Source organism: Orcinus orca, chromosome 2 (assembly GCF_937001465.1).
Source record: "Orcinus orca chromosome 2, mOrcOrc1.1, whole genome shotgun sequence".
Classification (NCBI taxonomy): Eukaryota; Metazoa; Chordata; class Mammalia; order Artiodactyla; family Delphinidae; genus Orcinus; species Orcinus orca.
In genome coordinates, this window is record NC_064560.1 from 23,424,603 (window position 1) to 23,496,691 (window position 72,089).

Genomic DNA, 72,089 nt, shown 5'->3' on the forward strand with positions numbered 1-72,089 from the left:
CTAATGTATGACGCCCTTCACTGCAGAAAGCCCACCAGGGAAAATAAATATATGTATTCATTGTAACTTTTAGACATACAGAGAGGAGTTCAATAAATGGATTTAAGATTTACTTACTCAAAATTTCAGAATCCATTAGGAAGTTCAGTTTTACTATGTCAGTGCGATACATTTCAGACCGTAATCATACCCTTTCCAAATCCCATTTAAAGTAAACCATTTATTTTTTCTACTTTTCCCACAAGTGCCTTAATGTAGAATTTGGATACCTTTCAGAAGAGACCTGTGAGGTAATGCATTTGAGAGACATAACAATATTTATAAAGTTTGGAAAATCTTTTGCTCAAATGAATAGGGGAAATAATCTTCAGCTTTGGCAGAATGGATAATAATATTGATACTGAATTTCGTTGTTTCCTATGACTTTAATAACACGTGGGGAGTGAGTTCTCTTTATTATTATTCTTCAGTGGTTTATAAGGCAAGACTGGAATTTTAAGTGTTCAGGGCATTTTATTATAGTGCTAAAAAAACTCATACTGTTCTCATTTTTCCCCTTTGCATTTTTCCTTTGGTACTATAGCATCCATTTTAATTAAATAGACAAATGGGAAATGCCTAACGTTTGTCCTTGTTTTACAAATAACTTTTACACCCATGGGAAGAAAGAGAGAGAGAGCTTGATTAGACATTCACAGTCTCATTCTCTGCTTATCTATTGAAAAGTTGAAGTCAGGAGGCAGAAGTTTCCTTGTATCACAAATGGGCATCCAATCTCAAATAAGAGAGAAGGTGGTTTTGGTCTCTCTGACTCATTCGGTCCCAGGACTGCTGTCACTGAAGGTGGAAACTGCAATATGAACACCTGTCCGTGAGGAACTAGACTTGAGATAACCAGCTCGTTTCACACAGACCATTGTCCAGCCGTCAGATGGTAATTACTTCTCGTCCCCATCAGCCTCGCCTGGATTCCAGCCAATAGGTTGTGGGTGGAAGGGTCTGTATCACATTTCCATTCATCTGAGCCTTCCAGTCTCTTTCTTGCTTGTTTTCAATTACATTGACATGGTGGCTTTGGCACATAGTAAGTAAATAGCAACGTATTCAAAAAGAAAGGTCTGAAAGCCAATATCTGAAAGATACTCTTGAGGTTTCAATGAGCACAATGAAACTGGCACTGAAATTCTGGCATTCTGACCCAAAGTCATAAAATACAATTAATTAAGTTAATTGTCGTGAATTTGTAGAATATTTCATGAAAGCCAAGTGCAGCAGATGAAAGTCTAGAAAGCAGTGGAAAGGTTACTGGATGTCCTACAAAGTAAATAATTTGTAAATTAACTAAAATATTGATGAGATCAGAAAAAGAAGGGATTGGAAGTATTGTGAGAAGATTTACTTTCGTTCTTACTTTTTTAACACCTACCTAGAAAGAAAAAAAATCCCTGGACCATCTCAATATTCTAAAACCTTCCAGAATCCATTGTAAGATGATTTTGCTTAGCATCCTTCTCTGGCTCTTTCTTTCTTTGACATACACACCCCTTGCCTTCCCTGTCCACGCTCTGAAATCTCTCACACCAGGACTAATGCTGACAGCTTTGTATCCTGTTGTTATTCAGTAGGAAAGATCAACATTAAAATAAAGCAGCTACTTTGCTATGACATGACCCTTGTGTTAAATTCATCATAATTGCCCAACCAGATCATACACTTATTAAGAGCTAATGGGCAGGTACTTTGCTGAGCACCCATGCAAAGGCATTATGACATCGTTTGTGCTTTCAAGGAGCTTAAAGCCCAAGAAACAAAGAGAGACACTAAGGGTAAACAAATAAAGGATCCTTAAATATCATGGGGGCTTTACTGGAATTCGAAACATGTTAAAGTAGAGGCATAGAAGAGGGAGCAGTAAATTCTCGTAAGGGTATTAGAAAACTATTTCAAAATGGTGACGCTTGAAACGGATCGTGAGTGTTGAGTAGGAATCACCAAGCAGACTGGAAGAGTAGGTGAAGACGCAGAGATACGAAACTGAATAGCTGGTCTTGGTGGTAGTTTGGTATGAAAGAGGCCATGGCAAACATAAGACTAGACAGCTTTGGGAAGGGGCTGCTTGGTGTGCTCTACTCAGAAATCTGGACTTCTTCCAGTAGTCAATGGAGAACCATAAAACGATTTTAGTTGGGGCACAAAATCGATCCAATAGTTATTAGTAAATGACCCCTCTTGCGCTGGGTGGAGGGTGTCTTTGAGTGTGATGTTCCAGGTAATAAATGGTGAGCATCTGAAATAAAGCTCTAGCCATGGAGCTGGGAAGGCCTGGACAGGAGAAGCAGTATAGAAATAGAATTTTGGACTAGGTCACTGATTAGATGCTATCAAAAAAATTGTATGTATAAAGATAAATTATGTGAGGTTTTTACTGTTTTATTCATATAAAACTGAGATGGAAATGCCACAGATAGTGACAATCAGTGTTGCCCACTGTGAGGAACGAAGAACCTGGGAGTCCAAGAGCTTAAGCATGAAACCTGGCTTCTCCGTCTTCTAGCTTAGCTACTTTGGATGAACCTCAGAGGCTCTCTGAGACTGTTTTCTTATCTGCAGGATGGGCAAGTAATGAAAGCTATTTTACAGAATTACCTGGCACATCATAGGCACTCACTAGATGTTATTCAGAATAAATATATCTCCAAAGAGGGTCCAAAGACACTGCTGCAAACCATGTGGCTGAGCCATAAAATGCTGGGAAATAGTAGAAGCAAGTGGGTGGCCAGGCTCAGAAGCAGCAATTGAAGGTGAAGTGGCTATTTAGAGCTCGTGCATCATGTCGTGCATAAGATAAACACCACAATCTCTCTACACTCTCTGGTCATAACCACAAACCAAGGGCACATCCTCACATGGGCACAGGGTGAAAACAACAGCAGAGAACTACACGGGCCTTTTCAGTTTCATCTGCACAAAACCCTCACACCCAATGGGAACCTCAAACATGAGCACTATGGTCAGTAAAGACAATTTATATGGATTATTAGAAACTCTAATTTAATCAACTTTAGACTGATTTTAATGACGGAAGACATACAGATGGCCAAGAGGCACATGAAAAGCTGCTCAACATCACTGATCATTAGAGAAATGCAAATCAAAACTACAACGAGGGATCACCTCACATCTCACACACTCAGTCAGAATGGCCATCGTCAAAAAACCTACAAACAATAAATGCTGGAGAGGGTATGGAGAAAAGGGAAGCCTCTTGCACTGTTGGTGGGAATGTAAATTGATACAGCCACTATGGAGAACAGTATGGAGGTTCCTTAAAAAACTAAAAATAGAACTACCATACGACCCAGCAATCCCACTACTGGGCATATACCCTGAAAATACCATAATTCAAAAGGACACATGGATCTCAATGTTCATTGCAGCACTATTTACAATAGCCTGGACATGGAAGCAACCTAAATGTCCATCAACAGATGAATGGATAGAGAAGATGTGGTATATAGAGACAATGGAATATTACTCAGCCATAAAAAGGAACAAAATTGGCTCATTTGTAAAGATGTGGATGGACCTAGAGACTGTCATACGGAGTGAAGCAAGACAGAAAGAGAAAGACAAGTATCGTGTATTAACATATTTGTGGAGTGTAGAAAAATGGTACAGATGAACATATTTGCAGGGCAGGAATAGAGACATAGATGTAGAGAATGGACATGTGGGCAGAGGGGGGAAGGGGAGGGTGGGACGAATTGGGAGATTAGGTTTGCCATAAATACACTACCATACCATGTGTAAAATAAATAGCTAGTGTGAACCTGCTGCATAACACAGGGAGCGTAGCTTGGTGCTCTGTGACGACCTAGATCGGTGGGATGGGGGGATGGGAGGGAGGTCCAAAACGGAAGGGATATAGATATACATATAGTTGATTCACTTCATTGTACAGCAGAAACTAACACAACATTGTAAAGCAATTATACTCCAGTTTAAATAAAATAAAATAAAATAAAAAATAATAAAGGCCTTAATTTAATCCAGAATGATCACTGTGCATTCATGGTGTATAAAAACAGAAGAATGATTTAGAGAAGATATTGCTTACAAACTTCTACTTGCGAATTTATACATAAACAGCCTTCATAATATACGCCAACTAAATGAATGTAAATTGAACGACCTGTTAAGGTGAAAATATGAAAGCCTTAGTACTTATGAATGTACTACTAGGAAACAATTCAATGGTTGATCTTTATAAGACTATAGCCTAGACAATTAACAAATAAATATTTATTGAATTCACGGAAAGCAAAATGCTATGTCATTGAGGATACAATGATGTGCAAGATGTAATTACAGCCCATATGGAGACTTGATCTAAAATTTAAGACAGACACCCAAGAAGCAATGAATTATTATTTGAGCCAAAGGTAGTATATGCCAAGTACTAGAATGTACTAGTATGCTAGTATGCTAGTTAGCCAAAATGCTGTAGAAATTCAAAGTATAGGTCTCTCACCTCCTTGGTTAAATTTACTTCTAGGTACTTTATTCTTTGATTGTTTTCTTGCTTTCTTTTTCTGATAGTTTATTATTAGTGTACAGAAAAGCAACAAATTTATGTATATTAATCTTGTATCCTACAACTTTGCTGCATTCATCTGTTAGTTTTAATAGTTTTTGGGAGAAACTTCAGGGTTTTCTTTATATAATACCGTGTCATCTGCAAATAGTGACAGTTTTAATTCTTCGTCTCCAAATTGGATGCCTTTTATTTCTTTTCCTTGTCTGATTGCTGTAGCTAGAACTTCCAATACTATGTTAAATAGAAATGAGAGTGGGCATCCTTGTCTTATTCCTGATCTTAGAGGAAAAGCTTTCAGCTTTTCACCATTGAATACGATGTTAGCTGCGGATTTGCCATAAATGGCCTTTATTATGTTGAGATATGTTCCCTCTATACCAACTTTCTGAGAGTTCTATCATGAACGGATGTTGAATTTTGTCAAATGCTTCTTCTGCATCTATTGAGATGATCATATGATTTTTATCCTTTGTTTTGTTAATGTGGCATATCACATTGACTTATTTGCAGATACTGAACCATTCTTGCATCTCTGGGATAAATTCCATTTGATCATGATGTATGATCCTTTTTATGTACTGCTGAATTTGGTTTGCTAATATTTTGTTGAGGATTTTTAAGAGAGAAAGAGGCAGCTAAGGGTCAAGGTGATCACAAAGCTTTGAAGAGTATTGAACATGGACTTTGAACAAGAATGAACAGCTTTTTTTTTTTTTTTTTTTTTTTTTGCGGAACGCGGGCCTCTCACTGTTGTGGCCTCTCCCGTTGCGGAGCACAGGCTCCGGACGCGCAGGCTCAGCGGCCATGGCTCACGGGCCTAGCCGCTCCGCGGCATGTGGGATCTTCCCAGACCAGGGCACGAACCCGTGTCCCCTGCATCGGCAGGTGGACTCTCAACCACTGCGCCACCAGGGAAGCCCTGAAAAGCTTTTATATATTTGAGGAGAAGAAAAGAAAATACTTTTGTGGCATCTACTATCATCCCACTTTGTTCTAAGACAATTATTTATAGAAAAAAGTTTCAGATAAGAAGTAGAAATGTTAAGACAATGCCAGGGAAAGATGGGTTTCTTTCTTCATCAAAAATAATAACTGCTTGAGAAATGAGTCTTCAGCCTTCATATTCCCCAGTACCCAGATGAGTGCTGAGCACTCATAATAATAATACATATTAATCAATACATAATACAAATAATCAATACATATTTATCAATTGATTGTTGGTTGGAACTCATATGTATAACATAAGCAGGCTGTCAATTAGACACTAGAGAATGTATTTAACAGTCTTGAGATTATTCTTTCTACACCAATGAAGAACATTTTTGCACCTGTCAAACTGATGTTATGATACAATATGGTATGATGGTTAAAAAAAATACAAATTTTAGTCCAAATAGTTTTTATTTAATTAAAGAAGACTTTATGATGATCAAGAGCACACAGCTTGCTTGAGTCCTGGTATATTGCTGCTGCTGTATTGTTATTGGTCGAGATGGTGGTGGTGGTAGTGTTACTGTACTCAGCAATGAATTTCCAAATATTATTTCAGAACAAAACAAAAACTGACAGAACTGTAATGATAAACAATTCCCAATCATTTTAAGAGATTTGAACAAATCTTTCTCAGTAACTGGAAGAATAAGCAGAAAAATAAATCAATAAAAATATAGAAGATTGACTAACATAATTTGCAAACTTGATCCAATGGACCTACAGAAGATACTTCATCTGATAAGCACAAAGTATATCATCTTTTCCAGCACATATAGAACTTTTATGAAAACAGACTGTATGCCAAACTATAAAGCAATCCAGCAAGGATTCAAGAACCTGTGCCATCAGTGTCAGGTGTGAGTGAAATTGCAACTTGCCCTCTGACTCCTACTGCTGACGATCTTTCAGCTCTACCATCTCCCACCTCCTTTCCCTCCTCCAGTCAGTAACTCTTCATGCCTGTTCACTAGATCCCAGCCCCTGTATGCCAGCTGTTGTACTGTACACTATACTTTTCCAGGTACTGTACTATAATATTAAAAATGTTTTCTTTATCTTTTGTGTTTGTTTTTTATGCATTATTTGTGTGAAAAGTATTATTAACCTATTACAGTACAGTACTATATAGCTGATTGTGTTAGTTGGGTACCTAGGCTAACTTTGTTGGACTTACAAACAAATTGGACTTACGAACGTGCTCTCGGAACGGAACTCGTTCGTACGTAGGGGACTTGCTGTAGATTGAAATTATACAGAGTATATTTTCTTACCATAATATAATTAGGCTAGAAATGAAATAACCAAAAAAAAATTAAAATCCTTGCACATTAATTGTAAATGTATATTAATTGGAAATTCAGAAATACATTTCTAAATAATTTATAGTTAAAAAAGAAATCACAGTAGAAATTAGAAAATACTATATATCATGATGAAACCAAGGCTTGTGTTTATACAGAAAAATTTATAAATTTAAATAATTATATTAGAAAAGAAAAAAAGGCTAAAAAATCAATGACTAAACACCTATCTCAAGAGGTTAGAAGAAGAAAAGCAAATAAAATTTAAAGAGCATAAAATAAAACTAAATTTAACAGAAGAGAATAACAAAGTGGAAACAAGCATATGATAGAAAAAAATCAGCAAAGCCAAAGCTTAGCTCTTTGAAAAGACTAATGAGTTTGATAAAATCTGGCAAAGTGATCAAGAAAGAAAGAGATGTCTTGAAAATATAGCATGAACTTGAAAGGGGCGGAGGGTGGCAGGGGAAACTACGGATTCTGCAGACATTGAAAGGATAATAAGAAGATACTGTGAAGAATTTTGTTCCAATACATTTGCAAATCTAGGAAAAATAAATTCCTAGAGAAATACAACTTTCCAAAAGTGACCCCAGAAAATGTGAATGGTCCTATTACAGGAACCGAACCCATAGTTTAAGACACCAGGCCCAGGTAGCAACACTTGAAAGGAAGAAATAATGCCAATCTACTTAAACTCTGCAAAAAGTAGAAGAAGGAACATTTCCAGACTCATTCTGTGAGCATATCATAACAGGAATACCAAAGTCCAGCAAAGACATTGCAAGAAGGAAAATTCAAGGCCAATCAACCCATGGTCAAGATATAAAAATCTCAAACAGAATATTAGCAAAGAAATATGGAGCTATTTTGAGAAAATAACACATCACAACAAAGTAGGTTTATTCCAAGAATGCAAAATTGGTTTAACACTCAAAAAAGTCAACCATTGTAACTCTCCATATTTATTTAAAAAGAAAAAAGGAGAAAATGTTTCATAAATGCCAGTATCATAATTAAAAACTCTTAGTAAGATAGGAACACAGGGAAACTTTCTCAATCTGATAAGTCATTTCTACTAAAAGAGAGAGAGAGAAGGGAAAGCTAAAAATTTCCCCTTTGAGACTGCACACAAGATAAAAGTGCCCACTATTACCACTCTTAATACATCACGTACAGGACATTTTAACCAACGCAATATGGCAAGGAAAATAAATAAAGAGATGCTGATTAGAAAGAAAAAATTTAAATTGCCCTTATTTACAGATAAGATCTGTTGTGCCAAAAATTGAAAAGAATCTTCAGGTAAATTATTAGAATTACAAACTTGGCAAAACAGCAAGATACAAGGTCAATACACAAAATCAATTGTGTGTCTTTACACCAAAAATAAACAATTAGGAAATTAACTGCTTAAAGTCACCATTTATAACAGGACAAAAAAATAAAATACCTAGGAATAAATCTAATATATATTATATACCATATATATTATGATATATATGCAAGAGTATCACATATATACACACACATATATGCAAGGTTATCATTGAAAAAAACTTTTACAGGCCTAAATAAATGAATGAATGTAACACATACAAGAATTGGAAGACTCAGTATCGTAACAACTTCATTTCTCCTCAATTTAATGAGTCCAAGGATTCTAAATAATAGCAATAAAATACCCCTACAAGATGTTTTGTGACCTTGATGACACGATTTTTAAATTTATATGAAAAGGCTGAAAAGATGAACATGTCCTATCATCCTTCAGTTTTGCATTTCACTTTTTCCATCCCATTCATTGCTTTTCCTTTTCCTTTGAAAACTTTCCTAGATGCCACATAGAGAAAAGAGGCTCTGCTCGACATCCAACTGGTATCCTAAGTTTAAATGTGGGGGACCCAGGAGAAAAATAAAGTCCAAAAAATTGAGCCTCTGACCTATCATTTCCCAATGAGTGGCATTCCAGTGGAAGGCTCCTATACATACTTTCCTTGGCACTTAAGGTGTGATTTAGAGTCTGCAAAGGTCACTGCCCTCCAAAAAGCAGTCTCCACTTATCTACCTGTTCCTGAATCTTCATATTCTGGAGATGTCATGGCAGAGCCAAGCTGATTCAAGTGTTGTAATAGACAGTATGGGGGTGGTCCTCCCACCCTGAAGACAAAAGGATGCAAAAAGGGAAAGTCTATAAGAATGAATGGGACACAAGCCCGCTATAGACCTGAGCCACAGTCTGCTCCTGCCAGCCACACCAGAGAGAAAGAACCAGGCTGACTACTTCACACTTTAACAGTCATTTCTGATAACTGTGAGATGAGCTATCTCTGAACAAACCCAAACCTGACAGGAGATGTAACTTTCCCCTTGGCCATTCCTATCACAACCCTTTGTTATGCCTAGACTTGGCACTTCTAATAATTTTGTTCCCGGTTTGTTAATTTGAGGCTTCCGGTCAATTAATAATACTGCCACCCTCACTCCACAGGACAACAGGGTCAAGAGAGTTGACCCCAAATCCTGTCTGTTCTCACCTCTTCCCACATTGGCACTTGCACGTGAACCCAAGTCAGCTAGTGAGAACCTGGGAGAAAACATTCTTCCAAACAAGTATACGTGTGGAGAGGAATTTGGGTGAAGTTTTTCTGGTGATTTGTGGCTGGGTGTGGGGACTCCTTGTTTGCTACCCTCAAATGCCTTTTACCTCTGCTTGTGGGAGGGGCTATGATTTCTGGTAAAGGGAAAAGATTGAACTGGCAATTACTGGCAGAGGTGAGAGATATTTTGGGAAATTCTACTTCGGGTCAGTATGATTTTGAATCTGTAAATCTCTCATAGATTGCCACACTGGCCGACGCCTGAACCATCGCAAAAACCAATGCTTTGTTCCAACTATATGAAACCAGCATCTTAAGGGCGTATGATTGAAAGCATGCACTAGTCATATAACTCTTTGAAGAAGTCACATGGCACAATGTGAAAGATTTCCTAACAGTCACTCAAACATTTCCCTAGAGACGATAAAAGGATTTCAAAGTTAAGTAAACTGCTTACTCCGTAATTATGTCTAGGAAAGAGAACTGTTTTTCCTTCATTTACAGCTATACAGATGAATTCAGTGTTTCTGATTCCTGCTTGTATTCATATTACTAGTTGTTCCAAAAATGAAAACATTTTCCTCAAAAGAATGTTATATGGTCATGCCTATCGTGGGCCCGAATGAAAAATACTTAACAACACTCCCTTTAATTTTATACATACAGACGCCCAAAAGTTTCTCTTTGCATCCTAGTTAATGATTTTGTCAAACTCATTGGTTAACTTATGTGGCTAATTACCAAACTCCAGTTTGGGCAATGTAGATTCATTTTAATCTTAATAAGGGGAGAATGAAGTATATACTACTTGAAACAAACAAAAAAAAGTGTTTGAGGCTTGAGTGGTTAGCAACCACAGGTCACAACTTTTCTTAATCTTCACTGGTTCGCAATTGATATTCTCTGACAAAAGAAGGCAGTCGGGAGAGTTTTTATCAAAAGATATGGTATTTATGAAGCAGGTTTATTGTCGATGTCCTTGAACTAATCACTTCTTTCCCCACCAAAATGCCAGACACCTCTTGGGTAGGTAGTTGGCAAACACATTTTGAAAATGTAAGGAAATTGCCTGCTTTTCTTGTTAAAGGAGTAGGACTAACTTCCCATGCTATGTAACTGGGGAGCTGGGTGGATAAGCACGTAATGCTATGAAATTTCATAATACATTTAAGAAAAAGCCAAGATTGAATCCAGGCCTGGGGAGACCAAAGTAAAGCCCAAAGCAACAATGGCTTGACGTCTAAAGCCAAAGCAGGAAGGCCCTTTAGTTTTAAAGAACTGTTCTGAAAGTGTCCAAAATTGCACGAAACTCCATTTTTTCTGCCTGAGAAGATTAAGTGTTGTGTCCGTTTCTATCAGAAAGGAGAATCTCTGCTTCCAAGAAGTCAGGTTATTTCAAGCCTGCTGCCCTTGCCTTGTCGTTTGTCTAACCCTGAAAGAAAACTTTTCTTCAAGAATTATCTTATAAAGACCCTTGTACTCCTGTTATTCTCTGCAGACTAGTTTTTTGTTTGTTTGTTTTGTTTTTTTGCGGTACGTGGGCCTCTCACTGTTGTGGCCTCTCCCGTTGTGGAACACAGGCTCCGGACGCGCAGGCTCAGCGGCCATGGCTCACGGGCCCAGCCACTCCGCGGTATGTGGGATCTTCCCGGACCGGGGCACGAACTCGTGTGCCCTGCATCGACAGGCGGACGCTCAACCACTGCGCCACCAGGGAAGCCCTCTGCAGACTATTTAAGTCCTTACTCCACTGATGACCCCAGTGCAGCCCCACAGCACCAATGAGGAAACTGCTAAACTCCTTCTATATCCCTCAATGGATATAACTCTACAATTTCTCCTTTAGATTGAGTTATGGCTCAAATAAGAATTCAAATCCCTCTTTCACTCACTTTACCAAAAAAAACACAAAATCCTGTCTTTGTATACAAAATAAAATAAAATAAACAAAATAAAATAAAATTAAGTATAATTATTCAAGGGCTATTTGTCGGTTTCTAGATTAACCCGACCCTTTAGGTTTTTTTGGTTTGGTGCTGTTTACTTTTTTAACAACATCTCTCATTTTGAAGATGTTATGAATCCTTTAGAAATGGACCAAAACTCTCACTTGGAAGTATTTGATTTTTGTCCGGAAGAGGTCATTCAGGGGTCTCCTAAAAAAGCAATGCCTGTAATTCAGGCGTTAATAGGATTACACTAAAATGGCCAAATTCCACCGTGCTTCTCAGAGAAAATATAGCGTATTGACTGGTTGACTTAACTAAACTCCATCCAGAAAAGAACCATGACCATTGCCTCCACTGCTGAGGACTTCACGCCTGACTTTGCTCAACACTTGACACGCAGCAGGGCCTTACATTACCCTAAGGACAAATTTTATGGTTCTAGAGGCTCAGCTAAAAGTGAGTTCCTAATAATAATCAGGGCCGAGGCTGCACAGGCAAATGTGACACCCCGATCAATCCCAACCCAAAGTTCTCCTCTGAAATTCTTTGGTGCCAAGAATAATTCCATCTTGGGAGGAGCCTGTGGCTATGTGAACACCTATCCCCAAAGAAGGAATGTGATTGGAATAGGGAACAGGGCATCACCTCACCAAGACCAATAGCATTCTTTCCTTTATTTTGAGAGTGTTTTGGGGGGGGTGGGGATTGTGCCCTTGTTCCCTGCAAGGGTTGAGAACTCTCTCGTTGCCAACTTACCAGTGGATCAGGCGGTTTCTCAGTGGAGATAATAACAAGTGATGATGTTACACTATTTGATAAACAAACCATAATACAACCACATAAATCCCAAGAACGGGGCCAAGCGTGGTGGTGCTCCTCTGACGCTTAACTGGGATTTGCTCCACGGCTAAATGCTAGGCACCTAAACCAGCTAAGTGGTTTGCCGGGGGCTGCTCTGCCCAGATGACATCACCACTTGGCTTTCCAAATGCAGCTCTTGGCTCTAGCTGTTTTGGCTTCTTTCCATGTAAACACGGCTTGATTAATGCTGCAGAAGGGCTGTGAATCACGTATTCCACTCTCATATGGGAAGTCAGAATGTCAATTTTTCCCTGTTTTGAGCACAGAGCATCGGGATATTGAATGTGGCATCCCTAGCAACCACATAGAAACCGCCTCGGTGCCTAGCTGCCAGCCTCCTGACGCTCTCCATGTAAGAGCAGCTGATGCATCGCCCGCTGCAAAACTCACACTTCCACCCCAGCTGCATTCACGCGTCTGACCATTATGGCCGGATCGTGAGCACATTACAAGGCTGCCCTCTGATGCAGAGACGAGGGGAAAAAAGAAAAGTCCTTGCCACGCTTCCAAGAGGGTAAATGGGATTTCACCAACGCAGATGTTCAGGACTGATGGGTGCCTCCGTGGAGCCTTTGTACTCCCGGGGTACCTCTTACCACCACGGCCTGCAGCCAGCACCCCCACTGAACATAGCTGATTGCAAAATCAAGTAAACCCAGGAATGCTGAAAGCAAAATCTCTTGCAGCAGAAAGAAGAATGCCATCGATGTCCATCTTTATAGCCCTTTAACAAAAATAGTTTGCCGGTTGTAAATAGTCAAGAAATAACTTGGAAGAATGAGGGCTGGGAGTTATCAAGGGCATCCTAGGACCCTGCCGGTCATGATCGCAACAGATGAAATGCTTTACTCCACCAGCCTCAAATGGTTAATTTGAGGGTGTGGTAGGTCAGTTATGCAGGTTGTTGGGTAATGAACACTCCTGATACATGAATTGCTTCTCAGGGATGACTAACAGCGCAGCCTCTGAAAGTAGAACATGACAAGCGCTAAAATAATATACTGCAGCCGACAGATGTGTGTTCACCAGAGTTTCCTCCCTGCTTCGAAACGTTAGGAAACTACGAAGCATGCAGAGCCTTATTTTCTTCACTCTTCCTGCCTTCCGTCCAAAAAAATATTTGAACATTGCAGGTATCTGTCAAGTTTCACGAAATTTTTCCGGAATACCATATTGTTTTCCATTTTGGTAAGCCAGGAGAGGAAGTGTGGTTTTTACCTAGACTCTTAAGGTCAATTAAACGAGACCCACTCAAATCAGTCCAAGAAAGGAAGTGAATTTCGATGTCAGTACCAGGGTTAATGTCTTTCTAATGAGATCTACAAAAAGCCCAAGCTCATATACGCAATACTAAAAGGTAACAAGCAAATGTCAGAAATCATTTCCATTCTTTTAAAGATCCTCAAGGTTTTAGAGTTCTCATCCACGCACTCTCCACAAAAAGTCTAGAAATAGGTCCTTCAGAGGAAGGGTTTAATTGATGGTCAGCCATCAACTCGGAGTTCACAGGCTTCTAAATAATTCATAAAACAGACTTGGAAGACTAACTCACCAATCTAGCGATATAATTTGCTTCGAAGTTCATGTATAAAACAAGCAGAGATGGCTGTGATCGCCACTGTAACCACTTGAGAAGTGAAGTGGCAGCACAGGGTCCATGGTGCTTTCAGGAATCCACAGTTACACCCTTAGGATTATTTGTGCTCCTTTGATTTTTGCAGGAACACGTACTGCCCCAGGCTCTGCCTTATAGATAAAGAGGCTGTAAGAGGCCCTCATCTTGCACAAGATCACAGAAATACTGATACCCCAGTGCACAACATCCACTTTCATTGCCTCAGTGCAACACAATTAAGGTGATTTCATGGCTGCAACCAAAATACTTTCCCTGCACCAAATTCCAAAGTTAGAGTAAAAATGTAACATCATTTTTTTAAAGATTTTTTAAATTAATTTTTATTGAAGTATAGCTGCTTTACAATGTTGCGTTAGTTTCTACTGTGCAGCAAAGCGGATCAGCTATACGTATACATATATCCACTCTCTTTTGGATTTCCTTCCCTTTGAGGTCACCACAGAGCATTGAGTACAGTTCCCTGAGCTATACAGTAGGTTCTCATTAGTTCTGTATTTTATACATGGTATCAATAGTATATATATGTCAATCCCCATCGCCTAATTCATCCCACCCCGCCATAATATCATTTTTAAGATTTGATGTCGGTAAGAAGAATTTCTAAGGCTTAGAAACGAAGTATCCTTGAGCATCTCTTGGCTTTCATCTCCTCCAGCAATTTTTAAGAGACTGCTAATGTCAGGAAACAAAAGGTGAACCTGGAAATAATTGAGATGTGGATTTGGTTAGAACATAAACATTTTAATGTCACTCTAACCAGTTGTCATTTAGACCCAGATATCAGCTGTGTGTTATTAAGTTCCTATAACAATATTATTTATCAACTACAAGGGAATGAAGATACCCTCATTCACTCTCAATATTTAGAGTCTCAGATTGACTTGAAAGTCCCAAAAAGGACCCAAGGATAAGAACATAATTTTTGTTTCCGCTCAAAGATCCTTTCTTTGGGAAAGAAAATTAGAATACTTTCCACATTTTATTTGAAGCATTTTTGTCTTCTGCTTATTCACTAAAGCCATTACATAATTTGGTTGGAATTTTCAGGAGTTCAGAAAGTCTAGGTACTCACCTACTTTGGTGAGTTCAGGCTCTTACTTTCCCCATATGTAGAAAGGTTTATTTATGAACTCCAATACCTTCTAAGCCAATGATACTAAAGTCATTTAGCCTACCATATCACTTAGATTTGGTAAAGCTGCACGTAATAAATTCATAAATAGTAGTGGTTTTAACAAGAAACAAATTTATTTTCCCCTCATCTAAAAATAAGCCTGGAAGTAGGCAGACCAAGACTGGTACAGTGATTCCACAATCAACAGTGTCCCAAACTCCTTCTTATCTTGCTACTCTACCCATCTTTAGCATGTTGCCAAATTGTCCAAAAAGGCTGCCAAGCACCAGCCTTTACATCTGCATTCAACAACAACAAAAAAATGAGGAAGGAGAAGCAGGGTCACTGGCACTTCCTTTCAGGGCTCATTAGCTAGAACTCAGACACACAGCCACACCAATTTGCAAAGAAAGCTGGGTAACGTAGTCTTTACAGTGGATGGCCATATACACAGCTAAAACCAGGCATTCTGACTTGGGGAATTAAAGAAAAACTATTTTGAAAAAGACAACAGCAGTCTGCCACCAATATCAAATACATGAAGAGTTAATATCTGATTTTTATTGCTTAAAATATTAAAGCTGTATTTATTTCAAAGATAATATCAGGGAAAATAAGTGTATAAATAATTAAATGATTAACAATGTATACATATATAAATAATAAATAGTCATATATAAATAAATTAGTGTATACTATGGTATCACTGTGCCATAGTCTTACTTATCCAGTTATTCCAGCTAAAAACTTTAATTCAAATAAAATTCTTCCTTCTATATTGTTTCATATTAAGAGTTTAGACTAATCAGAAGAGAAAACAAGTGTAAAATAAAATGAAAGAGAGGCAGACTTAGTAATTAGGGAAGTAGATTATAGACTTGAGTCCAATCTGAGTCTGGCGTTGGTCTGGCTCTGTGACTTTGGGCAAGTCACTCAACCTCTCTGATCTGATTTCATTGTCTATGAAATGGAAATATGTGCTGGATCTGGGGGCTGCCTCTGTCTGTGATTAGAAGGCTGGATAAAGCCCAAGAGAGGAGTGAACCCAGGCTACAGGACTTTTGTGTGTGTGTGTGGGGGGGGGTGTGTGGCTGGGAGAAGAAAGACAGAAGGACAGCCATGACAAAGTGAGAGGCAGCCAAAGAAGGCAGAACAGAAAATGTAAATGAAGGTGAGGAGAGAAGTTTGTCAAATTGCCTAAGAAGCTCCAGCACGTGTTAAAGTTTCTCTTAAAACGGGAAAAGTTCAAACCAATCCCTTCTTTTTTATATCGAAGGTCATGAATTTTAATACGTGTGCTCCAAGTAAAGTAACTTCCCATGTAGCCTAGAGAATTCCCGTGACTGACCTCACCATAATTTTAACTCAAACTGAAAATAATCACATGATCAGAGATTCCTCTATTTCCTGGATTAGAGGTAAACACATGGTTTTGTTGTTCTTTCTAAATGTTAATGGCTCTTTTAAGTCCCTAAATCAAGGCTTGGAGGGCAGATAAATATTCAAGAATTGGGGAATGAGTTACAGCAGAATCTGATTATCAAATGCAAGTGAATTTGGAGCCCCAATCACCCCAACTACGCTCATGGAATGTCCATACAGACAAGTGAGAGCTAGTCCACAAAGCAGCAAAGAGGAAACAGGATTTGTTTGTTTGTTAGCTTTTAATATTTTCAAGATTTTCTCTGCTACCACTGTTCCTTGAGTCACAGCAGAGTCACTACAATTTAATCATGATCTTGTCACTTTCCATACATATATGACAAACAAGGAGAGCAGAATATAAGCATCCCTTCAAAGACAGAAGAAAGCAGAGTCCATTTTAAAAGGAATCAGTGAATAATTGACCTCATCTTTTCTTTCTAGGACTTTTGTTTATTCATTCATCAAACATTTATTAGGCACCTGTTCTGTGCTGGACGCTAAGCTAAGATCAGAGATAGGAAGGTGAATTAGACACACTTCCTGCCCTTAAGGGCCTTATCCTTGGACTAGGAGAGGATACATTTGGGCCAACAGTGAGACAAACATGGAGTAGAATGATTGGAAAGGTCAAGGGCAGTATTGTGATGGTTAGGAGATCTCTGAATGGTATCCTCAAGTTTGAGATATTTGAGTCCCGCTTTCTCCACTTAGTTCCAAGTTGCATAACCTGGCTAAGCCTCATTTCCCTCATCTGTAAAAAGGCATAATAAGAACATCTACTGTATAGGTTTGCTTCACTGTCTGAAGTAGGACAAGAGCTCAGTATTCACTGGCCCTGTTTGTTATTGTCTTTGATGATACTATTAATGTTATTAAACAAGAACGAGCCAGAAGGAAAGACTTGAAATTACAGGGTATCCAAAGGAAAGGCATGCTATTGAAAAAGGGAGGAGCATCTCTTTAACTGTGACTATTTGATGATGGAGGACTGACCCCAGAAAAGCTTGAAGGTCCTGGGGCTGCACAGGTGGAGCCTCCTATATCAGCAGATGTGTGGCATTAAGGGAAACAAAAAACAAATACTTTCAAAATCCTCCTTAAACAAAGGTCTCACAATTTGTTTTGTATTGGGGGGAAGAGGAGGTGGAGGTTGCTATGACATGCTCTTGTTCTACATCCAAACCTCTAAACCACTTGAATCTCTGGATTTCTAAATATAACTTTGAGAAAACTAATCACACATTTTCGACACGGATGAATTACTTAGTTTCCGGATTAATCACATTGAACTAGTTAACACTGAATCCTACGTCTTGACCACAAACAGTACTAAAAGCGATGCCATAGCAACAGCTTTACTCTGAAAATTGTTGGGGAGCATTTCTGCCCAACAGCAAGGAATAGGAAACCTCTATATTTATAGATGAGCCAGTTCAATAATTTGATTTTTCATAGACTGGTGTCCCTTCTTACAAGGAAGTCCGAGGCTGCTCTCACAGCTGCTCAGATGGAATGGCTTTTTGTAATGTTAAAAGTATGAGTCAGTCAGTACTTTACCCACAAGAGCCACATTTCAGAACTAGCACGCAGCTTTTAAGGAGCAGCTAGAGATTCAACAGTCCAGCACCCAAACTTTCAAGACAGAACGCCTTTGTAAGTTGAAGGCTAATTATCTCAAGAACTCAAAATATGCATTTAATATTCCCAAGTCCACCCTATTTCCCCTCCCTTGTCCTTCCAAGGAAGTCACATGATAAATTTGGTTAAATCAGAATTTAGTGTTCACCTTATTCTTCTGCAAAATTTTTCAAAGCTGAGCCGTAGGAGGCACTCCATTTGCACTTCCTTTCTTATCCGAGCTTTCCTTTTTCCCTAGAGTTAACGACTGTATTGTTTCTCAGTCACTTAGTTTTCTATGAACTTATGGCTACCTTAAACCTGAATTGTCCCAGAGAATCCTAGAATTTCTCTCAAGTCTTTAAATACAAACTTCAAATATGAATTTCATTTTTTGGAGACATTCCTCCTGGGGCCCTCAGTCTTCCTGATCCAATCTGGTGGCTGTTCTCCCAGCTGCTCCCCCACTGACATTCTGGCATGTTCCATCACCATCATCCTGGGGCATTCCTTCACCTCTCTCTGGGGTCCCTCTTCCCTGCTTCCCAGGTTGTCCTCTCTCTAGGGTCCTCACTTTGGCTGGAGAGCACGTCTTCCAGTAGCTCCATGGGAAGTAAGAGTTTTGAGAACTGGTCTGTCTGAAAAATGTGTCTATCACCGTTTTACATTACAATTTATGATTTAGGCAGTCGCCTTCCATTCATCACCTTCTTTCACCCTCACTGTAGCTTCATAAAATCCCACCACCCCATCTTGCCTACTGAGAGAGATGAGGTTCCTACCCCAAGGTCCCTGGCTCCTCCCAGGACATATGGGAAAGTTGTGTCTGCTGCCACCTCTGTGAACTACACAGGTCAACTCAAATAGTAGGAGTACAACACACACGTGCTAATGGCAAGGGCGAATTTAACAAATTAAGCAGGGACCTGATAACAAGTACATTATATGTATTTTTTATAGGACTGTCAGCAACGTGAGGGTGTGTGATTAAAGACTGGCTCTCCTAAGCTTAAAAATGTACACTATCCAACAGTATGGAGGCAAAATTATTTCAAGAAAGGCAGTTTTGTGAGCAAATTATGAAATTATCAGTGATGTGGAGCCAGCCTTTGCCAGCCTTCTTTCCCACTGCCCCCTACCCCATCAGACCCCCCCTCAGCTGTCCCACTCTCATGGTCTCTCACCTCTCCATCAATGTTCTGGTTTAGAATGTCTTGGAAGCAGACGTCCTCAGCATAGGTACCAAGGGGAAGCAATGTCACAGAGCAGCCTCACAAAAGCATGCCTCTGAAAGGACGAACAGATGACACCAAAGGTCCCTTAACTCCTTGGTGAGGACGCTTGGCAACAAGAAGGACGCTGACAAAATTGGACTCGGTTTCCTTGCTCCCTCCTTTGGCACCGACCGTAAAACCCAGATGGCCATTGTGTATCTGTTTGTGCCCCGGTTACAGGACTTTCAACAACTGCTTCCTTTGGCAAGTGGAGCTTTCTTTCCTAACTTACACCAATTGCGCGTTTAGCTTTCTCGGGAAACACAGAAATGTAAACCCTAGCTGCAGACGTCGGTAGGAGCTCTCTTTCCCCCACTTTAAGGAAGAATAACAGAGTCATCATCTGTCAGAGCGTGAAAGAAATTTTGATCGCCATGTGCATCCCCAACTTTTACACACAAGGGAGGCAGGGACCAGGGGTGCAAGTCTTGCCCAGGACCACACACCTGGAGAGGGGCAGTGTCGCCACCAGAACTTCGCTCAGAGTCTTTAGTTTTTTGAATGGCCTTTTCTCTACAAACAATTTTCAAACAGCAATCTAAAAATATTTTGGTGAAAATGAATAAATGTGATTCAAATGTGTCGTCAAAGAGTCAAGGCCATCATGAACAATGTGGTGAGCTGCATGCTCTCGTGATGCAGGCATCACTTCCCCTGCTGATTTCTGCAGTCCTGTTGAGCCCCACATAAGAGCATCAGCTGGAAGAGTGGATTGTGGGATATAAATAGATACTTCACGTGGTCGATCTATACATCAGAGGGGCCAGCCTCTCCTACCGGCTTCTCCCCAGTCCTCCCTCTGCAATACCCCACAGGAAAACAAAATGAACTATTATCTGGGTTTTTTCCCCTCTTTGCAAAGCTCTCTGAATTTCCCAACTCACCCTTCTCTGCTCTTTCTTCCCCCTCACCTATGCTGCTCTGTTTGCTGGTAGACCGCAGTGCTCCCTTCTCTGATACAGCACCAACACAGCCTTTGCAAAAGCAACGCTGGTTTACGTAGAGGAAGGGCCAGATACTTTGTGGATGGGATGTCAGAAGCACCCTGCAAACACCTGCTAAAGCAAGCTTCAGAAACAATTTCATTCCAAGTCAAGGAGAGCCTTGCATCAGAGCCAGTCACAGAACAAGAAGAGGCATGTGCAACAGAGCTGTTTCACAATTTCCTCAGGTCTGATACCAAATCACATGGCGTTCTGCTCCTCTAGACACCAGGCCCAAGACCCCTAAAGGGATGTTGCCACAGCTACAATTTTTGCAAATACCAAATACATGGTGATTGAAGTCTATGTCAAGCTCTGTCACCAAAGCAAAAGTGTTTGTGTGTGTTTTGCCATGTGCAGCCTTGTTGCTACACTTTTATTTGGTCTATTTAAATGTGGATGGCAATGAGTTTACTTGAATATGATTTATTTAACTTTTGCAGTGAAAAGAAACCATAACTCAAGAGAAGACATAATGATGCCAGCCAGGATTACTCTCCTTCAACTGGTTTATTTCTTTTTAAATCACAAAAGCACAAAGAACCCAGAGTCTCTGATAATGAACGTAATATATGATTGCCATAAAAAGTTCACTCTCCCTTCAATTTCAATTTACCCCAGTATAAATCAGCGATCCACTTAATCAAATATTCTTCCTCTTTAATTGTTTTATCTTGCTTTTATGTTAAATCTCACTGAGTTACTGCTGGCACCAGTCTTTACATTACAGAAAAAATGTCAGTGGTTGGCCCATAATTAGTCTAAAACTCAAACATTGGTTCTGAGCATTAACCAGATTGGAGGAAGCTCTCGCAATCTCACTGGACCAGTGAGACAAATCCAAGTCAGAAAGTAAACCAGGAGTAGTCGAGCTAGCCATCCATCTGCTCTCAAAACACGGAGTGTGGGCCCCGGCTTTCAAACTAACTGGGATTTTTTTTCATAAATGTCTTTCATTATTATCTTACAGGGCATTAAAACTCTATTTGGTTGTCTCTTAAATTCTTCAACCTGAAACTGTCCGTTTAAGAATTGCAGATGCTTGTCTGAACTAGCCCAGCAGTTCCCATGAGAAAATAGATCAGCCCAACGTACTGTATAAGGCCACAGCCAAACTTCAGTGTTTGTGATGAAGGGTACTTCCTGGGTATTGTATCAGACAAACACTGTCCCTGGTGGGTAATCCGGTTCTGTAAACAAGAAAGAACAAAAAAAATGAATTCTGTGCTATTGATTGATAAACCCCTTTCTGACAAGGTGTACAAGGACAGTGTGATTAGAAGTACTGTTGAATTCAACCCTGAGAGCAAGGGTCCCCCGTCAAATGCTATTTGGACACATGTCATTTGAATGTAAGCTCTGACCTTCAAACAGACACCCAACATAATTTTTTTAAGTTAAAATTCTAAAAATCTTTTAAAATAAACTGAGAATAAGGATCTATCCGAACCAGTCCATCTGCTTTACCCAATAAAATGTAAATATTTCCAAAGCAAAGAAACTTCCTCTGGGCTGGGATGTACTTGTGAATTTCATAGCTGAGCAGCAGAAAGGAGAAGTTATTCGGAGGTGAATGAAGCCACGAGCTATTTACAAAGTTTTCTTGAAAGTATCTATATTTAATATTATTTATTTATGTCTCTTGACTTGTTTTACAAAGGACTTGAGTAAATTTTAATATTTTAACTGTTTTCACTTTAACAATCTAGCTCAAAACCAAAATATTTTTCATCTTAACAAAAAACTAAACAAGTTTTCTTAAAATCTGAGAATGAAATAGCTTAAACTACTTAGGAAATGTTTACTTTATTTCAGGCATAGCTACAAGCATGAATTGGTGTCAAAAGGTATTTCTTTTTAAATGCTTTTTTACAAAGGTTAAAAAAAATCTATTGTTTAAATGATATCAGAGTTCTAAGTTGCCAAAAGTGTTTAGAAAGAACTAAAACATCAAGAAAAGCTTATTCACCAATAGACCTCATTTATGCAACTGTTTACAAAGTATTGTGATACGTTAACATGGTATTTTTATTTTCAAACTTATCACATCAAACAGGTGTAGCCAAATAATATATAATAAAAATATAGGTATAATTATCACAACCGGGTGAATCTAGAAAAAAAAGACATGAGAAACATGCCATTAAAAGAAAAGGCTTTTAGGTGGGACATTATTCACATTTCTGCAAATGGAATTTTCTGATTAACTACCATATATTATTTGAATAACTTTAGGAAAGATTAATCCCCAAGCTCTGTCCTCAGCAATATTTTTTCCCAGCTGAAACTGGGCTTTAAAACAAAACGTCCGCAATGCCAGCAGCCCATTCAAGTTACAGGTTCAGAAATTTCGAGGGCAGGCAGTTAAAAGTGATTTAAGAAATGCAAAATCATTCTTTCACAAATATGTATGTTAAACTAGTAAATTGATATATCAAAACCACAACCGGAATATAGCAATGTGTCTCTCTTTGCCCACTGTGGTGTATTCCACAGCTGCCTACCAGATAATATACTGATTGTAACTCTCCTAATTTACAGAGCCTTTAAATCTAATCTCCTGGGCCAGCCTAAAGGGCTTCTTCATCCATTGAAATGCCAGAATAATTGAAATTGTCTTCGGCAGACAGTCAGGCAATAATGAATATTTTCTCTACTGATTGCATGCCAAGGTTACACATAGTACTGCAAACAGCAGTGATTCCCAAGCCAAGCCTCCCAAGGGAGGGGCAGCCACTAACCTGGGGCGGGAGGCACAATACCTAAGGCTTCCCCTTCCCACCGGCTCCCACGGTCAGCGACGCCCACCACGCTTCCGCACACTGAAGGACAGCACAGTTGCCAAGCAAACAAAGGTCCCATCGGCTTCTCTGAATCTCCAGAGGCAGATGAAAGGCTGGGAAAGGTTGTGGGTATGGATTTTCCAATGGGGACCGCAGGAGGGATGAGCAGAGCGAGCTGCTGTTGGGATTAAGAGGAAATATACAAGTAGTTAATCAAAAGAAACCCAGCATTGATGGTGCCTGAGAAAACGCCGGCTTGTCAGCCCTGAGCAGTCTTTCCCACACCTCTGAATGGTTTTTGTGATTTAGGGTCAGTCCTGCGTCAACGGAGCCTTAACGATGCTCTCACTGAAATTAAAGCATTCAGTAGCCGAACTGAATCACTAATATCTCTGAAAAAATCTAAACACTAGTTTAACCTTCAGCTATGGAAAGGTTACCATTTTAAATGTCCAGAAGTTCGAAACAGATCTTTAATTTAAGCAACTCATCTTGCATTCTTGGAAATCCCATGAGTTGCTTTATAGGAGGAAATTGGAGGGGGACAAGAAAGGAATTACCCCAAGTCACTGTGAATTTAAACCACACAGCAACAGGGATATATATATATATATATATATATATATATATTTTTTTTTTTTTTTTTTTTTTTTTGCGGTACGCGGGCCTCTCACTGTTGTGGCCTCTCCCGTTGCAGAGCACAGGCTTCTCCCTGCCTCCCACTTGCCAGTCTCCTGCCACGCCCGCAGTGATGCAATCCGGCTGGAAACTGGCTGATAGGGGAACACGCGGGGGGTCAGCACCCCACGCCACTCAGAGCAGAGCAGGGAAAAGGCCAGAACAAACAGACCAAGGACCAACCCATATGTCCTACTCAAGGCTAAGGCATCGTGCTGAACTGTACTTTTTCACCTAACATTTATATAAACGTTTGCATGCTCTGCATAGTTTCTATAATCGTGATTTGAAATTGCTATGCCTCGTCCTATTATGCATATGAATTCCACTTGACTTAATCATTTCCCAGAGTTATATCTTCAGGTTGCTTCTACTTCTTTATTCTTATTATTTTCAAGTGACAATTCAATAAATATTTTCATCGTTTAGTTTTTTATTTCTTTTTCTTTTCAGATCTGTTCTTTGGGTAAATTCCCAGAAATGATAATTATCAAATTAAAGAATATCAACATATTTATGTCAACTGACACATATGGGGCACCTGCTTTTGACTCTATGGCTTTCTGCACTACTTCCCACTAACAAAACAAAATGAACGCACATCTGTATTTCTAAAAACAAAGAAGAGAAATTCCAACACTTTAAAAAAATGTATCTTTGATGTTGCAGCCACAGCAATAGGAAAATCTTTCCGGAGAGCTCTGAGATGCTGGAGCAAGGCTGTGATTCACTTTGCCAAGGATGGCTGACTTCTCTTGGGTATGACTAGAATAATATTTAGTCTAGTGTTTTCTTAAAGGAAAATGAAACCTTATCCTCGTTTCTTGGAAACAATTGAGAGCCTGAAGCAAATTCTAGATGAAGAGCATCTTTCAGGAGTGAATGTCCTGTTCTTTACTGTCATGGAACCCAGATGTCTGGGAAAACCCAAATCTGAAAAAAAAAAAAAAAAGTGTGTAATAACGAGGCCCTTGAACTCTTTTTTTTTTTTTGCGGTACGCGGGCCTCTCGCTGCTGTGGCCTCTCCTGTTGCGGAGCACAGGCTCCGGACGCGCAGGCTCAGCGGCCATGGCTCACGGTCCCAGCCGCTCCGCGGCACGTGGGATCCTCCCGGACCGGGGCTCAAGCCCGCGTCCCCTGCATCGGCAGGCGGACTCTCAGCCACTGCGCCACCAGGGAAGCCCCCTTGAACTCTTTTGTAAGACAATTGCAAAACAATAGCCAAGGGCCTGTGTGCGTCACTAGAGAGACTTTGGGGAATCGTTTGGTTAGTTCTCCTCAAAGTATGGCTCATTTGTGAACTGTTTATAAGCAGTCAGCAGCAAGGTACAAAACTGAGAGCAAACATTTAGAAACTTTTATAGCAATTTGACATTGCAGCAATTCTTCTATTCTATAAGTGTCCGTGTACAATGGATTGAGGGAAAAATCAAATAAGCCCTCACCAGGGATAGTTGACAGGGAGTATTGCTGGTCTATCAAAGCCTGAATTGGATAAGGATCTTGAATTTGCCTATGACGTTGACTGGAGTTATTTTACCTATGTCAAGAATTCAAAAAAGTAACAATGAATATTGTACCCTCGAGGAAAAGTTTACAGTAATCGATATTTTACAGACAGTGAAGTCTCTCTTTCTGAGATTATTTTATACTCCAAGACTACCATAAATTTGAATATTAAGTGATTCACCTTAATTCATTAGGAAAAGTTATGCTTTTAGCTGACATATGCAGGGATAGGAATTGCGGGGTAGTGAGAGGGACTAAAATCTCCTTACTTCATCCTATTGGTTTCTCAGTTACCTCAGCTAAGGATTAAGTCTCTTGATTTCGTGATGGGGTACCAGAGCTGGCCAACAGGGAAGATTTACTTGTTAGAAATGAAATACATAAAGTTTAGTGCAAAGTGACCAGTTTTCTATGCAGCCCACGGTCAGAGCTTGGGATTCATAAGGGTTTATTTGGACCCAGATGAGGTTACACAAGTTAATAGCAAACAGCAGATCAATACAAATCCATCCAAATAGCGCTCTAATCTTTGTGTTAAGTGATTTTTGTTTTGTATCCACACTGCATAGGGAAATGACAAGTCGGGCACAACTGTGGGAGGTGAAGATTGCTTTCAGATCTCAGGTGAAAACCGTCCCCACAAACCCTTCTAAACCCATGTCATTTGCATCTCTGCACATGCAGACATACAGGAAAGCACACCCCCGGGTTTTAAGTCCTAGTGACCTGTGTTTAAATTCCAGTTGTACCCTTTACTAGCTGGGTGACCTTGGGAAAACTACTTAACTTCTCTATGCCCCAGTTTCCTCATGTGTGACATGGGGCTGATAATAATATTTACAGCTGAAGGGGATCGAGAGGTACAAACTTCCCGCTGTAAGATAAATAAGTCACGGGGATGTAACGTACAGCACAGGGAATAAAGTCAATAACACTGTACCAACTCTCTATGGTGACAGATGGCAACTGGTGTTATTGAGGTGATGATGTCATAATGTATAAAAATATCTAATCACTATGCTGTGTACCTGAAACTAATATCGTATTGTATGTTAATTATAACTCAAAAATAATAATAATGACAATATCTATAACCCTGGTTGCAGGATTGGTAGGAGGATTAAATAAAATAGGGCATTGACCAGTTCACTAAGGTGCAGTTGTTTTAAGGAGCTCCTCTCCTTAGATTCAACCTTGTTACACTTCTCATCAATCCAGGGTTGACTGTTTCCTACCAAGATATTGCCACATTCTCGGAGAATAGCAGTATTGGGGGAATTACTAGGAAATTAGAAGACCTAATTCTTACTTTGGAGGTATTATAATATAATCAGAGAATGAAATAATTATAAATAGTAAATGAAACATATTAGCCTGTAGCAGAGTCGGAACTATTGATAGAGTTAAAAACATGAGAAACATATTTGCAAATATACTCGTGAAGAATTTCAGCCTAATGTAGTGCATATGTAGATGTTGAAGGTAAAAACAGTGAACCCGGACAAGCACACAGAAGAAATCACGGAAAAGTAAAACAGTATGATATGGCGGGGTCTTAGGATGGCGGGGGTTGATTCCTTTCTAAGTTTCCATTAATGTTGCTATAATGTGAAAACTAATTTAGTGCTTTGGAAAGAATGTGGATTCTGAAGCCAGACTGCTTGAGTCTGACTCCCAGCTCCTTCACTCAACAGTCGTATGACCTTGGACGTGCTTCCGAAACTTTCAGAGCCCCAATATCCTTTTCAGTTAAATGAGGATCGTAATAATAATATACAATAACCTCACTGGGCAGTTGGGAGAATTAAATGAATTAATACATGTAAAACATTTAAATAGTATTCAGCGAATATTAGCTATTATTATACGCGCATACAATTTTTAAATAATAAAAGGAAAAATGCCAGTAAGGAAGGCATTAAAAATCTAATATGTCAATATGTGGGGGAAACGTTTTTTTAATTATCTAATTCTTTTTAAAGGAAAGGAGCCACCATGGAATTACTTATGTTCATGTTTAGTAAATGTTATCTAGCTAATAAAGCTTCTTAAATTATAGCAAGTTCTTCAGAGTTACTCTTATTTACTCCATTAATATCAAATGGTCACACACATGTAAAATCTCTAGCACTCAAAAATAAGGAACTCTCTGAGGTTGTAGAGACATTAAGACAATAATTCAGTTTCTTTCTTTTTTGGGGGGGAGGAGGGGTCCATGCCATGCAGCATGTGGGATATCTGTTCCCAGACCAAGGATTGAACCCACTCCCGCTGCCCTGCAAGCACGGAGTCTTAACCACTGGACCACCAGGGAAGTCCCAGGATAATAACTGTTTCTTTTATGCCTTTGAAGTAACTCTCATTCCACTCACTTGCAAGACTAAACCACACACAAGCACGCACACTACCTCCAGGGCACTAAAAATGCGTCTCATTGAGTACCTAACCCCAACCAAGCATATCTGCTCCTCTTCCAGAATGTTCTTTCTTGGGGAATGGTAGGTACAGTATCCCCATCAGGCAGTTGCCCCAGCCAGAAACTGGGGAAACTTCTTTGTCACCCCATATTCTTCAGCCCCACTCTTCTAAGTAACCACAAAGCTGTGTTGATTCTCCTTATTATCAGTCCTCTTTTCTTTGTCCCCACTGTCAACACCCTAGTCCAGGCCACAGACATACCTTACATGAATTATCAGAACAGCCCTGGAATCTGTCTATCTCCAATCTTGCTCTTGCCAACCAATTTCTTCCTTGCTATCAGAATGATCTTCCTAAAATAGGTACGTTTATCTCATCGCATTCACTTGCTTCAAAGGTTCCCCCGTGCCTCGAGGAGTTAGCCCGCCAGTGAGAACCCTCCCGAACCTGGGTCCTGCTTACCTCTCCAGTTTTCTGATCTACTCTTCTTTCACATGCCCCACACACCTACACCCCACCTCTCCAGGGTCATCTCCCCAGGACTTAAAACTCCCTCACCTTTGGCCTTAGCCTGTGTTTTCTTCTTCTGGGTTGGCCATTTCTGTCACTCCTTCAGGACTCCTTCCTGACTCCCAGAAACAAGGTACTTCTCCTATATGCTCATAGCAGCTAATGTTTATTTCTCTCTCTCCCCAAAGAAATATTACACTTATTCCTAGGGACGCCCAGAACCCAGGACTGTGACACATAGTTCACCCTTAATGTTTATTTTTGGAAGGATGGATGGATGGAAGGATGGATGGATGGATGGATGGATGGAAAAATGAATGAGAAAAGTAACTGCAACTCTTTTCGGTGGCTTGGTTTGACAAAAAGTCCCAGTGACAGAAAGGATCGTGGACACCCAAGCAGATGACATTGGAGGTTACGAAACTTGAATTTTTTCAGCCAATCAAGAAATGTATTACACTTTTCCTTCAGGTTTCAGTGCAATGATTTCACATGAATGCTACTAACATTGTAGCACTGAAGATCCAATCTTAAACTAGTTTTTACAATAAATTCTACAGCTTTGACAACTAAATGGCAAAAGAAAACACTTACATATCTGCCCGAGATGGAAACAGGGCAAGGTCTCGAGGGGAGCCTAATGCTTTAGAAGGGCCTCTATTTGGCGTTTTTTCCAATTGTTTGGTGCAGGCGTCCTGACTCAGAAAGTTTCCAGATTAAAAGCTAATTTGCTTTAGACCCTCCTGATGCAGAGCCCGCGACTGGCCTGAGCTTTGTTGCTCACCAGGGTAAAGTGTAATTTTCTGACTCTTCCCAACTCTTTAGTTTGAGACAATAATCCACTCTGTCTCCTCTTAATTAAAGCAAATAGCCCCAGCTCACAATAGTAGTTCAGAAGCCCTGGTCTTCTGGTTCCCTCCTTGCAAGGAGCTAATTGATTTCCAAATGATAATGGTGTTTACATTAGAAAAGCCAAACCCCTTGTATTTAGTCCTTAACGCACCCTAAACCTTCCCACTCTCATGAATATCAAATGGCCAAAATACCTCCATTGTGGTCGATGCCTCTTAAGGGGTCAAGCCTCAGTCCCAAAATATTTAATGAGCTAATTGGTTAATTTCTGTTTTACATGCCAGGCTCCTACATTCCTGTTTCGCCCCAAGGAGGAGTCTTCCTGGAATTTTCAAGGAATTGCTTTTGCAATTTACAACCTCATTATTTTACAATAAAGGCTCCCGAGGCAATGCTACAGCAGTGAGTAGGTCTGAATTTTAAGGATAATTTTGGAAGCTGATTCGTAGGACAGTTCATGGGAGGAAGTTGTGGAGAAGGAAAAAACACAGAAGCCACAAGACATATGAGCAGCAATTCATGGCATGGGAGTGCAGGTGTATGTTACCATGTGTTTGAAATAATTTGTCTACATGGTATGTAGTACACCTACGTCTAAAGGGCAGGTTGTTTCATCCTTGTTTGAAAGTCACGGGACCAATGCTTCAAAATACACATTCTCTATTTCCATGATCTCTAAAAAGTTTTTCTAGCCTCTCGGGCTTCACTGAAGTTAGTAGATGTCTCACACACCCCTGCTTAGAAATCCAAACAACAGCCGAAACAAATGGTAGTTACTGTGGATCATACACCTGGCCTTCCACAGAGCTTTACACAAATATTAAAACTCACTTTTCACCACCACATTGAACATGAGATTCAGGCAAGACTCTCATGGACTGGATGGGAATGGGTATTTGTCATGCAAGAGAAGAGCAGGAATTTTCCAGAAACCGAGTTCTATTTGTAAAGAAACTATTCTCTGTGAATATGTTCCTGATCACAGCAAATTGTTGACACAACAACCCAAGATGAGAGGGGGGCCGGGCAACGCTTCAATATAATCACTTTCTAAGTAATTAAAACAGTAGCTAATTTCTCTCATAATTAAAAAAAGTTTGTCCATTGGCACCCACATCCATCCTAATGCCATATTTAGCAAATGCTTTCATTTTTTAAACATATCACCTCTAATGCACCAGACTCCTATCTAGAAAGGCATGGCTGTAATTTACAAAACTCTTCCTTCCCTTCAATTCTCAGCTCAACCTTCCGTTTTCTCTTTGAGTCACTGCCTTTCAGTCAGTCCTGAGACATTACCCTTTCATTCATTCTTCTTTTTGTAGCTGCAACATTATTGCATAAGTCTGAAAAACATGTCACCTTGATACAGTTTATATATAGATTTTATATTATAAATTTTATGCACGTCATCTTGAAAATTTTTATACAGTCTCCCAAAATAGATCTATATTATCCCTGCATCTATGTATCTCTATCTCTATATAACTATCGATAGTTATAGTTTGGGAGACTAGAGAAATAACCAGTACAATATATGTATTCACTAGCTCTTCAGGAATATTTTACAGATTAGGAAGAAGGACAATAAATTTATCAAGATTAAATGCTTTACCCAAGGCCTCCCAACTTGTTAACAGCAGAGAAAGACCCTAAAATAGCCCATTTTCTACTTCATACTCAGTTCTTTTAAAAACTTCAGTTAAAGTCAACTATCATCCATCGTTTTGGACCATGGAGCAACCTGGTGTGGCTTGAAACCAAACAAATGTTTTAAAATATAAAATTCTTGGTCATGACTTTCTAGCTTTAGGGAAAAGGGCACATAGTACACAATCTCCAGGGCTGGAGATTGCTTGGGTTTCTTTTTTTTAATTAGAAAGATTGTTCACTTTAATTATATCCTTTAACAGGATTTGTCACGTGGGTGTTAAAATAATAGCCTACATCCCAGTGCGAAAGGGCTGAGGGCTTGGCATCGTGTCCCTGAAATCAGAAAGGACATAGAGTCACCTGCCTCTGGTGGGTGGAATTGACAGTCACCTTACAGAACAGAAATGTGTCCCTGACCATCAGGGACCGGCATTCCATTCCTACTTAAATGAAGAGGGAACCTTGGTAGGAGCCCAGAGTGACATACCTGATAATCCTCTAAGGTAACAGGACCAAGAACAAAAAGGAGAACGGAAGGAGAGAGGCGAGCTTACATGCAGACCAAGTCACATCAGCAAGGAGCTAATTCACAAGAAGTAAACATCAGTATCCATGCTGTGAGAGTCTGGGAAACTAAAAAGCAATTTTCGGAAACTCTCAAATATAGCTTTAAATAATAAAAAGCCGAAACTGTCTCTTACAAAGCAAAGTCTCCTTTGAAAGGATTCCAGAAAACCATGAAATGCTGTTGATAAGAGTGTGCCAATTTGTAGAGCTCACCACAATCTCCAGCTCACATTTCCCCCCTTTTTTCCCTCCTTTCTTTCAAAAAAAAAATTTTTTTTTTCTCTGAGCTTTGTTAGTCCAAGAGAAGCTCTGATGACAACAAAAACATAAAGTGTTTTCTAAAGCTGAAACCTCTTTCCCCACAACAAGGCGGGGGCTGGGGGCAGGGGGTGGACACGTTGGATTTATTCCACGGAAATGATGTTAAAATAGCATTTGCAAAGCCAGAGAAAAGGTTGTTCGTGGAAGCTCCGGTAGGGATGTGTAAGCTAACTCGTAAAGTTTCTCGCCCTTATCAACCATTGTATTCAGGATTAATTATGGGTTTGCTCCCACCTCTCACTCACTAGAATGTTTACCCACCCAGACAGAGGAGGCTTTTTTTCAACTAAAGTCAACTTTTAACTAGTGGAGTCTTAACTTCCTTAAAGTTTGGCTTCCCAGTTCATTTCAGGTATTTTTTCCTCCTCCATACTGACCAATTATTTTCACTTAGACTTATAATTGCATTGTATAGTTAAAAGGCCCAATTAATATCTTTAAAGCAACAACGTTAAGAGCATTTAGTGGAAATTTTACATTTAACTGTCAAGAAACAATCATGGCTTACATTTATGGAGCACCCTTCACCCTGAAGGGTACCAAGGTGCTATTACAAAATTCACATGTACCATTACTAATTAAAGGTCAGAATCACGGCACCCAGCACTACAGCATCCTGCTGCAGGTGAAGACTGAAAGCCTAACACGGTAGCATTTAAGAAAACTGTGAAAAGTCTCTTATTTAACTGCAGCAGGGAAGGCGGTTTTCCTGGGGAATGACTGGAAGATGGTTCCCCCACTGGCACCCCCTCCAGAAATGATGTACAGTGAGTTGCATAAAGGATTTACATGGGAACACTGAACCCCCTTTTCAGGGATGGAGAAGGCTGATCCCATGATACCATGGCAAATCTGTGATTACTTGCTTTCCAACAACCAAAGCAAATTCATCACAGCAAATCAGAGTCAGCCAGCCTCTGACAGGCCATCCATCAACCACGGGCACTCACTCCATCCTCACTCAGGAATCTGTGGCCACCTGGCTTCAGCATTGCCTGGCATGCCAACCGTGTACACTAGAAAGTGAAATCTTAACTGCTCCCTGGACAGAGCTTAGGACATGCCTGTACGGGGGAGGATGGGGTGCCGATGCAGGAAGACCGCAACTTTCCCATAGTGACCTATCCAACAGTGGATCACAAGGCTGAAATATAAACATGGGTCTTACATATGCTCATATTCCTACTAAGAAAAGTAAACATGACCCCCAGGGCCAGCCCCTGAGGTCTAAAGACCTGGTGGCACATATGGTCACCTTATCTTTGATAAAGGAGACAAGAATATACAATGGAGAAAAGACAGCCTCTTTAATAAGTGATGCTGGGAAAACTGGACAGCTACATGTAAAAGAATGAAATTAGAACACTAGCTAACACCATACACAAAAATAAACTCAAAATGGATTAAAGACCTAAATGTAAGACCAGACACTATCAAACTCTTAGAGGAAAACATAGGCAGAACACTCTATGACATAAATCACAGCAAGATCCTTTTTGACCCACCTCCTAGAGAAATGGAAATAAAAACAAAAATAAACAAATGGGACCTAATGAAACTTGAAAGCTCTTGCACAGCAAAGGAAACCATAAACAAGATGAAGAGACAACCCTCAGAATGGGAGAAAATATTTGCAAACGAAGCAACTGACAAAGGGTTAATCTCCAAAATATACAAGCATCACATGCAGCTCAATATCAAAAAAACAAACAACCCAATTCAAAAATGGGCAGAAGACCTAAAAAGACATTCCTCCAAAGAAGACATGAAAGGGTGCTCAACATCACTCATCATTAGAGAAATGCAAATCAAAACTACAATGAGATATCACCTCACACCAGTCAGAATGGCCATCATCAAACATTCTACAAACAGTAAATGCTGGAGAGGGTGTGGAAAAAAGGGAACCCTCTTGCACTGTTGGTGGGAATGTAAATTGATACAGCCACTATGGAGAACAGTACGGAGGTTCCTTAAAAAACTAAAAATAGAACTACCATATGACCCAGGAATCCCACTACTGGGCATAAACCCTGAGAAAAGCATAATTCAAAAAGAGTGATGTTCCAAAATGTTCATTGCAGCTCTATTTACAATAGCCCAGAGATGGAAACAACCTAAGTGTCCAGCAACAGATGAATGGATAAAGAAGATGTGGCACATATATACAATGGAATATTGCTCAGCCATAAAAAGGAAGGAAACTGAGTTAACTGTAGTGAGGTGGATGGACCTAGAGACTGTCATACAGAGTGAAGTAAGTCAGAGAGAGAAAAACACATACCGTATACTAACACACATATATGTATATATATATGGAATCTCAGAAAAAACAACAAAAAAATGGTTCTGAAGAACCTAGGGGCAGGCAGGACAGGAATAAAGACGCAGACGTAGAGAATGGACTTGAGGATATGGGGAGGGGGAAGGGTAAGCTGTGACAAAGTGAGAGAGTGGCATGGACATATATACACTACCAAATGTAAAATAGATACCTAGTGGGAAGCAGCACCATAGCACAGGGAGATCAGCTCGGTGCTTTGTGTCCACCTAGAGGGGTGGGATAGGGAGGTTGGGAGGGAGGGAGGGAGACCCAAGAGGGAGGAGATATGGGGATGTGTGTATATGTATAGCTGATTCACTTTGTTATACAGCAGAAACTAACACACCATTGCAAAGCAACTATAGTCCAATACAGATGTTAAAAAAGAAAGAAAGAAAGGAAGGAAGGAAGGAAGAAAGAAAGGAAGAAAGGAAGACCTGATGGCAGAGACAAGTTATTCATGTATTCATTCAACAAACACTCGAGAACCTAGTATGTGCCAGATACTGATTCGGGCCCTGAGAATAGAGCAGGAAACAAAACAAACAGAATCTAAAAGTGTTAACAGAATTGAGGAAGGATGGTGTAAAAAAATATTCTTCCACTCAAAAATTATAAATTGAGCCCTTACTTTGGGCTGGCCCCACATGGGACAGAGAGACAACAGAGACCCTAAGGAAAGCTGGTCCCTTCCTTCACAGAGGTTTCAGTCCAGTTCTAGTACACGGTAATCACAAATTCCCACAAGCCCATGTTTCCTGCAAACTGATGAAATGCAATGAAGGAAAAGTAGCCAGGATGAGGAGGTCCTGAAACAGCAAGAGACCACAGACGACTTGACAGAGATTGCACAATGGCAGGTGCAGCCCAAAGGAATGTAAAGTGACCAAAAGCAAGTCAGTTAGAAAAGAGCAAACAGCACCTTAGGAAGAATTTTTTCCGAGAACAGGGAGAGCCTGCAGAGGAGAGATTTGATAAAGAGTTGTTGAGCAAGAACCCTGGAGAAGATGCAACCACTTCTTCTTGGGTCAGGTGATTGCTTCCATCTGGAACCCGACTGGGAGGGTAGGATGGGGCTGATAAGCAAGGAATGACTTGGATGTCAGGACCAGGTCACAGCGAGCAGGTGAAGCAACCTAGGCATCAGCCATGCCTATCTGCCTGCCTAACTTCCCATCGGTAAACTGCTTGTAAGGTCGGCAGGCGGATATTTCTCCTACCAACTTTACATACCTTAAACAGCTGACTGATTCCATTGTGTTGAAGTGACACCAAAGAGAAGCAAGAAGGTGGTCATAAAGGAAAATTCTTTTTCAAAAATTTCAGGTTTGCAGCAAGGAGGGGAGAGAAAATTGTATTCTTTCCAAAAAGAACCCAAGGTACCTCCTGTTGGGGGTGGGATGGTAAAGAATGAGTCCATTTCATCTATGCAGTAGAGAAGACAAACTATGGGGTAGAGAACAGGATGGAATCCCAGACAGAAAGCCAATCAACACTCCTGAATCCATATAGTGTTTCTCTCCATCGTGTCAATGCACATGAATCTCCCACGGCATCCGTGAACAGCAGTTCACGTGAACTGTGGTTCACGTGAACAGTGGTTCTCCAACAGCAGCGGTAGCTGCATTGCTATTGAATTGCAAATGGCACCATGAATGCACACAACTTGAAATTTTCAGTAGGAATTGAAGCATTGAAATTCTATCTACTCTTCATCTCTGGTGACAACTGAATTATTCCAATTAACAATATCATGGCTCTTCCCTAACCTGTTACTTTTTCTTACTGTCCATTAATATAATCTTTTAGCAATGGTTACTCTTGTGGGCTGAAAATGCTCTTTCCTGCTCCCATTAACTTTATCCCCAAATGTCATATTCATATCTGAGTTACCTGAGTGAGAGACAAAGCCAGGCATGGGATGACTCATGGGCAAGGAAGACTTGGCCTGAGGCTCATTCCTCTCCAGATAATCCCTAAGGTAGTGTTACTTCAAGGGTTCCAGTTTTGCCCCTTTTTCCAACTATGATGATAGTAGAAGAGACCCTCGTCTCCACATAAAAGTGTTTCAAACTCTAAAATATTTTGGACCTTTGACTCCAAAATCAATTGCATTCAGAGTTCTAAGATATATTAAATCAGGTATTCTCACAGCATCACTGTAAAGTGGAAAAGAAATGGGTGTTATAATTTCTATTTTAGAGATAAGAAAGTCAGAGTCAAAAATATTAAGATATTTATCTTACTCTGCTAAGATATTTGTGTACACACTGCTCTATTTAAAATGGATAACCAACAAGGACCTACTGTATAGCACAGGGAACCCTGCTCAATATTATGTAACAACCTAAGTGGAAAAGAATTCGAAAAAGAATAGATACCATGTATATGGATAACTGAATCACTTTTCTGTACACCTGAAACTAACACAGCATTTTTTTTTCACATCTTTATTGGAGTATAAATGCTTTACAACTCTGTGTTATTTTCTGCTGTACAACAAAGTGAATCAGCTATATGTATACATATATCCCCATATCCCCTCCCTCTTGAGGCTCCCTCCCACCCTCCCTATCCCACCCCTCTAGGTGGTCACAAAGCATCGAGTTGATCTCCCTGTGCTATGCAGCAGCTTCCCACTAGGTATCTATTTTACATTTGGTAGTGTATATACATCCATGCCACTCTTTCACTTCATCCCAGCTTTCCCTTCCCCCCCTGTGCCCTCAAGTCTGTTCTGTACTCCTGCGTCTTTATTTCTGCCCTGCCACTGGGTTCATCAGTACCACCTTTTAAAATTCCGTATATATGCTACAGTTCCTATGCTTCAATTCCTACTGAAATTTTCAAGTTGTGTACATTCATGGCGCCATTTGCAATTCAATATATGCTACAGTATTTGTTTTTCTCTTTCTGACTTACTTCACTCTGCATGACAGATTCTAGGTCCATCCACCTCGCTATAAATAACTCAATTTCGTTCCTTTTTATGGCTGAGTAATATTCCATTGTATATATGTGCCACATCTTCTTTATCCAGTCATCTGTCAGATGGATATTTAGGTTGCTTTCATGTCCTGGCTATTGTATATAATACTGCAATGAACATCGTAACACAACATTCTTAATCAACTATACTCCAATATAAAATAAAAAGTTTAAAAAAAATACAGTACATTAATATGGAAAAAAGTATTAAGGTATTTAGCCATGGGTAGATCTGGGAAGGGAACACCCTCTTGTCCTCTGAGCTCAAGGCTCTGACCTAATGTAATGATGATAATAAAAATGCAGCAGGCACTGTGCCAAGTGCTTTGTACAGAGCATCTCATTTAATTATTGCAAGGACCACAAGAGGCAACACCATCATTGGTGTCCTGGGCTGCAGCTGAAGTGGCCGAGACCAGGAAACGTGGGAGTCAGGGTTGGGACCCAAGATGCTTATCCCAGCATCCAATCTCTTCTCTTCTGTAGTAGACAAGCATTTATTTTAAAATATAATGCATTGACACCATTTAATTTGGGTGATGAGTTAAAAAATAAAACAACTCATTCTCTAGAGAAAAAGGACCCCAACAAATACAACAACTTCTAGAGGAATGGTAAACAGGACAGCTATGTTAGGGAAGAGGGAAACTGAGTTAGATTTTGATGCAGGGGCAGCAGAGAAGGAGGTGAAATAAAAAGAAAGTGGAGGAGGCAGGTCGTAGCTGTGAAACCAGCTCCAAAGCAGAGGTGCAGACAGGAACTGGGAGGTGGAGGCTTAGGGCGGAGGTGGTGTCACAGTCAGCTGAGATCAGAGTATTGCTACATCAAGGGATGAGTACGTGAGGATGTTGCCGCAGTGGCTGGGACACAGCAGCAGCCTTCCTCATCTTGAGACTTCCTTTAAGTTTGCTCACTCTCATCCTCTCAATGCTTCTGCCAACTGCATCCTCCATCTGAGCCATTCAACCCTCTGGGCATCAACCCCCGGGTCAGATATTCTGACCGTATCTGCCAAAATTTCACGTGCCACAAATTCAGGCTCCGTCTCAGAATTTGCAGTTGACTTATTATCAGTGTAAAGCACCTAGACATCCCTCTTTTTAAACTTTGAATGCCCTTATGTCCTGACAATATTCCCCACACTCCTTCAATCGTCCCCCCGGACCACACCCTGCTTTACCCCCTTCTTCCCTTTCCTCCTCTCTTTTTCCCCTTGAAACATCTCTCCTCATCTCAAAATTCGTATTTCCCAGGTAACTTACAACGTAAAAGAGTCTTATAATTCCAGTTTCTAATCAGATCAGTTGCCCAACAAATGCCTGTTAGGTAACCCTGAGCATTGTGCTCCAGGGAATGTCTGAGGTATAAGGCGGGTGCCCTAAAAGAATTTAGGTAGAGAAAAAACACAAAAAGGAACTCTGGAATTTTAGGAGAAAAATACCTCTAAGCTTCCTGGGACCTCAACATCCACGTTTATGTTCTAATTGTTCCTACTTATTCCTTCCAGTTTAACCTTACTAAACATACAGAATATTAAACACCCAAGAAATGTTCTCACATCCCTCACTGGCCCTAACAACAGACCCCAGCCCTACCCACCCCTGCCCCATCCATCTTCAGAGATTCTGCCTGATTCTCTCTGATCCTTTCTTTCTGCGCTGACATATCCAGAATCTCAAGTAATCCTCATTTCGGTACACATCCAGCTTGAAAACCTTCTTCCTCACAGAGAAATTTGCAGACTAATTAGGTAATGCTGTTAAAACAATTCCAAATCCTTCAATTGCATAATCTCTGGTTACTTTTTTTTAATCTCCTTAAATTACTCTAATTTGATGTTTCTTCTTCGTGCAGTAAATTACCCAGAACTTATAATGGTTAGTCTCCTAAATCACCTCAACAACAAAGGTGTTTTCCATTTAAAACTCACAATAGCTTCTCATTTAAGTGAGTTTCAGGGGAATTTTTTTTTCCTCCCTAAAAACAAATTCCCAGAACATGTTCCTTCCTCCCCTCATGGGATCTCAGTGACAGCCAATGTTAGTTACAAGTAGCCACATCTCTCCAAAAAGCATGTTTTTGTTGTGTTCCGATACTGCACGGACGGCTGCAAAGAGCTATCACCAAATCTCTGTACACAGATTGCAGAAAACGTTATTTCATCCTAGGGATTATATCGGGAAGCGACTATTCCTCTTTTTTTTCATCTGTGGCTTATCACAGCTCAGGTGAGCGATGGAGCACAGAGATGCAGGGGAAAGAATGTCAACTACTTGGCAAGTTCACCGGCCAGAAGATTTCCAGGTAAGCTTCACCTGAGAATCGCAGAGCAGGTATTCCGGAACCCTAAGTGTGGGCCTGTGAAAATCAGTATTCAAAGATTGCTCCCCCCAAAGGCTGGACTAGGGATTGCGAGTTGGTTTGCCTCCACCACAGAGAGAGAAGCGACCGTGGGCGAGTTTCTTGATTTCCCTGGGCTTTTCTTTTCTTATTGATAACATGTGTTAAAGTAGATGATCTCTGAGGTTTTTTTCTGGCTCTGAAAGAAATAAATGAATAAAGTTTATATAGAACTAGAGATTCATGAGTGGGACATGAGTCATTCATTTCGGAGAGGTTTGAGTTCCCTCTGGGCAACTTTTTTAAAGTTTGAGCTGCAATATCAAATAATTTAGAAATGCATTTTTCAAGTCCAATTTGCCAGATCATATTCTGGGACAAGGTTCTTTTTAATAAAATCCAAACTAGGCTGTGGAGTTGGGTTTGGTGAACTCTATGTGGGCCGGAATATTTATAAGATAATGTCAATAAATACAACTTCGGAGTGAAAATTTGAAGCGCTCTAAATACAGAACACAATCAGGCCTTCAGATAAGTAACCCCAACATAAGTAACCCCAACATACCAAAGCTATGATGCTCAAGGTAAGTCACCTTCCCTCCATCCCTCCCTCCGTCCCTCCCTCCATTCCTCCTTCCTTCCTTCCTTCCTCTTTCCCTCTCTCTCTTTCTATCTCTTTCTTTCTTTTATCCCTTTTCTTTTTTTTTGCTTCAACTTTAGTGTCTTTGAGCTCATAAGCTCATATAGGCAAACAATCAGAGGTAAAAAGCATGCAGAACCCACATGAGATTCTCCCTTTCTGCAGCGCTGTTCAATACAGTAGCCACGAGCCAAATGTGGGCATTTATATTTAGGTTTACATTAATTAAAATTAGGTAAAAATTTTAAAGTCCAGTTTCTCAGTTGTACTAACCACACCTCGAGTGCTTGTATTCAAAGGCCAGAACTGGCTCCTGGCTAACATATTGGACAGTCAGATTCAGAACATTTTCGTCATTGTAGAGAGTTACATTGAACAACCCTAGGTGGCTGTCGCTGAGGAGGTTTAAGAAACTTCTCTCAGAAAAACAATTTTTCTTTGAGACAGGCTCTGAGGTCAGGTTGCCTGAGTGCAAACCCAAACACCACCACCTGCTAGGTATAGTGCCCTTGACCACTCCTTTAAGGGCTGTGAGCCTGTTTCCTCCTTGGTAAAATACAAGTGTTAATTACTCATGGCTTATGTCATATGACCCAGCCATTCCAGTCCTGGGTATATTTCCCCCCCAAAAAACTCCAGAAAACATTAATTCAGAAAGAGACATGCACCCCAAAGTTCAGAAGCAGCATTCTTTACAATAGCCAAGACATGGAAGCAACCCAAGTGTCCATCAACAGACGAACGGATAAGGGAGAGGTGGTTTATATATATAATGGAATATTACTCAGCCATAAAAAAGAATGAAACTTTGCCATTTGCAACAACATGGCTGGACTTGGAGGGTATTATACTCAGTGAAATAAGTCAGACAGAGGAAGACAAATACTGTGTGATCTCACTTATATATGGAAGCTAAAATATAAAACAAACTAGTAAGTATAACAATAAAGAAACAGACTCACAGATATAGAGAACAGACTAGTGATTACCAGTGGGGAAGAAAGAAGGGGGGGAGGGGAAATTTAGGGGCAGGGGAGTAAAAGGTACAAAATATTGGGTATAAAATAAGCTATAAAGTTATATTGTACAACACAGGGAGTATAGCCAATATTTTATAATAACTATAAATTGAGTATAACCTTTAAAAAGTGTGAATCATTATGTTGTACACCTGTAACTTATATAATATTGTACATCAACTATACTTCAATTAAAAAATATTCAGGGACTTCCCTGGTGGCACAGTGGTTAAGAATCCGCCTGCCAATGCAGAGGACACGGGTTCCAGCCCTGGTCCGGGAAGATCCCACATGCTTCAGAGCAGCTAAGCCTGTGCGCCACAACTACTGAGTCCACGTGCCACAACTACTGAAGCCCACGTGCCTAGAGCCCGTGCTCCTCAACAAGAGAAGCCACTGCAATGAGAAGCCCACACACCGCAATGAAGAGTAGCTCCCGCTCGCCGCAACTAGAGAAAGCCTGCATGCAGCAACGAAGACCCAGCGCAGCCAAAAATAAAAATAAATTATTTTTTTTTAAAAATTTAAAAATATTCATGGCTTATAGTGTCACTGGGGATTAAATGAGATAATACTACATGTAAGGCTCATGTCTAGGATCTAGTGAGTGCCCAATAAATGTCAGGTATTATTTTTGACATTGATCCTTAAGAGGGAAAAGTGACAGTGAAAATAAATGGCCTTGCTGTTTTCAGTATTCATGCAAAGGCCTGCTCTCTGTCAAAATGCTCTGTTTTTGAGCAGAGACTATGTGAAAATATTTTTCCCATAAAGAATATCCTACCTTATTCCTCATCCTTTACCAAACCCTCCCACTCACAATTTGACTCCTTATGCAAGATCTTAAAATTCATGGTATTGGTTTTACAATAATTTTTAATGTAAAGAAATAGGACCGAGGGCAGAGAGTCCACCCATAAACATATCTTAATGCTCTACTCATGGACTGAAATGTAAGGCTACATTTTCACTCAGGCAAATTGCAGAATTTGCTTGAAAAGCATTATATGATACATGACAGATATCAATTTTTTAATTGGGGGACAATCCATTTTCAGAAGTATGCCCTCAACGGAAACAAATTTAAGTTGATGTTGAGTATTTCCAGAGGGTTTTGAGGTGTGCATTTTCTTTTTTTTTTTTTTTTTTTTTTAGTAAAAGGCGAAAGATTTATTCGATATGAAGAGAAACCAGAGTATGAGGTGTGCATTTTCTTGCTATGCATCTCTACCAACCCCTCTGCCTCTCACCCACTACTCTGAACCATAATATTAAGTGGTATCTGTTCTGAATGGCCACTGATTCTCAGCCACCTTCTCTGCCTGCCAAGCAGCAGAGCTAGCTTCTCAGAGGACAGGGAAACCAGTGAGACTTCTGTCCAAGCAGGAGCCCTGCTCCCAGATTCCTGTGTTTCCTGCAAGATCCTGTACCTTAAAAGTCACTCACAGGGGCAGCGGGAAAGGCCACAGCTGCTCAGCGGGGATGCAAGCGCAGACAGAAGGCAGGCCTAAGAGGCAGAAGCCCTGCATTGCTAACTGAGCTTCAGCCACAAACATTTTGATCTTCAGCACGTTGCTTGCTTCCCTGTAAAGTGAAGGAGTTAAACTAGGTTGCCCTCTCGAGTCCTTTGGAGACTCTATGGTTTCCATGACAAGATGCAGGTCAAACAGGATCTCAAACAGGTGCCTTTTTTTGGTGGAAAATTTTTGGTGAACAGACAGGCAAATCAAATGAAACACAGTATCTCAACACCAAAGGGCATTACAACACGGGAAGGACGTTCTAGTTCTCTTTCATTCCGGTCTACGCCTTCTCACCTCTCCATCGCTGAAAGGACACCTCCCCTCCCTTGATGGGCAGTGGCCCCCACATAACTATCTCAGAATCCTCAACTAGATCCTTTATTGTGCATTAAATAGTAAAATATTAAGACATAAAGGGACATTTTTTACATTTTAAAAAAGAACCACATCAAATTCTTAAGCCGAAGGAATTGTAAATACCGTCCTAAGTAGTAGGAAGAAGCGTTCAAGTAATTAAGTGCTGTTTCCTGCAAGATCTTATGCAAAGCACAAGGAGATCAGCTCGGTGCTTTGTGACCACTTAGAGAGGTGGCATAGGGAAGGTGGGAGGGAGGGAGACGCAAGAGGGAGGAGATATGGGGATATATGTATATGTATAACTGATTCACTTTGTTATAAAGCAGAAACTAACACACCATTGTAAAGCAATTGTACTCCAATAAAGATGTTAAAAAAGAAAAAACAATCTTATCTACTAAGTACAAATTCTATTCTGTCCAATCTGGCTTTCCCTTTACTTTACCTTCATAGGTAAATCACAGATGAAATCATTCATTTTTTTTCATTTCAATTTTTTCCATTAAAATATTCTTCTTTTCATTGTTCTATCCTTTAAGAGGCAGCTTCTTCACACATTGCCATCAATGGAGGATCTAAGGGAGGGGATAATTGTTTCTGAGAAGCCACACATTGACAGAGGGGTAGGGTGGACTAGGTTCCTGCGCTGTCACCTTTACCAATGTAAATAATTTCTTTGGCGACAGCCTTAATTTTCAGGTCCCTTTACCATCCACCCACTAAGCATAGTATAAAAGCAAGGTAAGTAATGATGAAAAGAAACTTTTCAGAAATCTGCCACATGGTTCGCTGGTTGACCATTACATACTGGAGCCAACTGTCCTTTGCCTCAGTCTTTCCCAGATGCTAGAGGGCTCCTATTGGCTTAGGAAAGAGAGAGAAGCAACCTCCATAAACTACAAGTCCCATGATGCAATGGTCCCCGGAGCTCAAAGAGATGTAATTGGAAATGATGACTTCTTCATTTTAATTATGAGAATTCACTTATCTTCAAAGAGCTTTCAAATACTCCCAGCACTTCACAAGACCCGTACCACTATAAATCCAATTTAAAGTTGGATAAGAAGAGGCGAGGACATCAATGCGATTGAACTTGACAATAAACGTTGCCCACCATGGGAAACCTCTGGACCCCACAATTGTCCACTATGTTAATGTTCTAAGATTTTAGTTGCCAAACGAAACCCAAGAGGTCTTTCCACATTGCTTTACCATGTCATCAATTACTTTTTAAGGAAAACAATCTAGATGGCAGGAAACCCAGTCTTTCTAATCTGATTCTTCAGAGCCCAAGGTCTCAATGTTTCCCCTGTAAGAGTGACATTTCTGCAGCTAAAAACAAGCAGAAAAGCTTTCAAGGTAAAAAATGGAGATCCAGGAGCCCAACACTAGGCAAACGGGAAAGATCAAGAAAGCTACAAAACTAGAAAGATGAATTGCTAATCCCCAGAAATTACAATATGGGGCTGTCTGAAGTTAGCCATCAAAACTCACTCCTCACCAGTCATCATTAGAACCAAAGCATCTCCTGACATAAACTATTTCCTTTGGAAAGTATGATGAGGTGTCACCACGCTTGCCCTTCCATAGGTGATTGGCTCCTGTGAGCACATGGGGTTAAAGACAGACGGCCGCCCAGAAGAGACCCACCAGAAACTCGGTGTTAACATCAACACCCCACTTATTTCCTAACAAATCCACCCACAGTGGGCACCTCACCATAATTCCCCCACACCCTTTCTCCTGTTTTCTTTGTATTTTTTTTTCTGGTTCAGTTATCACTAAAATACACATTTTAATTGAATTATGCAAGATTCAAACTTCTTCGGCTTCGAACATTTCCGTAAACACACTACACACTTACCTACAGCAATGTCACAAATCCTTGCAGGAAATTGAGGGCAGCTTTGACTGCTTTTGAGGAAGAATTTTTTTTTAACTTCCAAATGAATTTTCCCTACAAGCCACTCAGTCAAAGTTCAGTATTTCTCTTACTTTGCCTCTTCCATGTCAACTTCCTAAACCGTTTCCTGTCCCTCTGTCCTTTCCTTTTGTGCTTCTAGGCCACACACTGTTTTACGACCATGGCCTTGGTGTGGGTCTCTTCCTTTAAAAGATCAAGCAACAAGATTCACTTTGCCTTCTTGTCTCCTGCTATCAAATATATCAACCAGTTGCCCATTTGGTTTCCGCTCCAGTTCCCTATAAGTTGTTCACATGCATCTTCTCTTAACCACCATGCTTTTGCCTCTCCTTCAATTTCAGTCCAGGCCTTCCCTGTTTCTCTTTTAAAGAGAGATGTTTCTCCTTTCCTGGAGTCTTCCTTGCATTGACTCTCGCTTTGTTTCATCCCATTGCTAACAAGCTCACATGGTTATCACCTCCAATGCATCAACTTTTATCTGAGGCCCGTTTTCAAACTCAATCACCATCTAAGGTCTTCTTACAGCAGTTGTGAGATAAGAACCACTTGGAATATTTTAAAGTTTGAATTCAGAATTAAATTCCTAGGGGGCAAAAGAGAATCCAAAAGAGTTTCTGACTGAGACAGGTACCTCCATGGTGATAGCACAGAGCCAAGGAGACTGAAACCAGAGTGGTTACCTTTTAATAGAGAAATGGTTTTTGTTCTGCACCAACAAACTGAATCGGTAATTCCAGCCAACATTGCAGAGCTGTGAGTCCTTTGCTTACTAATAGAGGATGAATGAAAAGATCATTAAAGGTCTACACTCATCACCACGGTGGGTCATTTCAGAACACGTGGACTCCTGGATGCTGTATCTTTCGTAAGTGAAAGTCCACACATGAAGTTATTTCAGAGAATCAACTGCACCCAAGTGGAGTATCTCTAATTACCATGGGTCCATCCAAAGCTCCATTGATTCAAAAGCTGGAGAGAGAGGCCCTGAGGAGTCTCTACAGCTCCTCACCAACTTGAAAGATGATGTCTGCCCTCAGCTCTCATGGAATCTGATTCAATCATGATGAACATTTACGGATCACACACTCCGTGCTCTGCACATGCATTATTTCATTGAATCCTCACCATAAAACGAGCATTCTAGAAGGCTGATGAATGAATAGCACCAGAGTCATTCACTCCCACTTAGCAATACAGCAAATGCCCGTCCACCCCAGCTTAAAATTGCTCGGGGGTCATAGACTCGTGCGCTTGGAGTTACTAAAAGGTGAAAAGGATTTGAACCCTGAAAAGGTATGGTGAAAAGGAAATGACGATGTTTGACCTGGCTCCAGGGAACTCTGACCGTGTCTTAAAATGTCTTTCCAACTGTCACGTGCGGATGGGATTACATTTGTTTTGTGGGGCCCCAAGCGGAGGGGAGATTTCAGCTCAGCATAAAGAACCGTTTAGTGGCGGTGAGGGGAAGAGCAACCTTGAGAAGAAGAGAGCTCAGGTCACTAGAGGTGTTCTCACCAATATTGAATTCTATTAAATATTAATTACTCGACAAAGATAAATTAAGGACTAAGTACTTTGCCAAGGGCTGGTAATAAGCTGAACTGCATATATATGTGCATAAAGGAAGAATTCAAGAATTCGGTGCAGCGAATTGAGATCACAGGGACCTAGACCAGGCCTTAGGGGAACACAAAGGAGGGTCCCCACTCCCAGCTGGAAGTTAAAGCATGGGGGTAGTAGGGGTGGGAAATGATGGAGGGCTTCCTGGGGGAGGCGGTGCCGGACCTGAATCTCAGGGGGTGAGGAGGAGTGAGTCAGACGGTGAACACGAGAAAGGTATTCCCGGCTGACAACAGGATAACCAAACCTTTAGAAATGGAGATATGACAGAATTGATTCAGGTAGAAGATGAGTAGCTGGACTCGTTGACATCTGGCTTCCAATTTTGATTCCACTGCTTCTCAAACTGAGGAAGGAAACCATCCCCAGTGGCAGAACTGATTCAGTCACACAGAGTCGGCTTACCCTTACCTCGGAATAAGGAAGAGAGTGGCTTAAGGAAGTTGGGACATGGCCCAGAACGAATGTCAAATTCCCTGTCCTTCCAGGAAGCAGAACACAGAGAATAGGTGAAGAGGTGTAATGAGGAGAGTCAGAAGAAAACAGAGTGAGGTCATTAGAGGTGCACACTCCCAAGCTGAGCAAGGACCATTCACACAAGAGAAAAGGGGCCACCTGAGAAGCAGGTACCAAAAGAATTGTACAGATGCAGAGTAATAAGGCAAGCAGCTGGTCTAACCTTCAAGGCAAGACAAGTAAGGTGTCTGGCCCACCATCTCACTGCTATTTGGAAAGAGGGTACCTGATCCACCCTAAACGCATGGGGATTTCCATTGTGCTATGTGGTTTGGTTCGGTTTTTCACGTTAATACAAAAATTGCTACTTACGCTTCTTTGAGCTTCCTTCCCTAGGGACCAGGATGGTGATTATTTGTTTTGATTTAAAATACTTTCCTTTTACAGTTCCTGCTGGCATGGGAGGCTCCATGCAGTGGAAGGAATGAATAGAGACGTTGGTAAATAGGTGATAAATATCAACCAGACTTTTTTTTTTTTTTTTTTTTTGGCTGTACGCGGGCGTCTCACTGTTGTGGCCTCTCCCATTGCGGAGCACAGGCTCCGGACACGCAGTCTCAGCGGCCATGGCTCACGGGCCCAGCCGCTCCGTGGCATGTGGGATCTTCCCAGACCGGGGCACGAACCTGTGTCCCCTGCATCGGCAGGCGGACTCCCAACCACTGCACCACCAGGGAAGCCCCAACCAGGCTTTTAAAATAGATTTTTACATGGCAAATCTTTGATGAGAAAAACCCCAAATTGACCACATTACAACAATTAGTTGAGCCCTGTGGCCTGAAGAGGGTTAGATCATAAAGGGTATAATCTGCTGTATGGTTTTCTCAAGGTTCAACTTGACTTAAAAGTAATAAATATTTTTCTTTTGGAAGCCACTCAGCAAAAAGATGATGAATACCTATCATGACAATTTTTTCTAGTTATTAGTATCTATTCATACTTTGTTCACCAACATTCATAGGCTCACCAACAAGGAGAAACCGGTAGGCAACGTTGAAGAATAATAGTCAATAAAATTTTCACAGGTTTGAAAGCCATCGGGTCGGCCTCCATAAATAAGGAAGTCAGTGGTTTTCTGGCATAAAACCACCTTAGGCAATTCAACAAGGGAACAGCCTACCTGATGGACAGACAAGATTAGTGATATATAGGCTTCCAAATCTTCACCCAGTATCCCAGGAACAACAAGCGAAGGTGACTCACGGTATCTTAAGTTGTGATAAGAATTGCTATACAAACTCACTAGTCTCACTCATTGAATATACTTAAGTAACCAAGTGCCCTAAAAGTGAAGATTCCATAGGAATGTGGTGCCTAAAATCTTTTTTGGACAAAAGCATGATACACACACGTACAAAATATAAATATTTTACCAAATTGATAAATATACCAAATAACACTATTATACTAACCTTTAAGTGTAGACTTAATATTTGACAAATCTACATCAAAAGTCTTCTTTTTTTTATAAAAGAGGGCATTTACCATTTTCAAACTGTCTGGCTCCTTTAAAAACAACTTTACTTTAAAGCTATTTCTTAAAGGCTAATCATTTCCCCCAAGCATTAAAAATCAAATCACAGCCTCTCATATTTTTTCAAATGCATTCTTTTCCCCTTTTCCAACTTTAATGAATATAATTAACATATAATATTGTGTGAGTAGTAGGTGTGCAACGTGATGGTTTGATGCACGTATCCACTGTGAAATGATGACCACGGTAGGATTAACTAATACCTCCGTCACTTCACATAATTACCATTTTTTTGTATTTGGTACATTTAAGATCTACTCTCTTAACAAGTTTCAAGTATATAACCCAGTACAGTATTTTTAACTGCAGTCACCATGCTATACATTAGGTCTCCAGGACTTAATCATCTTAAAACTAGAATTTTTACCCTTTGACAAACATCTCCCCTTTTTCCCTATGCCCTATTCCCTGGCAACCACCATTCTACTCTCTGTTTCTGTGAATTCAGCTTTTTTAGATGAAACGCAGTATCTTCAAAATGGTTTAAAGACAGAAAATAAAACAAGCAATGGAATATTATGAAGCAAGATGTGCAAATTCCCAGTTCAGCTCTGAAGGTCCAAAATACTCATTTCATTATTGGTCTAAACCCATTCATTCCACATTATTAGGTTGCCTTCTTTGTGTTTATTTTTATCAAAATATGAAAGATTCAATCTCATTGAGATAGTCACATCAGCTTGATATTTTGGGTTTATCCATCCAAGGCAAATGTACTTATGTCTGTACGGACCAGTGACTAGAAACGGTCATGTAAATGTATTATTAGGACATAAGTGCCCATTATATTTTTTACTTACCCATAGCTCAAGAAAAAATTAACACTTAATTAATTTAAGTTATCAACGCTTAAACAGCTTCCTAAACAAATTTGTTTCTTTACCTCCAAGAATGGTTATTTTTCATTTATTCAAAAAATATTTGAGCACTTAGTAAGTGTCAGGCACTGTCCTAGGAAATTTTAAGTAGGGGGAACAGGCCAGACCCCATTGAGAAGAGGATAGTTCATGAAGGAGCTAAAGTTAACCATGTGGTTATCTGAGGGGGGAGTGTTTCAAACCTTCCAAACAGACAGAACAGCTGGTGCAAAGGCCCTGAGGCAGAAGCATGCCTCACATGTTTGAGGAATCACGAGAACACCTGGTTGGCTGGAGCAGACTGTGAGATGAGGTCAGACAGGTACGGAGGGATGAGGTGGGTCTTGTAGGGTCCTGCAGGCCAATACAGGGAGTCCTACTTTTTACTCTCAGTGAAATGGGGGGCTGTGGACCAGAGAAAGGTCATGACCTGAATTATATGTTGAAAGGACTGTTGGACTATTATGTTGAGAACAGATTCCCGGGAGCAGAAATGGAAGCAGGAAGACCAGGTAGAAGACTATCTCAGTAATCTAAGCAGGAGATGATGGTGACTCAGACCAGGATGTTAGCAGTGGGGTTGTGAGACGAACGTGGATTCCGGATGCGCTTTAATGGTAGGACAGTCCAACATGTCAATTACTGTGTGTGAAGAAAGAGAGGAACCAAGAATAAACCCATGTTTTTGACTTGAGCAACTGGAAGGACCACTAAACTGTCGTGTTGAGAAGATTCCATTTAGGTGGAGTTTGGGGAAATCATTAGAAGCTTAGCTCGGGATATGTGGTATTTGATATGTCTCTACGCACACCCAAGAGTAGAAGTCAGACTGGCAGTTGACCTCCGAGCCTGACGTTCAGAAGAGATTTCTGTGTGGACAATATCAATGTGGGAGTCATCAGCATGTTTACGTTTAAAACCATGCAACTGTGTGAGATTTATATGGAGGGAGTGTCGACAGAGAAGAAAAAGGAACTAAGGAACGATGCCCTTTAACACCAATGATATAAGTTCGGGGTGAAGAGGGGAAACCATCCAAGGAGAGTGAGATGGAGTGAGCAGTGAGGCAGGAGGAAAACCAGGGAATGCGGTCCAGCTGTGGGGCAGGGATGGAGGTCGTGGGTCGTATTGACAAGAGCAGTTTTTGCCAAAGGATGGAGCCAAAGAAAGGGACCCAAAGGGGGCTCTGGTTGGACAAAAGCAAAGCTCTTTCATATACAGCAACAATGCTCCAAACTTCTGGCCTCGGGACCCCTTACACTCTTAAATGTATTGAAGACCCCAGTGCATCCTGGATTATACGAGTTACATTTATCAACATTTACCAACATTACTGTCTCAGAGATTATTAACCGGGGAATTTTTAAAACCCAAGGATACACGAACACACTTTGCCTTAGCCACCAGGGAGATGACACCATCACGCATTTTAGAGTTTCTGGAAACTTCCACTCTGCACCGTCAGAGAAAAAGAATGAAAGATGAAAATGTTTCAGCTTTATCACAAAGACAATTTTGACTTCATAGACCCCCTAAAAGAGTCTCAGAGATCCCAAGGGTCCCAGGCTCCCTGTGAGAGCTCCTAACAGACATGAAAGGAGAGCACAAGACTGAGGATGACGGTTAACGGGTAGGTGGTTCGAGTCTGTGGACATTCTCTTCAGTGAAGGACTGAAAACCATTATCCACTGAGAGTGAGGAAGGAAAGTGAATGACTGGGGTGTTGGAGGAAAGGAGAGACATGAAACAGTCTAGGAGAACAGGAGAATGGACGGTGGACTGTCGCTAGCATTCAGAGCGATTTTTGATGTTGGGCTATCTTGAAGTTTTACTGTATGTGTGATTAAGAGAGACAGAGAAAAGGAGAGACATCACTCAAGCTTTTTGTGTGTTGTTCAGTACCTGTTTGTTGATGGGAAAATCTCTTAGACAAATTATGACGCTTTGCTTCCATGGGTCACAAAGCAAATCATAAGATTATTGTTATGGATTCATTTCTTCTTTAAAACTTATACAACACCCACCATACACCAAGTCTTATTTCTCGGCTCTGGGAACGTAAGATTGAATAGACCACATATTCATTCAGTCGGTTGAGATCATATTCATATTCAAACCGCATATGCTAAGATCTACATTGCTCCAAAATTTTCCCAATATATAGAAAACACAGTAAGGGCCACCAAACTAATAGCCTCATGTGGCTGCCTGCCTCACATTTTCAAACTAAGGTGCCACATCACTGGTGATCTACTAAGTGTCTGATAATAAGGTAAGAGTCAAGGGAGCCACTCATCTGCACATTTAGAATCTGGTTTTTGGAAAACCTATGTCCTGTGCCATTCCCGAGAACTGGGCAAATGCAAACTCTTACAGCTTGGAGAAAACAAAAATCTGGGCATTGACATGAATTTTGTTCTTGCCCTTTCCAGAACATGATATTGGAATAAGAATGTAATTCTTGCCATTCCATCTAAGTCACAGATAGTAAGATTTTATTGTTCAGTCTTTACATTTAATGCTTGTAATAATAAATCACAGCCTTCTGAAGAGAAATTGGTTTAAAATTTTTAATTAAATTTAAAATTACTTAAAGGTGTATTTCAATGCAGTTTTCATCCTCTTTCAATACTTAAACATCTCTCTGCTTGGGCATTTTTTTGGTGCGGTAAATTTAAAGACATCTTGACCCATTATAAAGGGGGAAAGATATGGGGTTTTTTTAGATATAATAACTGGCAACAGAAAATAGGAGTTTAGACTTATTTGTATTGACACCTAAATATACTTTTTTGAGTATGCTGGTGTTTGGGTCAAAAATATATTTAGGAAAGGGAACAATTTTAATATTTGGGGCTCCCCCTTCCAGTCCCTAAAGAAGCTAGGAACCAAGAAAATGATCTGTTTTTCCTTTAAGGTGAACATTTTGTGTCTCCTTAATAAACTATGACCCAATACTCTGGGTTCTAGAGACAAAACAGGTTTACTAAAACAAATCACATTTCATAATTCCTAAAGTAGTCAAGGTTAGAGGGGGGAAAGTCCCCTAACGCTTTGAGAGGGTAGAAGGAGAAAAACTGGGAAATGATAACTGAAAGAGAAATCTTCATTTTAACTCGTTGTAAAATGCTCTTTATTTGCTGTGACTTGAAGTGGATTTTACAATCAATTACATTGAGTAAGACACTCAATCAGCACACCCTGGACTCTGCACCGCAACACATGAGCTACATGCATGCATTTTATTAGTGGGATGGTAAACCTAAACAAATGGATTTATAATGGTTTGTGGACAATTCCCATGCAACAACTATATTATTAACTCTAAGGCGTTATTAGAGGTTAATTACATTTTAAATTATTGAGGTTTAACAATGATGTAATATATGGAGAAGATATGTATCTTCTCCTGTTTGTACTATAATTACTAAACCTCAGTGAACTTCTCTCCTTAATTCTGCCATTCTCCTTGCTAAATAGCCTCTCTGATGGAACCCTACGCCTACAACCCAAGATGACTCTCTCTGCTGTAGACCTTACATGTCTCCCGTATACACTTCCGGTCTTCTCCATCTTTACCCAAGATCTTGTCAGTATCTTCAGAGGGAAAATGGTCGCTTTGTGGCAAGAGTTCCCACCCTCCCTTGCTTTTCTCCTAACCAATATCCTTCTCTTCCTTGCCCCGTACCTCCCTCAGAGAGCTAAACATCTAAAGCACTAACTCTACCATTTCATTCCCATCAAGGTCGTTCAGTAATGATCTCTGTTATTTTTCCTGTGCTCGTCTGTATTTTGCTGCTCTTATTACGCCTCCATTCCCAGCTTTCAGAAGCGGTCTTCATCCAATCCCGAATGAAACTCCTCTTTACTCCAATCTGTGTTTTCCACATTTTGTCTCTTCCTGTTAGCCTCACAGACAAGCTCCTACAAAAATATTGTTTCTTCACTACTTTTATTTGTCTCCCTTAAAATGGGATAGAGTGCCCACCTTCTGAGGTTAATATTAGTATTTTATAATTAAGTCCTTAATTTGCACGTACTCGTGCAGTTTTTACCCTCAAACTGCAAATGTTCACGGATACCTTTGGAGAGCTCTTTCAAATCTCTCCTAGTTCTTCATCTTCGTGTGCCTTCTCTTCATTCAAACACAACACTTTTTATTGAGCACCTGCTGTGTGTCAGACACTCTTCTAGGTTCAGCGGCGAGAGAAAAAATGAAAACAGTCAGATCCCCACCGTCAAGGAGCTTGGAAGTGGGAAGAGAGAGGCAATAAAAAGTATACAAGTAAAATCAGCACAGGGAACTCTACTCAATACTCTGTAATGACCTACATGGAAAAAGAATCTTTAAAAAAGTGGATATATGTATATGTATAACTGTTTCACTTTGCTGTACACCTGAAACTAACACGATATTGTAAATCAACTAGACTCCAGTCTTTAAAAAGTATACAAGTAAAATCAGATTAATAATAATTAAAGAACGTTACATGTTCCAAGAAGGAAATCAAACTGGGTAATGTTATAGAAAGTGACCAGAGAAGAGGACAGCCACTTCACATAGTGTGACATTGTGGGCAGGGGTGACGTATCTGAAGGGGTGACATTAAAGTCGAGACCTGAATAGGTCAGCCAAGAACAGAGTCAGCCGTATGAACAGCAAGTCCATGATAGGACTCGGAGGAAGAGTATTCCAGAAAGTAGGAAGAGCAAATTCCAAGTCCCTGTGGCAGGAGCAAACTTAGTTTATTCAAGGGACAAAAGGATGGCCAGAAGCGCCAGGACAAAGCAACCCCTCAGGAGAGGAGGAGGCGACGGCCAGGAGGGAGGCAGTGCCAGACTGCATACCACATGCGGGCTTGGATGGGATTACAGCTCCACGGCCATGTGTTTACTGAGGTCAGCCCTCCCCGCTCTAAACCTGGTATATTTTGGATTTCAAAGCTGAGTATCCCAACTTCCGTGAATATATCCCATGTTTTATCCAATTCCAGAAACCAAAGAACAAGGCATGTCCTTTTCCCTGTCATCACCAACTGCTGCAACAAAACGTCTGTTTCCTCCTGCCATCGTCTTCTTTAATGTCGACACCAAAAGAATAAAAGGAAATACACCAAAATGGTACAATACTGAGCCCTCACTACTAGGCTTATAGGTGACTTTAACTTTTTTCTTTATACTTACCAACATTTTCTGAATTTTCCATCAGGCACACCACTTAGGTCATAATAAAACAAATGCACAATTTAAAAACATACAGAAGATACAAGACTATGTTTGGTACTTCTCATCAGCTGATTTAGCTGTTTTTCACTCTTAAACGAAGTGCTCTTTCTCTGAAGCCTCCTATTTTCCTTGTGACTATCCTGGAACCCCGAGGTGAGCCGTTTCCCCAAGAACGAAACCCAGGTAGGATTACACCTGTGGGACCGACAGACACAGGGCTTGTACTTACACGCTGAGGAAGCTGACAGCTGTACTGAGGCTCCCCTGCTTGGTGTTCAGGACACTGTTCTAATTTAAATGGTATCAGAGTAAACAGGATGCTACATGTAGTGACACTCCTCAAGTTCTTACCCGAAGAGATAAGGCTGAAATCGTAAACATCACACAGAGTTTAAAAATGAAATCTGTCATCAGCTCCAGGGACCTAGGTTGGGACCCGCTGCAGCCACCTAACCTTTCCAACAACGGCAAGACCGAAGTGAAGGGCATCACTGTGAATTGGAAATGATTTCCCACCCATCTCTTCCAGGGACCCCAGGAATTTTAAAATTCCATATTTATTTAGTAAGTCGGAGGGAGTAAGAAAAGAAAGAGAGAGAGATGTGAACTCCTGCCAAAAATCTAGGGTCTCTATTAAAAAAAAAAAAAAATCCCCAAAGTATGCCAGTTCAGCCACAGCACATCTGGGAATTGTTTGAAGGATAATGACAGTAATAATTATGATTACTTACACTTAATTCTCCCTCACAGGGGCACTGTGAAGATTAATGAGTTAATGCTCGTAATGTGTTTTTGGTTCCTGGATGAAAGCTCCCATAAAAGCCCAGATTATGATTATGGTTATTGTTGTTTATATTAGACCATTCTTGTGCAAATCTTCCCTCTCTGCCGGTCCACTATGTTCCCATCATAAAGTACAACTGTTTCCCTAATGAACAGCCCACCAGTGCCAGGAGCCGTCACATTGGGCAGGAATCCCCACTTTAAAAAAGAGAGTGCAAACAGGCTCACTGTCAGCAGCTGCCCGAGGCCCCATACCCTCAGCTAAACCATCAGGATGCAGCAAAAAGGTAAGTAATGTCCTGCCCCCAATGGAAAACATTGACAGTGTAAATATCTTCCAAAATAAAGATCCTGCAGGCAAACCGGTAGATATAATCCCAAAATAAATAGAGAAAACTTTATTAATGTTTAAATAAGGCTCATAGAATAGCTTGTTCAAAATCAAAGACACATAAAGACAACAGATCAATGGATTGCTATTGAACATTCCTTAATTCATTTCTTTTAAAATAAAAGTATTGTGGGACTTCGCTGGTGGTCCAGTGGTTAAGACTCTGAGCTCCCAATGCAGGGGGCCTGGGTTCAATCCCTGGTCAGGGAACTAGATCCCACATGCGGCAACTGAAGATCCCGAGTGCCACAACTAAGACCCAGTGCAGCCAAATTAATTTATTTTTAAGAAGTATTGCAGGACTCCCCTGGTGGTGCAGTGGTTAAGAATCCATCTGCCAATGCGGGGGACACAGGTTCGATCCCTGGTCCGGGAAGATCCCACATGCCGCGGAGCAACTAAGCCCCTGCACCACAACTACTGAGCCCACACACCATAACTACAGAAGCCCACGCACCTAGAGCCCGTGCTCCGCAACAAGAGAAGCCACTGCAATGTGAAGCCCGCGAACAACAATGAAGAGTAACCCCCACTCACCGCAACCAGAGAAAGCCCACGCACAGCAATGAAGACCCAACACAGCCTAAATAAATAAATAATTTTTTAAAAAGTATTGCTTATCTCCTATGCATAGGCCTGTACCAAACAATGTTCGTTGAAAAAGACACAGTCCCCATCCTCAAGAAGAGGATTATTAAAGGACAACGTGTCAGTCACTACACATGGTCTGGTCTGGAGGGTAGGACACTGACAAATGGAGAGGCAGGGATAACACAGTCCCTATGCTGCTCTCTAGTCCCCACCTTTAGTTGCAATTAGAAATGACAATTTATTTGTTCAACAATAAAAACATTTTTCACAGGGCTAACAGAGAAATGAGCCACCCAAGGCCCTTTTTTGCATGGCGCACATGTGAAGACAAATGTAGGTACTATGTCTGGTTCCTTTAAGACACTCAGTTGTGTACAGATGAAGGAAATTGGCCCAGAAGAAAAGAAGAAAATGGGAAACAAAAGACTCCTTTCTTTCTTCTGCTCTAGTATCTCATTTCTCAGCTTAATACTGTAATTCCTCATTCTGTAGGGTCTCAGAATCATTAGATAAAGGAACTTAGGAGAAAATCAAGACCCTTTCCCTCTGCCTAAATATGGCAGAAGCTGCTGGCTGTCTACCCAATATCCATTCTTACTTTGTCCATAGAAACAGAGTCTTCATTTTAGTGAAGCACTTTCCCACTAGGAAAAAAAGACCACATTTCTCATTCTCCCTCAAAGGTAGGTATGGCCATATGAGTAAGTACTGGCCAAGGAGATGTTGGCAGAGATGTTGTGTGGGATCCAGCTTAGCTGGCAAGTGTGTTTTTTCATCCTTCCCCACTTCATCTTTCCTGATGCCTGGAAATATGACATTACAGTAGAAACTGTAGTAGGTATGAAAGACCATGAGTTGGCCTTGAGGATGGAGGGCCATGAGTTGGCCTTGAGAATGGAGGATGGAATAATGCCTCCACCCCCACCTGCCAAAGATGTCCACATGCAGATCCCTGGAATGGCAAAGGGAAATCAAGTTTCCAGATGGAGTAAACATTACTAATCAGCTGACCTTACAATAGGGAAATTAACCTGGATCACCCAGTGGGTCTAAGATAATCACAAGAGTCCTTAAAAGGGGAGAAGGGAGACAGAAGAAAACCAGAGAGGTGGCCAAGTGAGAAGGACTCAGCCTGACGTTGCTGGCTCTGAAGATGGAGGAAGGGGCCATGAGCCCAGGAATGCAGTCAGCCTCTTAGAATCTGCAAAAGGCAAGGAAACAATCTCCCTTAGAGCTTCCACAAGGAACGCAGACTTGCCGACGGCTTCATGGTAGCCCAATGAGACACATTTCAGAATCCTGACCTCCAGAGCTCCATGATGAATAAATTTACATTATTTCAAGCTACAAAGTTTGTGGTCATCTGTCACAGCAGCCGCGGTAGGAAAGAAGGGGCCTGTGTCCCTGACGACTTAGGTGACCCTGGGTGACCAAACTCTAGATCCTTTAATGGGAAAGAGCAATGCCTTCGGTGTTTCCCACTGTTAATTTGGGGTTTTATTTTATACTCAGCAAAACGTAACTCATAGCTGATGCCCTATACTTTAGAGAGAAGAGCCTAAGATCCTTGAAGGTTAAGCGACATATTATTTAATGCGATTCAACTCTTTCTTCAGAATCAGAAGAGAACCCATGATCTCCCAACCCCCGTGTTTATGACCTGTCTGCCCAGTAGTAATCCACAGTGGTTCTCAAACTTTAGCTTGTATTGGAATCATCTGGAGGGCTTGTTAAAACAGATGGCTGGGCCCCAACTAGAGTTTCTGAGTCAGTAGGTCCAGGGTGGAGTCAAGGGACCTCACTTTGAGAACACTAGTCTACACTATTCTCTGGACCAACCTCTGGTAACTATTCTGTCTCCTCCATTGCCAAATCCTTAACCAAAGTCCAGCCCCATGACCACATGCCTGGGCTATCATGGTGCCTTCCTAGCTGGCCACCTGTCTCCAGCCCTAACTTACTGATCTCCCTACCCACCTCCCACCTCATTAATTTTGCTTTCCCCATGTCCTACTTCTGTTTCAAAACCATTCCTGCTTCCTAGTGTTGGTTAGGTTAATTCCAAACCCCCCTGTGGGGCTTTCCAGGCTCTCCATATTTGCCTGCCCTCTCTCCTACCCACATTAAGCCATCACTCCTCCAGCCACGCCTAGGAAGAGAGCTGAGGAACCAAAAATTGTCTTACTTTATAGCCAAGAGGACTGAGAACAGCCCAGAGAGAGTTGGCCAGGTCAAAGCCTTTGGTGGGTGCAAACTGGAGACAAATGGCCATTCCCATCCTCCACCAGCTCCCCAAACCCACCCAGTGCTGCCCTCGGGGAACAAGGAACCGGGCCCTTGCATGCAGCCCACAGCGGGTTCTGCTTATGGGAAGCAGCCACGACTCCATGGAAACTCTGAACGAGGTGAGAACATAATGTGCATTTCAACTAATTACTCCAGAAAGGGAACGCAGCCAGGAAGACCTGAGATTGTGTGCTGTTATTCTGAATTTTGAAAGAAAGGGCAAACTTGGAGGAAATTGGCAGCCACTTCTTCCAGTCCTAGCCAAAATGGCATTGTGTCCCTCCCCGGAGCAGCTGCATGGCTGTGTGGCTGTGTGGCTTCAGGCAGAGCCCTCGCCTTCCTTTGTGTGCACAGAAGGTCCGGCGTGTGGAGCCTTGGACAGGCAGCCTCGCCCTGGGAGGCTGCTTTCAACTCCCGGGAGAAAGGATGGTTCGTCTTGGAGCAAGAGGAGCCCCCAGGGATCCACCAGCTCTAAGCCTGGCCTATTGTAGGGCCTTTGTTGGTTCCCCTCATCAAAATCAGTCTTCCAGTGCGTATGAGTTGAGCTCTTGCCAGGAAATCTGGTACCCGTATCACCGAGGGCTTTTCTTTAAGAAGGAAATCTTTTCATCTGCTTATGGTACATTTTTCTCCTGCTCCATTTAAAAGAAGTAATTCTTTCGTGTCTTTGTTCTCAGTCTAGTCTGCTTTCTTTCATTTTACTTTCCGGTTATGGATTCGTGTAAACCTTTCTTCACTCTGAAAATGATTTGCTGCGGCTTGGTTTTCATTGTCCCCACCCAGTCTGCAACCTCGCTCTCCTGTAGCATCCCAGGGCTATGTATCGGAGCCTCTCTGGGCTCCCACGTGTACCAATCCAGGCTGCTTCCTTCTCAGTGTTCACAAACCCGTGGCTTTGAATAGTAACTCTTCCAACAAGTACTTATTTGCGTTTCCTATCTTTTATGGGTAGTTCTGTTCTCCCCTCTTAGAGATCAGTGTTCGGGTTTTGTCACAAGCATGCCTCAAAAGCGTCACTTACACAACTTCTGATTAAGGGTCCAAAAAAAAAAAAAAACCTCCCTTCCAGAAGGAGCTGAAGGGAGTGGCCAGGTTGATGCAAAGAAATTTCCTTCCCAAGTCCTTCCTTCAGTGACGCTCTCAGAACAGTTTGGAGGAAAGAGACGTTACTGGAAAGTCGACTAGAAATTCAAGGATATAGAAGATATTTTTTTACTGAGTTCCTTTCATCGTGTTCATTGAAGTTTCTTATTTCTAAACTCTCCATTTCTTGTTCTCTTCACCTACTGTTTTTACCTTCTCGGGGTGACTAATCTCTACACAATTTAAGTGGGAGGAAGGTGAAACCCTTGCCTTGAGTAATTTGAGTGAATTTTATATTCTCTTACCTGGATTTAATCATGGGAAGGTAACTGAAAGAGAGAAAGAAACAGCAGTTCTAACCAGGCCGAGAACTGAAAGTCGGGTATACCGTTACAGAGAACAGAGATCATAGACTTTGAAGAGAACACCTCAGTTCGTAGACTGCAGGGTAACACACCCTGAAAGTGATGGTAATTACTTTGTAGCTCTTTAGGTTTTCTTTGTGTTGGGTGTTGAAGGAAAGGGGAAAGAGGGTAGCTGACTTTTAAATGAATGGGAGATGGAAATTCCAGGTGAATTTAAAGCAACAGGCAAACAGGCATCTCTTCTCAGTGTTTCCCTGGTTTTGCCCCAGACTGGAAAGCCATCACCTTCCAGGCTCTTTCATGGAATTTCTGTGTGGTCTTGGTCTTACTCAATTAACTTCTCCCCTTCTGCATTTCATCATGTGTATATGGGTAGAGGATTAACTTCAAAGCGGTCCAGAGCCTGATCAATGTCTCCAGGGCGCCTGGAGATTCTTGGATGGAAAAAAGCAAAACCACCACCTGTATGCAAATTCTGAGATGACATGACAGCAGGTGGAAATTATTACTATGAAATGTGACTCCATCTCAGAATATTTGGCAAACTCCTCCTCTGGGCCTTGAGAAATGTCAAGTCAGTGAGAGTAAGCTTCCTCTATGACCAAAGCTTCCTCTGTCTCTGTGTCTCCGTCTCTGTGTCTCTGTCTCTCTCTCTCCCTCTCTATGTGTGTATATATACATATGTATATATATTCATGATGTTACATTAGAAGGCAACACAATCAATAAAACTGAAAAGAAAACAATGAAAGGTGGAATGTGATTCATGGCTTTAGGAGAAGCCAAGCCAGCTATGCAAACACCCAGCTACTCTTCTGCATCAGCTTCTTCCTCCATTTCTCTCTTCTATCTTCTCTCAGTGGGTTTACCCAGTGCCAGAACAATACGGAAACTCAGTGGGAACATTGATGTCATGATGCTTCTGAGGTCAGGAGAATAACCCTTTATCATAAGTTCTTTTTTTTTTTTTTTTTTGCGGTACACGGGCCTCTCACTGTTGTGGCCTCTCCCGCTGCGGAGCACAGGCTCCGGACGCGCAGGCCCAGCGGCCATGGCTCATGGGCCCAGCTGCTCTGCGGTATGTGGGATCCTCCCGGACCGGGGCACGAAACCGTGTCCCCTGCATCGGCAGGCGGACTCTCAACCACTGTGCCACCAGGGAAGCCCCTATCATAAGTTCTTAAAAATAAACATTCAAAACCTTTATTAATCCCCATTATCCTTCCCTCAGTCAATTCATAAAGAGTCAACTACCAGCAATTTGTTTTAAGCTCTCCATTTGACATTTGTCTTGGATAAATGGACAACACTACCATATTTGCGATGGTCTTTTGATGTGATCATAAGATAGATTTTGCAGGATTTCCTTATATCCTCAAGCTGGAAGATGGCTTGATTAAGGTCAAAATCTACGTGTGTTGATTCATTTATTTAACACACATTTATTGAGTTCCCTCTAAGTGACAAGCACGGTGCATCCGGGAATTGCGGGGGTGGGGTACTAAGACAAAGCAGACAGGTCATCTTTGTATTATTGTAAGTGCTGAGGATGGGCACCTAAACCATTTGCAAAGTAAGAGGGATAGAAATGTCTTTAAGTCTTATATTATGGAAATACTCTTGGTCAGAGATTTTTTTAACTCAACAAAATAACAAGAGGAGGAAATGGTTAAATGAAATTCAGTTTGGTTGATGCTGTCTGTTCTTTATAAGATACTTTCCTTGAGGGCTCCAAAACTCCAAAATGGTTTCCAAAATCTATAACGATACTTTAGAGCTGCGATTTTAAAAACAGAAAAAAGATAGCTAAATCTCTTAAATACCTGAAAAGTAACAGGTTCCCCCTGCCCAAGTCCCACCCAGTCTCCTATTTTGAAATCAAGAGAAAGCCAGTCCCTTAAAGAACCACTGACCTATTACCTAGTGCTCACATAGACAAGGGAAGGGAGCAGAATATAAATCACAGACACTCCCTGCTTTCAAGATGGCTCTGGGAAAAAGCAGCACATCACTGCCAGAAAGTTGTATCACATGCATTTAACCTGCAAGTGCATTTAACCTTTTTTTTTTAAGTAAGGGAGCAAATAGTCATGATTTTTATTTATTTAACGCTATTGATGATACTGTGACATTGACTTCAGATGAAATGGCATACCATGATCGTTAACTGCAGCTTATATATATTCTTTGCAGTATCCTAAATATAGTCAATATTCAATAAATATTTGTTCAAGTTACACTTTGTTTTTCAACAGACAGTAAAAAGCGAATTATAATAGAAATGTTTGATAATTCATTTAACCAATATATATATGGCTGAGTACTTAATATGTACTAAGCGCCCCTGAGAAAACAATAATGAGGAAGCAATCATTTCCAGCCAGAGAAGCCTGGAACTCAGTACACAAGAGAGGCAAGCCAACAGTGAATTAAAATAATAATGTGAAAAATGCCGTACTCTCTACTAAGAGCTATCAAAGCAAAGAGGAATTGTTTTGCCTAAACTGCCTTATTTGGAATATCATCCTACAGATTATACCTAAAATATTTCCACAAAATGTTTTGAGTGGTTGTGTTCCAAAGTCAACCTTGACAGATCAAGGAACATGAGAGATTTGGAAGAAATACTGAGTTCTGACACCGAAGCAATCACTGATGACTCCTATGGGTGGCATCTGAAGCGGAAGACCAATAAATTATTTCTTCATCTCAACCACTTTGAACTAAGAATAATTTAATATCTGAGTTGGCAATCACACATGTCTTCACTAGTACACTGCAACTTACTTAAGAGCTACGTTACATCTCTCCCTGATGAATAGCTTTATATTCTGTGGTCAGCAATAAATCCTCTCCCTGCCAAGCATGGTGCCAACTTCCACAAGATTCGGATTTCCAGTGATGGTGGCGTATAACCCAGCAGAAAATTGTTCTCATGTGGGACAAAAAGGTTACGTACCAAATGATTGGAGACCATTCTTGGTGGCATGTTGATGTCTGTCATAGGAGTATTGCATTGACTCTATTCATATACTATTCCAATACCATTCCATCCCCAGTACCGTGGATTTTTTTTCAGATAGCAGACCTAGAAACATAAAATCTTGAGCTAGACAATGTTTCTTTCAACAGCCTCATTATACAGATGAGAAATCAGAGGCCAAAGTAACTTGCCCCAAAATGGCACAGTTAAGAACTGATGAAGCCAGAACTCTATTCTAGATATCCTTACTTTTTCAATTCCATCATCCTCTTAAGGGGGCCATTAGATAGGGATGCTACCACCCTGAAGGCAAGTATTAGTAACTATCACTTAAATTGTCTAAAATCCGGAATCAATTTATAAACTGGATTGCTCTTCTATCAACAGAGACATTACGCATGAAAAACCATAGTCTCCTGAAAGAAATTAGATATATTGGAACTGATCTGCGGAATCATGTAATAAGCAGATTGTGGGAAATACAAAAGAATCCCGAGAAAAACATGATCCCCTGAAAAGCTTGAACTCTGTGAAGGCAGGAAATATGTGTGATTCATTTTCATCCACAGTGTGTAGCAATGCCTGGCAACAGGCGCTCAGTAAAGCCGTGTGTGCTCCATGAGTGGCTCTATGTAGATCTTCAAAGCAACCCTGAATAAGAGTAGTAATATTATGAGTGTGTCATAGACACAGAGCACAGCACCTCCCTGAAGGCTGCAGTATTTATAAAAACAGGGGAGGGGCTTCCCTGGTGGCGCAGTAGTTGAGAGTCCGCCTGCCGATGCAGGGGACGCGGGTTCGTGCCCCGGTCCGGGAAGATCCCACATGCCGCGGAGCGGCTGGGCCCGTGAGCCATGGCCGCTGAGCCTGAGCGTCTGGAGCCTGTGCTCCACAACGGGAGAGGCCACAACAGTGAGAGGCCCGCATACAGCAAAAAAAAAAATAGCCCAAAAAAGACCAATAAAGAGAAAAGTAAGCACAGGGCTGGTAATGTAATGGAAGAATGTTACATTCTTTAAAGAAATAAAGAAATTCTTGATTTCTCAAATGTAAGAAATAACATTTGAGAATTTTAAGACCAGGGGAGCATGAGAGATCAGGTGTCTGGATTTCTCCAGAAGGAGTCACCATGCTGGCCTCAGTGATCCTCATGGTTATATCACACCCTTGTGCGATTCCCCCCTCTGAGTGAGGGCTAGGCTTGTATCTGCTTCTAACAAATAGAAAAGAGCAAAAATAATGGAATGCCACTCCCAAGATTTGCAAATTAATAGAGAGAATTAGCACACCTTCCTTTTTTTATAGGTGGCAAGGTAAAGCATCTCAGGTCAACTAGCTGGTTAGTTAAGCATTGGACCACATGTGTGGCTGTCATTGTCAGCCAGCCTCTCTGGACTTCAGTCTACTCGTCTATAAAGTGAAAGCTCAGACTAGAACAGGGATGGCAAAATACGGAGGCCAAATCTGGCTTGCTGATTGTGTAAATAAAGTTTTATTGGAACACCGCCATGCTCATTTGTTCACTTATGTCTTTAGCGGCTTTCCTGCTACAACAGCAGACTTGAGTAGTTGAGACAAAGACAGTATGGGCCGAAAAGCTTATAATATTTATTATCTGGCTCTTTACTGTAAAAGTTTACCTGCTGACCCCAGACTCAGCAATCTCTAAGAAATCATCAAGTGTCAAAATTTCACAACCCAGGACTCTAGAACCTAGAACCCCTGCCCCCAGTATGACTGTCTTTACATTTAGACTAGTGGTTCTCAAAGGATTGTCCCTAGACCAGCAGCAGTAACATCACCTGAGAACTGGTTAGAAATGCACATTATCATCTCCCACCCCAGGTCTACTAAATCAGAAATCATTAGTGTGGAGCCCAGCAATCCATGTTTTAACCAGTCCTGCACACACTAATGGGAACCACAGTATTACTCTCCCAACTTACAGTCTCACATTGAAGACTAGGCAAGAATGGTTTTACTCTTTAAAGAAAAAAAAAAGTTGGTTCATGGTTGGTGGAAGAATTCTATTTCTTCTTTCCTTGAAAAACACGGACAGATCTGAATAGGCACCAGAATAGTGCGTTCAAAAAGGGGGCATTTTTTAGAGTTGCCCCGTGACCCAGCAATCCCACTCCTGGGCGTATATCTGGAGAAAAATCTAATTCGAAAAGATACATGCACCCCAGTGTTCATAGCAGCACTATTTACAATAGCCAAGACATGGAAGCAACCTAAGTGTCCATCAAAGATGAGTGGATAAAGAAGATGTGGCACAGATATACAATGGAATACTACTCAGCATATAAAAGAATGAAATAATGCCATTTACAGCAACATGGGTGGACCTAGAGATTGTTATCCTGATTGAAGCAAGTCAGACAAAGAGAAATATCATATGATATCGTTTATATGTGGAATCTAAAATATGATACAAATGAACTTATTTACAAAACAGAAACAGACTCACAGACATAGAAAAGAAACTTATGGTTACCAAAGGGGAAAAGGAGGGGAGGGATAAATTAGGAGTTTGGGATTAACAGATACAAACTACTATATATAAAATAGATAAACACAATGTCCCACTGTATAGCACAGGGAACTAGATTCAATATCTTGTAATACCCTATAATGAAAAAGAATATGAAAAAGAAAAATATATATATATGTGTAACTGAAGCACTTTGCTGAACACCAGAAACTAACACAACATTGTAAATCAACTATACTTCAATATAAAAGGAGGGGGATTTTATAAGGCATGATCCAGTGTTCCTTGTTTAGAATGAAAAGTGGAGGTGATTAATAATAATAATAATAATAATATGGTTTGATCTCTATCATTTATCTCTCTTTTCGGAATTAGTAGAAAACCACAGCCGTCAATGCGTATTTACTTTAGCAGCCAGTTAACACTGTCCTCTGAGCTGAACAGCCTGACTGTTAATCGCCTCTGAGGAAAAAGCATTTTGCGTCCTATACTTGACAGGCTAAACAAAGAGCAGATTGAAAATGGTCTTTCCGAGATCCAGAAAATAAAGTCGAATTTTGATTTACATATAAGAATTTACAAAAAAAAAAAAATTCAGGACCTTAAATATATTTTCTAAATGTAAAAGCTTAAAGAAAAAAAGAAAGAGAGAAAGAAAAAAGAAACAGGAAATGGTGACGCCCACACACTCAGAAGAGGAATCCCAGGACCAAAAACCCATTTCCTGCCCTGCAAGGTAACAGAAACATCTCTTCTTTATCTAAAATCTGGTTCCTGTGCCACGCAGAACCAAGAGCTAAGCCAAAATGTTGGTTCACGGTTGGCGGAAGAATTCTATTTCTTCTTTCCTTGAAAAACACAGACAGATCTGAACCTCCCACCTTCTCTTTATGCATAAAAAAGAAGAAAGAAAACCCGTCCTCCGTTCCCGCCTGTGAAGCCCCGGGCCCCACTCCAGCCTTGCCCACCCATCCAAGCTGACCTTGCTTGGCCCATGTGTCACCCGGAAACTCTCCTACAAATGCTGACTAGTGAGGGGTGAGTCCGTGTTTTGCATTCAGACCCAATCCTGGTGCCCTCACTCAGAATGCACTTCTAAGACGCTGCGTGTTCGACAAACACAGCTAGAAAAAACGAGGCACAACCAGCAGCATCACGTCATTTTACTTTTAGGCCTGATGTACCCAAAACAAAGACAAATCAAGGTTTTGCAATTATCTGCTCGCTTGGGGATGTGAAGAGAGCCATACTTGTATCACTTGAGAAAATTTGCTTCTATTTTAGTTCTATTATTTTTTTCTTGTGTCAGAGTTCTTATGCTCTATATGAAATCAGGGGAGTTAAACAATATCTGAACCAGGTTTTGATTAATCCAATTAGGTCAACTTCCAAGTCTCAAATAAGGGAATGATCATCAAATTATTTGTCTTTTTCCAAATCTGCCTTTTTAGGAGGGATGTTTGCTCTAGAGAAGTTTTAGGGGTATTTGCTAATTACTGTAAACATTTCTTCTTGCAGAAATAGGTACCAAGAAATGCATTCGCTCCAAAAGGAGAAACGAGCAGGAAGGCTGGCTAGGGAACTTATTGTTACAAACAGCCCTTATCTAGAAATCTCCAGATAGATGTCAAGAATGTGTACTTGCGGGCTTCCCTGGTGGCGCAGTGGTTGAGAGTCCGCCTGCTGATGCAGGGGACGCGGGTTCGTGCCCCGGTCCGGGAGAATCCCACATGTCGCAGAGCGACTGGGCCCGTGAGCCATGGCTGCTGAGCCTGCGCGTCCGGAGCCTGCGCTCCACAACGGGAGAGGCCACAACAGTGAGAGGCCCGCGTACCGCAAAAAAAAAAAAAAAAAAAAAGAATGTGTACTTGCACTCCAGTTCAACAAGCATCTTTTACTACCTTGTATATAGACATCAGAGTTAGATGCTTCTCTCCAAAGATTAAGATGCAGTTCCTGACTGTGAGTTGCTCCAATCACTATGGAAAGCAGTTAAACATACACCTATACTTTGGTCTATCTATTCCATCCCTAGGTGTTTACCCAAATAAAAGCATATAAATCCACACAAAGACTTGCCCATTCATAGCAACTTTATTTATAATAGCCCCAAACTGGAAACAACTCAAATAGCCATCAGCAAGTGAACGGATAAACAAACTGTGATACATCCATACAGTGGGACACCACTCAGTCATAAAAAGAAGTGGACACACCCACACAGGTGAATCTCAAAATCATTACACTGAGTGAAAGGGGCCAGACAAAAGCGTACAATTCTGTATGATTCCATTTACATAAAACTCCAGAAACTGCAAACTAGTGGCAGAAAGCGGATCACTGGTTGTCTGAGGACGGGGGTGGGAGGAGGGAGGATCACAAAGGGACATGAGGAAAGTCTGGGGGGGCAGGGAATGTTCACTCTTTTCATTGACGGTTTCACGGGGGTACACGTATGGCAAAGCGTGTCAAACTGTACACTGTAAAGGTGACCTGTTTATTGCATGCCAGTTATACCTTCATAACACTGTTTCTTTTCATGGTGTGATTCCTGTCTTATTTTCACTGGTGAAATTAATATGCTGCAAACTGGAAATGTATGGTACGTTCACTAAGTGCTCGAAGAAGCCTGGTGAGATATCACTTTTACTCCTAGGAATCCTTTTATGCTGAGAAATCTGGTCCCTCTCACTCTGAATCCACATCCCCACTCCAAGCCCAGTTGTCCTCTGGGAGAACACAGCATCTGTGTTTCCGGTTTCACAGACTCCTCTGATATCTCTCCAGCAGATGACAAGGGCAAATCTGTGAAGTCAAAGAAGAAGACAAACCCAAGGTCAAGATGCAGAAATGCCCGACCCCCGTGAGCACCACAGAAACCAATTCTTCACAGGAATTCACCTTGAACTGAGTAACGGAGCCTTCTGAGTGGGTTTAGTCTAGACCTGACACCAGAGGAAGAGATGGGAAAAACACCTGGGTAGAAACAGTCCCCCAGGCCCCCCTCCTAGGGAAGACTCTTGTCCTTCCTGACCTCATCGGAAAGCCCCCCCCCCCGGCTTCTCAAAGCTGCCCTGCACCCGCAGACAGACACTCATCAGAAAAATGCCACTTCGTGATAAGTACACATTTACTCAGTTTACACACCCAGCTATGGGGCTCTCCAGCAACGACAAACACTGTGTGTTCTAACAGCCTCTGAGTTGACTCTCCCATCTGCAAGCTAAATAGCCCTCCCAGCCCATGTGTGCTTACAGCCATACCCTCCTGCTTTTCACCCTTGCTGTGCTATGGCTCCTGTCCCAGGTGAGCCCCAGACAAGCCCAGGTAGCTTATTTCTGGACCTGGGATATCACAAGATGGGGTTTTGATACAGGTCCTATTCGAGATGAAGGGTGTAAAGATGCTTCTGGCCCTCCAGGAGGCTCAGGCTTCTTGGAATACCACTTTCCCAAACCAGCCCCAGGGTTGGTGGAGTGGAATGATGCCCAAAGGTCAAAGATTCCTGACATCTCTCATCTGTACAGAGGTCTCTAACATCACGGTGCTGCTTTCCAATGGAGAATAGGAGGGTGTATGAGTTTCAGTCCTAAATCTAAGTACAACCTCTGGAGACTCTGCAGACTTTTCTCTTTAAAACGGTCTCCCATCCATCTCGTGTGTGTTTGAACATCACTAAGGAAGTGAGCTCTCCATAAAAGTGATGCTGTTATTTTTGTATCATGAGCCAATGCTCAGAAGATTACAACGACCATACGTGGTCTTACCACACAGAATAGTATAAAAGCGTAGTTCACACCTGGAGTAATTTTGCCCCGCACCCTCAGGGGGGGACATTTGCCAATGTCTGGGGGTGGGAGATGCTGCTGGCAGCTAGTGGGTAGAGGTCAGCTTCTGGCTAAACATCCTACAATTACAGAACAGCCCTCCCCTCCCACCCCCACCACATACACACCAAAAATCATCTGCCCCGAAGTGTCAGGGGTACAGAGGTTGAGAAACCTTGATAGTCAATGAAAACTTGCGTCTTTCTGTGCACTTGCCGAATGTATGGGAAAGTAACCTACCTCTACTGAATTTATTTTTTTTCTTTTTGACTATTTAAATTGATTATTTTCTTTTCTTCTCTTAAAATGTTAGTTGCCTAAAACAAAGATGACTCATAATGCTGATTGCAGGCATTCCTGTTTCAGTCATGCTGTTTATAAAAATAACATTAGCATTTAAATACTAGGTAGGCTGAAAAACTCTGCTTATGAAACTATGCAAACTGGTAACCTCTGTGATAGCTTGAATTATTTTTTTAATTTAATGTTTATTTTATATTGGAGTATAGCTGATTTACAATGTTGTGCTAGTGTCAGGTGTACAGCAAAATGATTCAGTTATACATATATCATTCTTTTTCAGAGTCTTTTCCCATGTAGGTTATTATGGAATATTGAGTAGAGTTCCATGTGCTATACAGTAGGTCCTGGTTGATTATCTATTTTATATATAGTGGTGTGTATATGTTAATACCAACCTCCTAATTTATCTCTCCCCGCGCCCACGTTCCCCCTTTGGTAGCCGTAAATTTGTTTTCTGTGTCTGTGAGTCTGTTTCTGTTTCGTAAATAACTTCATTTGTATCATTTGTCTTTAGATTCCACATATAAGTGATATCATATGATATTTGTCTTTCTCTGACTTCACTCAGTATGATAATCTCTAGGTCCATCCATATTGCTGCAAATAGCATCATTTCATTCTTTTTTATAAGCCACCTCTATTTTATTTTATTTTATTTTGCGGTACGCGGGCCTCTCACTCTTGTGGCCTCTCCCGTTGCGGAGCACAGGCTGCGGACGCGCAGGCTCAGCGGCCATGGCTCACGGGCCCAGCCACTCCGCGGCATGTGGGATCTTCCCGGACCGGGGCACGAACCCGCGTCCCCTGCATCGGCAGGCGGACCCTCAACCACTGCACCCCCAGGGAAGCCCAGCCACCTCTATTTTAAACTGTCCTCAGAATGTGGTGTTAGGCAAAGCATCTCATTTTTCTTCCTTGATTTCCCGTGTCTGCAAAATGGGATGATCCTGTTATCTACTCCTCTTCTCCCCGTCTTCCTCCCTTAGAGCTCCTAATGAATGTTTGCCAAGTACTTTGAAGACTCTAATTACTGAGATCCCCCATCTATCAGCTCAAGCTTGCACAGCACCTGGGACCCCTGCCGACGGGAGAGACTGAGCAAATGCAGCCAGTCCTGTCACTGTGGTTACTCTTGATCCTTCTCAGAGGGCGGTATCAGGCCCTTAGGCTTGAATTACTCAAATGAACTTTAATCTGCTGAAGGAAACCAAGGGTTCTCACAATTGAACCACAGCCTTTCCCAAAGCCAAGGACTTGGTGGAGGGCTTTCCAGGTGCCCGCAAACCTTAGCTTGTGGTGAGCATTCAAAAAACCTTTGTTGCCCCCAGGCACATGAAAAGATGCTCAAGATCGCTAATTATTAGAGAAATGCAAATCAAAACTACAATAACGTATTACCTCACACCAGTCAGAATGGCCATCATCAAAATGTCTACAAATAATCAATGCTGGAGAGGGCATGGAGAAAATGGAACCCTCCTACACTGTTGGTAGGAATGTAAATTGGTACAGACGCTATGGAAAACAGTACGGAGGTTCCTTATAAAACTAAAAATAGAATTACCATATGATCCAGCAATCCCACTCCTTGGGCATATACCCAGAAAAGATGAAAACTCTAATTTGTAAAGATACATGCACCCCATTGTTCATAGCAGCACTATTTACAATAGTCAAGACATAGAAGCAACCTGTCCATGGACAGATGAATGGGTAAAGATGGGGCACATATATACAATGGAATGAATACTACTCATCCATAAAAAGTAATAAAATAATGCCATTTGCAGCAACATGGATGGACCTAGAGATGATCATACTAAGTGAAGGAAACCAAAGACAAATACCATATATCTCTTCTATTTGGAATCCAAAAAATGATATAAATGAACTTATTTACATAACAGAAATAGACCCACAGACATAGAAAACAAACTTGCAGTTACCAAAGGGGAACGGGGTGGAGGGATACATTAGGCGTTTGGGATTGACATGTGCACACTACTATACATAAAATAGATACAAGGACCTACTGTATAGCACAGGCGACTCTGCTCAATACTCTGTAACAACCTAAATGGGCAAAGAATTTGAAAAAGAATAGACACATGTATATGTACCACTGAATCACTTTGCTGTACACCTGAAACTAACACAATGTGAATCAGCTATACTTCAATTTAAAACCTTTGTTGATTGCCTGCTTGATGTATAATTCACGTAAAATGTGTCACAGAGTTGGGGATATTAATACCTACATTTCAGAGTTGCCATGAGGATTACACATATTTTCAAAATCACTCCAGAGTTGCACATAGAGTCAGCACTGCCCTTTAAGAAAAAATAAGTTTATCATCCAAAAATCTGCCGGATGACTACAAAGTTGTGACAGCTTCTCACAAAGTTCTTGTCAAGCAGCTGAAAACCTGATGTTCGACACACAAATATATTTGCCTAAAAAGAGGACAATCC